Raw genomic sequence first — 72,089 nt, 5'->3', positions numbered from 1 at the left:
TACTACTCATAGGAAATGACATCCCAACCTTACAGGAGGTTAAGTCCTGGCTTGGGAAGTGTTTCGCTATGAAGGACCTTGGAGAAGCTGCCTATATCCTAGGGATAAGGATATTGAGAGACAGGAGTAAGAGACTAATTGGACTTAGTCAAAGCACTTACTTGGACAAGGTGTTGAAGAGGTTCAACATGCAGAATTACAAGAAATGTGACTTACCGATCCAGCACAATGCCAGACTGAGTAAGACTCAGAGTCCGAGTACAGAGGCTGAGATAGCTGAGATGAGTCGATTACCATATGCTTCTACTGTTGGCTCGATCATGTATGCTATGACTTGTACTCGCCCTGATGTGGCTTTTGCTTTGAGCATGGTCAGCAGATATTAGGGGAACCCTGGCAAAGCCCACTGGACTGCGGTAAAGAATATTCTCAAGTACCTGCGAAGGACTAAGGACTGGGTCCTTAACTTCGGTGGGAGTGATGACTTGAGAGTGATAGGGTACAGTGACGACAGTTTTCAGACTGATAGGGATAATTTTCGCTCTCAGTCGGGTGGGTCTTTACCCTAAATGGAGGAGCAATTACTTGGAAAAGTTCCAAGCAGGAGACAATAGCTGATTCAACTTGCGAATCAGAGTACATAACTGTGACAACCATCAAATTTCGGTCAAGTCAAAGTCAAACAAAGTCAACTAGTCAAACCGGTCAACTCCATTAACCCTTGTATGATAGGGTTTACGTTATGTAATCACTGTACAATTCGCTATTTTAATGAGAAAACATCATTTGGAAAGTTCATGTGTTTGATTTTCCTTAGCCTTAACAATGCTAAACAATGAACCAAAGCGATAAAACACTATTGCACAATCATCGGGATTGTGTAGGACACTAAATCATGGCTTAACGGGGTCTATGGACCTTGCGTTGCGAAGCCGGACACTCAAAAAGATCACAAACGAAACCTCTCTCAATCTCATTCAAACCCTACTCAAGATTACTTGACGCTAATAGGATCAAAACCCATACACTACGATATAAATTGACGTTAATAGCAACATAGTATAGTACAACGTTATAACTATAATCAAATTAAATTATGATACCATATTAAAATCAAATCAAAGTATAATGCTCTAATTAAATTAAAAGAATCAAACTTGAATGCTATAATTAAACTTCAAATCAAAGTAGATTGTTATAATCAAATCATAACCTATCTTTTATAAAACTCCATTTTTATAAACTTTACATTAAATTTTATAAAACTCTATTTTTATAAACTTTACTTTAAATTTTATAAAACTCTTATATTAATTATGTAAAAGATGCTTGTGTTAGTGGGAAATTATGAAGACCACCAAAAGCAAAAAGATTATTCCCATGGTCTCCCACTCTCACCTCCCATCCATTTTCCTTTCCTTTTTCTCCCAACACATTATTCTCTTCACCACTTAAATCTTCTCTATTCTTTCTCTCACTCTCAATCTCGAAATTTCCTCCAAGAATACTCATATTCCATCCAAGAACAATCTATTATACTCAAATCTTCATCCCTCTTGAAGCATTCATCAAGGTATGTTGTTAAAAGTTTCAAATTCATACAAGAAACAAATTAAATCCACCAAAATATCTAAAACTCATTTTTTGCATAAACCTGATTTTTCTCAGAATACCATCAATAAAATAAGAAGTTCTGGAAATTTTCAGAAAATAACTTATTTTTATTAAATTATCATAATTATTGCAATAAAGTAGGGCAATAATTCACATAAAATACTTGTTGCATTCAATAAATTCTGAGAAAATTCTGGGATGACATGTATACTGATTAAACATGATATATGAAGTTTATGCATTTGTATTACTGTTTACTATTATTTATGATTTTATTGATTAATTAATAATGAAATATATAAAAAATACTTCCCATAGTCAAAAATATCTGAAACTTATACACTGGGCTCTACATCATGTTATAAAACTATGGTTAATTTTACAGATTTTTTGAGAATCATTTACTATTTTTCCCGAATTTTGTGTTGTTTAATCATTAAAATATTAAATAAATACTAAAACAGTTCAGAAAAATATACAAATTTTACAGTAATTCATATTGTATGAAATAATGATTTTCTAATAATTTCATAATTTTTCAATACTGTTTACTATTTAAAACTATTTTCCTAAGTATTTAAGCATGTAAAAATGCATTTTAATGATTGTTTCATATAAATAATTGTTAAAATCTGTAAATAATTATAATTGGGCAAGTTATTATTTTAATAAGAAATTATTAAAATCTGGCCTAAATTGAAAATATAAATTAATTATGCAAAGTAAGTAATTCAATTTAAAATTCATTTAACAAATAAATACCTTAATATTATAATCAAAATGAATTATTGTTAATTCATCTAATATAAGAATATGTGTCTAATTATTTATTAATACTCAATTCTCGTTTAGCAGTTCCTAAACCAAAACTATTAATTATATTAGGTTCTACGCCATTTTGACCCGAATCGTCTATCGTACGACACACGCATTTCGTTTTGGGACTAAAGTGAGTAATCTACCCCATATTTTATAATTTTCAATACTTTTGGGGTGTATCATGTGGTTCTAATATGTTCCAACTTCATTTTATTGTTTTATCACAATTGAGACATTGTTGGGACATTTATACGTGAGTCATTAATTGTATAACTATTGTTTGTTTACGCTACATGTACTTGTAGTGCATTATCATTTTTAGTCTAATCTCCATGACTATGCCCGTATTCTTGAGGTACGTTATGGACAATAATAGCGCTATTGGGTTGACCACCCCGCCTTGGGACGCTAAGGTGATTGATCGCACGTGGTTGAGTGTGTATGATGATTAGATGCTCCATCCTATATATATTTATATATATATATATATACATATGTATATATAGGGTGAGGACTTATTGTTGTTGTTATCATTTGTTAATCAATTTTTGATTTATAAACCGTTATCTCAAATACAATTGTTTGCCGACTTCAAAAGAAAACAAATTTCCAATTATAAAGGTTTCAACTTCACAATTTTCTCTACTAAAATTAGATTACTCACCAACTCTCGTAGTTGACCTGTTTTTACCCATGATGCAGATTTGAAGAATGAAGTTGATGAAAAATAGGTTGTGCCTTAGAAATCCACAAGACTATTTAAATTTGATGTAATAAATGTTGTTCATATTTGGATTTGTATTTGTATGTTGTGGATCTTGTTTGCATACTTAGTACTTAATTGAATCTAATCATATTATAACATAGTTGTCATGAGACTTTGAACAATATATCACGCCTCGATCGATTCCGACAAGGATCGGGGTGTGACAGATTGGTATCAGAGCCCTTGACTATAGGGAATTAGGTAATTGCCTTGACCTAGTCTATAGCCTCTAGGGTCCTCTCGTATGCTAGTTTATAAAATGCACACACAACTGCATGCAATTCACACTTAGAAAATCCTAGGAATACCTTTGTATGTTAATTGCTCCCTTATGTGCATACGTATTACTCCTGACACTTATATGTGTGCATACACTTGTGAATATTCTCCACTTTCTCTGAAAATCACACACATACTCAAGTTGTTTAACAAAATGTATATACATATATGTATTCCTTAGAGCTCATAGGAAATTCAAAGTCATCCACTCTAGTTGGGTAGGATCATAGTAATGGACGCGTAGTAACTGGAATGGGGAGGTGCCGGTAGCCCGAAAGTCCTGACTAGGTAAGCATTCATATACATCCCAATCAACCGAGGGACCAGTTTGCTTATCTGGGGACCAAAGGCGAGAGTTCCCAAACCTATAGGCCAAAGCGCGTCATTCACATTACTTTTGAGCCATCAAAATACCCGACCTTATCAACCGTATCCGAAAAGATACACTCCAAAATGGCCAACTCATTGGACTATTAAGTTCCCTAATGGGCCTAGAAGTGGGAAAGAAATGTGAAAACTTAGTTTTGTGGGGGCTCACGCAAGTGCTACATGTTTCACATTTAGTAACCATGGAAAGCCCAAAAGGTGCCCAACACTCCTAACCATGGCCCAACAAGTGTTTTACAATTATTTTACCCAACAATGTCTAAAAACTTTATTTCCATAATCAATTTACAAATAACTCACAAGTCCATATGCGTGTTTCTCGTAGTTGACTTGTTCCTTGTTTGGTTGTGGACTTAGGGTAGACTCATTAGGATCAACAGTCTAATAAAATTTTAATTACACGTAACTGGGGGCATGTCGAGTGAATCTTAGGAGTGGATCAGACATGGAACAAATCACAAGATTATAATCAAGTTATTCCTACTAAATTCATAAGTCTATTTATATAGACCTCTAGTATAGAGTCGTCGGCGTAGTCGTGTCGGCAATCTAGAATATGGCTAAATACAGAATACAAACTATAATACCTAAATTATACAAAATTTTCTGCATAAAAAAATCAATTGACAAACAAACACAATGAAACTAAAAAGGGTATCAAACTATCAAGAGAAAAACACATACAATGTAGATTAAAATCCACTAATTATAACAAAATGGCTAAAAGAAAAGGTAAGGACTAAGGATTGTTAAGTCCTCTCTTCTTATAAATAGCTTTGAAGCAAGTTTGCCTAAGCTTCTTTGTTCTTTCTGTCAATTCCATACCTGGCAATTTCTCCATCATCTTCTTGTGCCCTTCTAACGTCTCTATCTCCTCCTTTAATCCCAACTCCTAGTTTTTTTTTTTAAAAAAAAGGTAGATGCAATATATTTTTCGTGTGAGTTCACAAAATTTACAATGAGTTAAGTTTATATAAATATAAATCAGGAAATCGTAGTAAATCAATTGAATTGATGTGGAATATGCCTAGGGCCATTGCTTATGTTATAAAGAAACTAATAATTAAAATTTTAGAAAATACCAAAACTACTTTGGTTACCAAGTGCAGGCATGCATGCATGAGTAATGTATAGAAGATTATTATCGTAATTTACCTTGGCATTTTGAATGAGGGACTGTAGGCTCGTAAGTTTTCTATGAGGCCATCTGTTTATGTTTAGCTCTCTGCATCTTTTCTTCAACAATGTTAACCCTATCCCTAGTTCCTTTGCCGCCATGATTATCGGCATCTCAAAGTACTTCGCTATCTCTTCAAACTCCAATGGTCTCAATCTCTTTGCCACCTTCCGGCCACCGTGATCAGTGGTGGCAGCACTAGAACTACATGTAGCCTCACCACCGGATTTACAGTCTTCACTGAAACTAACCAATGGTAAATTACCATCCTCCCAACAATCCCATAAGCTTATGTCTTTAAGGGGATCTAAATCGTGAAACTCATTTCTAGAAATGATGTTTTGATCTTTGTTAAGTACTGTGGAAACGTTCTGATCGAGCACTTCATGATGGTCGAGCATGTCACCACTGCAAAAATCCAAAAAAAAAAAAAAAAAAAACTCAAGATAATCAAATCCAACACGATGAAAGACTCTTTTTGATCACTACAAATCCAAACCATGTTTTGATCAATATAGACAAAATCACTTTTCTGTGCGAAAGATGGGGTAATGAGTGACGTTTATATATACCTGAAAAGATCTTGATGATCAAAGTACTGAAACCAATCGAGGTCATCTATGGGGCTTTGATGATCTGCAGGTGGATCCATTTGTGAGGGAGAAGTTAAAAGTTGCGGTAAGAATGTGATGATTTATATAAGTGAAGTGGGAGAAGTAATTAATAACAAATAAAGAGGAAATGAATATATATATGGTCTTTGAGCTGTAACCTTCTTCTTCAATTCACACACATATACATATATGTTGCCGCAAATTATGACTTATGTGCCTCATGCATTTAATACATCACATGCCTACTGCATATTCTTGACTTTGAAGCTACGTACCAGTTTCAAATTTCCCCAGTAGCACACTTTTCATTAGAAAGTACTCCAAGTCTTCACACATGAACCAGTTAGAAAGTACTCCAAGTCTTCACACACGAACCAATTAGAAAGTACTCCAAGTCTTCACACATGCAAATTATGACTTGTGTGTCGCTATAGGTAACTAATAAAACTTTATTTTTTTTAACCCCTTAAATATCAGTACAAGCTTCTAACATCGACGTTTAAATTCTAAATTTCTTTTTATTACTAAAACTAGCATCAATTCAAGTATATAAACCATGAATCTTGAGAACACGACAAAACCCAAATAAGTCTTATCATCTATGTAAACAAAAAAACTCAGGGTTTTTACTAGTAAATCTATCAGTGGCGGAGCTTGAACAATTAACTTGGGGGGGGGGGCGAAAATATTATAAACTGAAATTAACATTAAAAAAAACAGATTGTTTTCAACAAATAAACACCAAAAACACCTAGAAAAAGAATTACAACTCAGCCCGACAGCCTTTAATGTCTTTAAAAACAGATTATGAATGATATATTAGTAAGCAGACAACAATTTCTCTTTCAATGTTTTCATCTTTCCCATGATTATATCTAGAAAAATCAAAATGAAGGAACAATTGATCCAATCAAAACAAAATCAAATTCAAAATTAGAACAATAACCAATAACTCATTTAACAATAACCAAATCAATCTTTGTTGTCACTTTTCAGTTTTGTTTGAAGTTGACAAGCTGTTAAGCATAACCAAATCAATAACCAAATCTATAAGTTCATAACTTATAAATCAAATTGGCAAATCGCCAAATCGCAAATGACAGCCAAATTAAAAGGAAACTCAGTAAGACAGTAGTAACGCATAAATAGGCAACAGATTGACAGAAAACAGCAGCAGCAGTGCAATACGCCAACACCAACAATCAACAATCTTACAATCAGAAAAGAAAGAACAGCTGAACAGGATTTGGGTCTCGGGATTACATACCTGATTTCTGTGAAGTGAGAATGGGGACTTGGGCACTTGGCGATGGCGATTGGCGAGAGTGAGACCAGACGACTGACTTGGCGAGACAACGACAAACGAACAGCAGGCGAGATAGGCAACGAATTGGGCAAATGGGGATGAATCGATTTTGATTTCTTGATACCACTTGGTCGCTTGGAGAATTGGGAGTATTGGACCATTCTGATTAGGAATCGGGAGGGGCCAAAGCCCAAGTTTGAAGATAGCAGGCTTATAACTATTTTATTTTGAACTACAATTCCTACTTCTAGCCCAATAATGCTATGCCCCTGGAATCTATGAGGGATAGTGTAAACATTATGGTCATATATCATTAAGATTCTATGGACTTAGAATGTGTGATTCCGCCTCATTCCCTGTTCCTTGTTTGGTTGTGGGCTTAAGGCGGGGTCACCCATCCAAAATGCCCTTGCAATCTTAATGATATACGACTAGTTTACGTCAATCGACTATAAAAGAACTTGTAGGACTTATAATGCAAATTTCGTCAAAATTTGTTGAAACATTCGTAATGATGGAACTCGCTAACTACGTTATAAAATATTCATAGTGGTAATACCAAGGATAAAACAGGGAGTATAAAAGCACACATAGAATACTCTATCATCCCAAAACAATAAACTCCTTTTAAATTGACTCAGTTCAAGTTACAATAAGAAATTTCCAAGGTCGTCATGTGACATCAGGAGGGTTGTTCCTCACCATAATCAATTTCTTGTACTACGAAAAGTTTTCCACATCTTTTTCCAAACTCTTGAAGTCCCAATCAAAATGCAAATTTCGGGACGAAATTCCCTCTAACGGGGGGATGATGTGACAACCATCAAATTTCGGTCAAGTCAAAGTCAAACAAAGTCAACTAGTCAAACCGGTCAACTCCATTAACCCTTGTATGATAGGGTTTACGTTATGTAATCACTGTACAATTCGCTATTTTAATGAGAAAACATCATTTGGAAAGTTCATGTGTTTGATTTTCCTTAGCCTTAACAGTGCTAAACAATGAACCAAAGCGATAAAACACTATTGCACAATCATCGGGATTGTGTAGGACACTAAATCATGGCTTAACGGGGTCTATGGACCTTGCGTTGCGAAGCCGGACACTCAAAAAGATCACAAACGAAACCTCTCTCAATCTCATTCAAACCCTACTCAAGATTACTTGACGCTAATAGGATCAAAACCCATACACTACGATATAAATTGACGTTAATAGCAACATAGTATAGTACAACGTTATAACTATAATCAAATTAAATTATGATACCATATTAAAATCAAATCAAAGTATAATGCTCTAATTAAATTAAAAGAATCAAACTTGAATGCTATAATTAAACTTCAAATCAAAGTAGATTGTTATAATCAAATCATAACCTATCTTTTATAAAACTCCATTTTTATAAACTTTACATTAAATTTTATAAAACTCTATTTTTATAAACTTTACTTTAAATTTTATAAAACTCTTATCTTAATTATGTAAAAGATGCTTGTGTTAGTGGGAAATTATGAAGACCACCAAAAGCAAAAAGATTATTCCCATGGTCTCCCACTCTCACCTCCCATCCACTTTCCTTTCCTTTTTCTCCCAACACATTATTCTCTTCACCACTTAAATCTTCTCTATTCTTTCTCTCACTCTCAATCTCGAAATTTCCTCCAAGAATACTCATATTCCATCCAAGAACAATCTATTATACTCAAATCTCCATCCCTCTTGAAGCATTCATCAAGGTATGTTGTTAAAAGTTTCAAATTCATACAAGAAACAAATTAAATCCACCAAAATATCTAAAACTCATTTTTTGCATAAACCTGATTTTTCTCAGAATACCATCAATAAAATAAGAAGTTCTGGAAATTTTCAGAAAATAACCTATTTTTATTAAATTATCATAATTATTGCAATAAAGTAGGGCAATAATTCACATAAAATACTTGTTGCATTCAATAAATTCTGAGAAAATTCTGGGATGACATGTATACTGATTAAACATGATATATGAAGTTTCATGCATTTGTATTACTGTTTACTATTATTTATGATTTTATTGATTAATTAATAATGAAATATATAAAAAATACTTCCCATAGTCAAAAATATCTGAAACTTATACACTGGGCTCTACATCATGTTATAAAACTATGGTTAATTTTACAGATTTTTTGAGAATCATTTACTATTTTTCCCGAATTTTGTGTTGTTTAATCATTAAAATATTAAATAAATACTAAAACAGTTCAGAAAAATATACAAATTTTACAGTAATTCATATTGTATGAAATAATGATTTTCTAATAATTTCATAATTTTTCAATACTGTTTACTATTTAAAACTATTTTCCTAAGTATTTAAGCATGTAAAAATGCATTTTAATGATTATTTCATATAAATAATTGTTAAAATCTGTAAATAATTATAATTGGGCAAGTTATTATTTTAATAAGAAATTATTAAAATCTGGCCTAAATTGAAAATATAAATTAATTATGCAAAGTAAGTAATTCAATTTAAAATTCATTTAACAAATAAATACCTTAATATTATAATCAAAATGAATTATTGTTAATTCATCTAATATAAGAATATGTGTCTAATTATTTATTAATACTCCATTCTCGTTTAGCAGTTCCTAAACCAAAACTATTAATTATATTAGGTTCTACGCCATTTTGACCCGAATCGTCTATCGTACGACACACGCATTTCGTTTTGGGACTAAAGTGAGTAATCTACCCCATATTTTATAATTTTCAATACTTTTGGGGTGTATCATGTGGTTCTAATATGTTCCAACTTCATTTTATTGTTTTATCACAATTGAGACATTGTTGGGACATTTATACGTGAGTCATTAATTGTATAACTATTGTTTGTTTACGCTACATGTACTTGTAGTGCATTATCATTTTTAGTCTAATCTCCATGACTATGCCCGTATTCTTGAGGTACGTTATGGACAATAATAGCGCTATTGGGTTGACCACCCCGCCTTGGGACGCTAAGGTGATTGATCGCACGTGGTTGAGTGTGTATGATGATTAGATGCTCCATCCTATATATATTTATATATATATATATATACATATGTATATATAGGGTGAGGACTTATTGTTGTTGTTATCATTTGTTAATCAATTTTTGATTTATAAACCGTTATCTCAAATACAATTGTTTGCCGACTTCAAAAGAAAACAAATTTCCAATTATAAAGGTTTCAACTTCACAATTTTCTCTACTAAAATTAGATTACTCACCAACTCTCGTAGTTGACCTGTTTTTACCCATGATGCAGATTTGAAGAATGAAGTTGATGAAAAATAGGTTGTGCCTTAGAAATCCACAAGACTATTTAAATTTGATGTAATAAATGTTGTTCATATTTGGATTTGTATTTGTATGTTGTGGATCTTGTTTGCATACTTAGTACTTAATTGAATCTAATCATATTATAACATAGTTGTCATGAGACTTTGAACAATATATCACGCCTCGATCGATTCCGACAAGGATCGGGGTGTGACAATAACAGCAAGTGAAGCGGTGAAGGAGGCGATATGGCTGAAGAACTTCATTGAAGACCTTGGAGTTGTACCAACTATAAAGGAGCCTATGGAGATTTTCTGTGACAGCAATAGTGCGGTTGCCTTAGCCAAGGAAGCAAGAGATCATGGCAGATCCAGACACATTGACAGAAAATATCACTTCATAAGACACAAGATAGAAGAAGGACTCCTCGTGGAAAAGAGGGTATCGTCAGAAGATAACCCAACAGATCCGCTTAGGAAGGGACTGACTAGGGTTAAGCATTTGCAGCATGCAAGGAGCATCGGGCTGAAGGACGATATTAGTTTTAATAATTAGATAGCTATTTCTGAAACTTGTAAAATTTAATTTACATTAGATGATTAAATAAAAGTTGTTATTTGTTTATGAGTAAAGTGTTACTGTCTTGTGTCAATCGTTTACTATTGTTTCAACTTTGCATGTTTTGACTTCCAGAATAATTACTTTATTCAAACTCTCCACAATCAATCATACTTTGGAAGTAGGTATGAATCAAGACTGTCATGAATTGGGCTTGTAGATTTCTAAGGTGCTTAGACATAGAAAATGTTGATGCAACATTCATGAGTGCTCATAAGTTCTAAGTATTGGATTAAACCCACGCTCACTTGTATCACTTCATGGAATTTATCTCGAGTGATCGTGAAACGGTAATATCATATAAGTCTTCAAACCTAGAGATATGAGTTGTTGACTATGAGTTGGTTGTACATTGATTGTACGAAAATGCATCAGTAACTTGATGTTATAAAACGTGCTCTTGTATATGATTCAACAAGTAGTTAGTACAAGCATATGAGTCGAAGTTTATCTGTTCCTTTTAGTCCTTGGAGGATTAAAAGCGATATCTTGGGCCCCTCGATGATTTTGTTTTGACCTATGTACCGGGCCCGGTCAGAACCGAATTTATGTGTTCAACTTAGTTCTATGTCAAACAAATCGGAAATTGGAAACAAACTGCTGGACAATAAGTACGATGTTGTTCTATGTATTTGTCCGGCTGATGTCTTGAACAAAGGATTATGTAATCACTTATCTAAAATGGCACTTCATAGTTCGACAAAGTTTTAAGAGCTACGATTGCTGGTCGATTCCTGAAGTCATACTTGCAACTATAGTTATCAGACTTATCCAAGTGCGAGACTGTTGGATAAGGTGTCTAAGTCCATAACTATATTTGGTATGTACTTGACCCGACCCAGCATGGACCATTTAGGTTGCACTTCACTGGAACAATTTGTATGGATAGTCTTTTGAGAATAGTGTATTTGTGATTTATTAATATATTATATGTTATAATATATTAATATGAAATCATATTATTTAATTAGTATTGATCAAGAATTAATTTGGAATTAATTTGGTGATCAAAAGAGACTAGTTAAATATGGATTCTAATAGTATGGGTCAATGGATTATTTAGGATGGGTTAAGCTTTCATGGAAGTCCATGGAGCTTTTAACCCATGGATCCAATGGAAATGAAAGGTCATGTGTATTAGGGTTTACATGGATGTAACCCTAATCCTCCATACTATATAAAGAAGTCCAAGGCTCTAGAAATCGGCACTAGTGTGTGAGACTTGAAGCATAGCCGATTTTGTGAGCTTAGTATACTCTCTCAAGAACTTCAAAGTTGTTGTGGTGATTTGTGATTCCACTTGAGGCATTCACATTATTGGTGCTAGGCTCTTAAAGCTCCAAGCAATCAACTACAAGAAAAGGTATGTATTTCTATCTAGTTTTTATCGTATAAGAACCTACAATTGCATGCTAGATATGACAATGCTTTGGATATCAATTTTGCATGTATAATAGAGAAAACATAGTTCCAAAGCATCTAGGGTTGTATGTACACCTTAAGGTTGTTAAGATGCTCAAAACCCATCAATTATATCTTGCATCATTCACTTGATTGGGATTCCGCACCATCATAGTGAAATCCGATTGATACGTAGAGATTTCGGGACTTACATATAGCTTTCAGTTAGGCGAGACCCGTAGGTGAGGCCCGTTTGGTTATGTTAGATTGGGTGGGACCTATAAGCGAGGCTCATTTGGTCACGTAGATTGGGCGAGACCCTTTGGTCATGTAGATTGGGCGAGACCCATGGGCACGACCCGTTTGGTTACGATAGTATGGGTGAGACCCGTGGGCAAGGCCCAATTGGTAAGGTTAACTTGGGTGAACATACCATTCAGACATTCAAATATATGCTCAGAGCATGAGTTGTTAGTCGTAAGTCTTCAGACCAGTGTTGGAGTGATAGCAAGATCATTGTGACCTACAATCTTAAGTGTTCTAGCGGATTAGGCGGTATCATCGGAGTATCATGAAGAAATAAGTGTGTTACTCATAAGGGTAGGACCCGGTAGTAACTGACTTAATTGAGGTGTTAGATCATGTTTAGAGTAGGGAAACTCTGTGATCAACGAATTAGATTTATGTGGTAATTAGGCCAGGGTAGCCTTTATCAGTTAGACTCTTGGGAGAAGTTTTGTTGTGTGATTGTGCGTGAGAATGTCAATCTCAGTGGACGGTTAGGGATTCTTGTAACACCCCAAATTTCAATTGTTCAATGAAGGGCCAAAAGTGTAAATTTAGGAAGGGGACTCGACGAGTAGGTCCGCTTACTCGCCGAGTTGGAGCGGGAATCTGTCACGGGTTAAGTGACCAACTCGCCGAGTCGGCGGCTTGGACTCGACGCGTTGGTGCTGAAGAGAGAAAACCCTAATTCCAGGGTTGTGCCCTATATAAAGCACATTATAACCCACCCTCAGCCTCTTTACTACCCTTTTGAGATCCAGAAACCCTAATTTTCGTGTGAGACTCCATTGTTGAGGAGATTGGAGCTTGGAAGAGGAAATTGGTGGAGGAAGCTTGAGAAATTAGAGGCTAGCATCAAGGGGCTTGTGTAGATCTGGAATCTACATCAGTTTGGGGACATCTCAGAGGTAAGGAACCATTATCTTAAGTTATTTCCTTTTTGGGTTCATCCTTGGTGGTTGATTTGGAGCTCCTTAGCTTGTTTGAGATCTATTTCGGGTTTGGAGCTTAGATCTGAGGTTGCTACTCCAGATCTAAGCTTGTGATGGTCCTCAATGTCATAAAGCTCCTGTCTAAGAGTTATTGGTGAAGCCCCTTTGTCATAAACCCTAGCTCTAGAGTGTTGGGCTTATATCTCCTTGGTTTCACGTAAAGTTTGCAACTTTATGTGAGGGTTAGGCTGTAGAAGAGTGGATCTATGGATTGGAGCCCCTGCATGGCTCGAAAAGCCTCTGTATGGATTGAGAACTGAAGAGACTCGGCGAGTCACATGGGTGTACTCGTCGAGTTGGAAGAACAACTCGGCGAGTCTGTTGAAGATTGACTTGGACTCGGCAAGTCTGTTCTTGGACTCGGCGAGTCTGGTCGCAAAACCCAACCTCTTGTGGTTAAAGCTTTGGATTAGTGAGTCGGTTGGCGACTCAGTGAGTTGGACAGTATGGGACTCGGAGATCGTTGGACTCGACGAGTCTTGGGGCGACTCGGCGAGTTGAGTCGTGTTATGGGAGTTTCTGAGTATAGGAACTCGACGAGTCGACAGGTTGACTCGGCGAGTAGAGTCAACCAGGAAGGTTGACTTTGACTGAGGATTTTGACTTTGACCAAGAGTTGACCAGTTTGACTTCCAAGGATACTTTGGTAATATTGGTATTTATGGAATTGGTTCCTTGGTAGTGTTCTGTGGTGAAGATCGTGTCGGTGGTCGGAGCAGCTTGGTCTTATCTTTTCAGTCGGCAATTGCAGGTGAGTTATCCTCACTATATCGACAGGGTCTACGGCACCAAGGTCGGCCCTTTATCAGATGGAAATTCGGGTATTGTTTGTTATGTTATTGCTTTGCTAGATCTGCATCCTGGTATTTAGGATGGTGTTATGTTAGTGACCTGGTTAAGGTCGGTACCCGGTATATAGGGTAATGATATGCTAGTAACCGGTTAGGTCGGAATCCTGGTTAGAATGTTAATATGCTATGTGATCTGTTAGACTGTTTGTCTGGTTAAGGATTGTTATGTGATTAGTTGTTTTATGTGCACATGGTTGTTTGACGGGGGTTGGGTTGAGGCGGGTCCTGCTTTGTGCTGTAGGCCAACATACCCAGGGCGGATCGGATATTACGAAGGCCCAGCGAGCGGTCCGGATAGGCTGAAGGCCCCAAGAGGGTGGACCAGACGTGCCGAGGCTCGGAGAGTGGACCAGGCCGACTGAAGGCCCGGTGCGGGCGGACCAGTCATACTGTAGACTCAGAGAGTGGACCAGGTGGATTGAAGGCCCGGTGCGGGCGGACCAATCACACTGTAGACTCGATGTGCATGGCTAGACTCGGTGGGTGGACCAGGTGGACTGAAGACCCGGTGCGGGCGGACCAGTCACACAGTAGACCTGATGTGTATCGCTGTTCTATTTGTGATATGTTATGAGTATGTTATGTGTGGTTGGTATTTTGGGGGTAACTCACTAAGCTTTCGGGCTTACAGTTTCAGTGTATTGTTTCAGGTACTTCAGGAGATCGTGGCAAGGCGAAGGTGTGATCGTACCGCTCCTCATGTTTTATGATTTATGTGATATGGTTCTGGGGGATACTCTGATGTTTAAACTATTTTGAAAACAAGGTGTATGAACTTAATGGTTTTTGAATGAATTAAAATGTTTTAATTTGGCTCAAATTTTATGGGTGTTACAATTTCAGTGAGTTATGTTTGGGTTTGGCACCTATGGGCGAGACTTGCGTTGGAAGTCGCCTTTGTTTGCAAATGAAAGGTGTCGGTAGCATTGAAAGGTCAGGGATTTTGTTTTCTAGTTAGCAGCAAGATAATTCAAGATCGGAATTCAGGAAGTTGGACAGGGTCGACTGGTGTGGCAGTGGAAGTAGTAGGGAATGATTTCGAGGACGAAATCTAATTTAAGTAGGGGAGAGTTGTAACACCCGTTTTCCAGGATGGATCGATTTAGGATTTAAAGGAGTCAAAATGTTGATTTTTGGAGAAAATCGAGTGTCACGACATTCCCATAGGATGGTCATGATGTGACAAGGGCAAACTATGATAAACACGTTTCAGACCATCCTCGCGACGTGAGGCACAAGGTTTCACGACGTGAAACCTGCTGCAGCCCAAACCCATGATCTTTTAGGGTTTCCTTCATCTTTAAGCCCATCTAAGTCATTTTTAAGGTTCATTACCAGCCTCCAACACCCTTTTACCTCTAAAAACCCTAACCCTAATTCCCTTGGTGATTCTTGGCCTTTTGGAGCATTTGTTGGCTTAAAGAAGAAGAGAAGAAGAAGAAAAATGTGTTTTTTTGGTGGAGCTTGCAAGGAAAAAACATTATCATGATCTCATATTGTTTATGGACCTTTTTAAGTGTCAAAGGCTCAAAGTTTATTTCTTAAAGTGGTTAGATCTAAGTGGTTGTCCCATGTCTTTCATGTTTGAGCAAGTTTGAATGGAAGGGATTTATAAAATTGGAAACTTTATGCATTCTAAGGGTCCCTTGAGCATTATAATGTTCAAATCTAGGAGTTGGTTGATGGTTGGGTCCATACATATGGGTTTTGGTGCAATTTCTTCATGTTTAACATGTCATGGATGGAGGACATGCATGAGGCATGCATGTCCATCAAGTAATCCTTTTTATGGACCTTTGGAGTCCCCTTTAGCTTTTGGAAAATTTAGAGTGAAAGGCTTAATGGATTAAGGACTTAAATCTTGGATATATGCTTTAGAGTATAGTCACGACATGACACAAGGTGTGTCACAACGTGACCATGAAAGATCCCGTTTATGTGAGTTTCATGGGACTCACGACGTGACAGAAGGATGTTAACGTCGTGAGGTCAGCCCAAAGGATTGTCCGTGACTGAGTTGGCTGAGTTAGAGCGAGTCAAGTTGGAACCGGATTGAGTGTACTCTTATGATGTGACCAAGGGCTTGTCATGATGTGAGGATAGTTGGTTGAATTGATGGTTGTTGACTTTGACTTTGACCGTTGACTTATTGACCTGGGTTGACTTTTGGTCAAAATTGTTGGATTTAGAAGGTAGACTTGGGGTTTACCTTATGTGGATTGATAGGAGGTGTTTAGCACCCATCATTTGGCCGTGAGAGCTGTTAGTTGTGGTCGGCACGACATTGAGCTGAGTTTTAGTCGACTTTATGAGCCAGGTGAGTCTCTTTCACTATACTAGTGGGTCGAAGGCACCAATGTCGACCCACTGGATTGTGTTAGAATTGATGCTAGCTGTATTTGTGACTGTATGATGAGTTGGGCCATTTATTGTATGTTGGGTTGGGCCCGTTTTACTTGTTGGGCGGGGCCCCTAGGTTGTGTTATGTAGGATGCTAGCTGTCTTTGTGACTCTTACATGTATATGTTGGGCGAGGCCCGTTATGTATGTTAGGCGGGGCCCATTATATACGCTAGTCGAGGCCCGATTATATGTTGGACGGGGCCCAGTCGATGGGTAGTGCCTGAGGTTGTGTATGGTTTGAGGTATTTTGGGGAACTCACTAAGCTTTGTGCTTACGGCTTCATGTTTATTGTTTAAGGTACTTCTGGTTCTAGAGGGAAGGGCCCGACGTGATCGTACTGCATCCCCCAGAGTTTATTACGCATTGACTATTTGTGATCTTTACTCTGATGTTTGAGAAAACTATTACTTGATTTCCTTTTGAAGCAATTGAATGAATGGTTTGATTAAATAAAAAATGAAATTTTTATTATGAATTTTTGGGCATTACAAAAAGCATTTTAAAAGTTGTCAAAGTTTGAGTCAAAACCCATGTAGCCCACAAGTCTTCAAACTTACGTAGTTTGTGCTATGTAATTAGGTATGAAAGCGAAGATAAAGTGTGCTGCCAGAAGGACTGCAATGGAAATCAGAGAATGTTGTAGAATTCTTTCTCTTATGTTATAATTATTGATATGGTTTGTGATACCGAAAGTTGTAAAGTTTGATAAATGTTTTAAAAGTTTTTGTAATAAATGGTGTTTAAAAAGTACAGTGTTACAAGTGCAGTGTATTCATTGAATCCTACTACAATCAAATCAAAATATTATAACTATATTTATATTTATGGTCATTTAATTTGTATATAATTTATGCACTAATCCTTTTCATACCCAACCTTTTACTATATATTGACGTTTCCTAAACTTTATTTTTTTATTAAGTGTGGTGTATTCATTGAATCCTACTACGATCAAATCAAATAATATTAACTATATTTACATTTATGTTCCTTAAGTTGTATATAATTTATGTAATAATCCTTTTCTTACCCAACAATTATTATATATGGACGTCTTTTAAACTTCATTTTTTTATTGAGTGCAGTATATTCATTGAATTAGATGAAATCAAAATAATTTAATTATATTTACATTTATGGTCATTTAAGTTGTATATAATTTACGTAATAATCATTTTCATACACAACATTTTACTATAAATAGGCGTCTCTCGTAAACTTCATTTCTGTATTGAATTTCTGTATTGAATGTGATGTTCTCATTGAATCCCTATAAGATCAAATCAAAATAATATAACTATATTTATATTTATAGTCCTTTAAGATATATACAATTTACGTATTAAACCTTTTCATACCCAACATTTTACTATATACAAACGTCTACAAATTTTTTTTTTATTTTATTGAATGCGGTGTATTCTCAAATCAAAATAATATAACAATATTTACTTTATGGTCTTTTAAGTTATATATAATTTATGTAATAATCTATTTTGTACCCAATGTTTACTATAAATAGACGGCTACTAAACTTCATTTTCACTTGTACGATATTTTGAAAAACGACTTGCTTAAGTAAAAAAAAATGAGTTGATAAGAATATTTTCTATTGTTTGATGAGTTAAATGACAATGTAGTTCATTGATGAGTTAAATGACAACATTAATATGGCTGATTAATAATAGGCAATTAATTAATGCGTAAGATTCTAATTCATTTCATGATCTTGGGGCACAAACGGTTCGTTTGACTACAAAGTGAGTGCCACTCGTGCCTGAACTCTTCATATTTCTTCTTCTTCGCATCCACTTTTCCAATTTTGTTCCTAAGAACACTTGTTTTCTTGACATTAAGAGGATCTTAACCATTTTCCCCTGGAGCTCCAAGAGTAAAATAAATTGATTTCAAGAAATTAGTGACAGCGGGAAGAAGACGATGATGTCGGAGAGCAAGCGTTCTCTTTCTCATGCTCTCCGTTTTTTCTTTAGTTATCCATTCTATAAACCCACACTACCCATACTCATAATTTCCACCCGATGATCAATGACTATTCATCTTACGCCACCTAGCCTGCTGCTTCCCTCTTCTTTTCCCTTCTTCATCGAACGCTTCACTTAACTTCTCCTCTAATGCATCTGTTTCTTGAAATCGAAGCCTCCCACCACCAATATCAACTTATACGCCCCAACCCCACTGAAGCGAAGACTTGAAATATTCTTTGGTTTGATCTCAGCTAATCAAACGTCCAGAATCTTGAAGCAAAGCAGAGAAATAACGAATGATTTTCATCGTGGTTTTCCACTTTTTTTCTTTGACATCTCACCCAAATCGACGCCTCTCACAGGCGATGGTCGTAGTGGACGAGGCTGTTTCTTTTTGCTAGTCTGATTCCACCGTTTGTTCCCAGTTTCACAATCTTGAGGAATTTTTGAACCCTGTTGGTTTTAATGTAACATTTACTTGAGGTGTGAAGTTCATCTGTTTCATTAAACTTACAGTTTTATTGGGTTTGACCTGTTTTTTATTAGATTAGGGATTCGGTTATGTATAACTTATGTTTTGTGGTATGTGTTTGTAGGACCTGTGACATGTTATGGGAAAGACGGAGAAGAAATTTTGTTTATATTCAGTTCTGGGTATGTTCTGTTGCTGTTATTCTTTTTCAATTTGAATATTCTCATTGTAATTGTAAGATACAATTGAGTGATGCTAAATTATTGTTGTATGTATTAGTTTTGATTGATCACGTATCAAGAAAATTTTATAACTTTCCCCCAACTGAACTCATTGGTAGATGCTTTCTAATCATCCACCAACAAATCCTCCCTCTCGACTCAAGCTAGAGTGTAACTTCCCATTCTCTGTCAACTTCCTCATCAATGAAGATACATATTCTCATGTTGGTTTTCCTTTTCCCTTTTAGATATATATATTGTTCAAGAATCTTGATTTGGAACATCTTATCTCTTCTGTTTTTCCTGCTTTTCCTTTGGTTGAAGATATGAATATGCTTCTGTTTTTCTGTTTTGATTGCAACTGCCAACTAGATAATTAAAAACTGTTTTGCTGAAAAACTTATTATTTACTTTTTCAGGGTGCTTCCAATGGTAATGGATAAGGCTATTAAAGAAATATCGTCCATAAGAGTGTTTCAAACAACAATGACACTTGTTTTAAAGGTGTCATTCTGATTCAGTTAGTTCTTTTTTTTTAATCCTCCAAATTCTGATGAGAACTATATCCATACTAGCTTGAAATCCGTGTCTTATATTAGTAGCAAGGTTCATTGTTAAGCATTTTCTGTTTTGTTCATGTGTGATTGATTGTGTATTATTTTCAGATAAGAAACTAAGATCTCTACAGGGTTTGAATAATGCAAGTGAATCCCTTGAGCATGCCATGCAACGTGTTAATGTGTTATTGATGACAACCTTGAGTTTTTTTTAATCTTGTTGTGGGTGTTATATACATTGCATCTTGTGTTTATATTGATTGATGCATGTGTCATACTACAAAATGAAATTACTATGTCACATTTATAGTTTTAATTATGAATGTCTAAAAGGTAGGTTACTTATAATCTTTTACTCTTTGCTTATAATCGTCTGATAAGTGCTAAGGACTTCTAAAAACAGAAGTTCTGAATTTATTTAGCTGTACAAGTTTTTCCATTTAACTATAATTTAAGACACATAGGGGCAACAACATAATTGTTTTACATATGTTCTAGAAAAAAAAACATTCCAATAAGGTAGGTGAAGGTCACTTGTTGACCGGTTTAACTGTTAAGTCTCTGGTGAGTGACACAGCATCCTGTTATGTGGCCAGCATAGCAAGGATGATGACAGCTACTAATTCATTAATCAACACTCTTTCACCGACTCCCCTAATAATTATTCTCATCTTATTACATCATATTTCTTCATTTTTAAGTCCTTAATTTATCAATCTAATCATTATTAATTTCATTCTTGTAAAACCAGGTGTTAATGACTGGTTTTCCACTTCAGTGTAATTGGACAGAGGGTTTCTTTTTGCCACAATCTTAAGGTATTTTTGAATGCTTTTGGTTTTAATTTAACTGAATTTTACTAGAGGTGTGAAGTTTCTACGTTTCATTAAACTTACACTTTTATTGTGCTTGACCTATTTTTTTATTTGATTAGGGTTTCGGTTATGGAATATAATTCTAGATTGTTTGTGCCTTTTTAATTTTCATGAACACAAACTAATATTTTACTCTTTTTACAGGAACATGGATGTTGCCATGGTGGGCCCCTTCAAAGCCAACCTCATCTGGAAACCAACATCTCCAAAGGTTAACTTCTTGAATCATTATCATGGTGTTTAAAAAAAATTAACCAATTACATCGATATATAGAAAGCAATTTTGATAAAATTTCTTAGGTTTATATGCAAGAAAAAAGATTGCACTATTCCATTACTTTTTCAGTTTTTCCCTTATTAAAGTTATATGCTTCCAAAACTCTTATTTATTGCAAAATTTTCATTTTAAAAAGTTTACCTATTATATTGATTATGTATGACTTATGTTTTGTGGTATGTGTTTCTAGGAGCTGTCATCACATGTTATGGGAAAGACAGAGAAGAAATTTTCTTTATTTATATTCAGTCCAAGGTATGTCATGTCCTGCTGCTGTTATTCTTTTTCACTTTCCATTTACTCATTGATACAATTACATCTGAGTTGATACTAAACTTTTGTATATTTCCACTTTTATAGTGGGGATCCAAGTATATCCAGAAATAGCAAAATACTTTAATTTCTTACTCCAGGTATGTTCCACCATTAAACGACTCTATATTTTGTCATTACTTTTTTACAATTAGAATTTTCTCATCTATGCTTTTTACTTTGAAAAAACTTCCAATTCAAGCATTCTACTCTCAAAAAACTTCCATTTTACATTCAGTTTTCAAAAATCATCCCATTTTTATCATTGTACTGCAACTCTCTCTTTATTTAACATCTTTCAAACATCAAACATCTCTTTTTCTTATCTATGCATTTTTCTTTGAAAAAACTTCCAATTCAAACATTCTACGTTCAAAAACTTCCATCTTACATCAATTTTTCAAAAATCATTCCATTTTTAGTATTGCACTTAAACTTTTTCTTTATGTTATTATTAGCATATTGCATCTTCAAAAATTATACAATTTTTAGCATTGTACTTTAACTTTTTCTCATGTATGCATTTTACTTTGAATAAACTTCCAATTATAGCATTCTACTTTCAAAAACTTTCCATTTTACATTGAGTTTATTAAAATCATCCCATTTTTACCATTGCACTTTAACTTTTTCTTTATGTAACATCATTAAATCATCAAACCTCTTTTTTTCTCATCTATGCATTTTACTTTGAAAAAACCTTACAATTAAAGCATTCTATATTGAAAACTATCCTATTTTTAGCATTGTAGTTTACCTTTTTCTTTATACAACATTATTGAAACATCAAACTTTTTTTTTCTCATCTATGCATTTTACTTTGAAAAAAAACATACAATTAAAGCATTCTACTTTAAAAAAACTTCCAACTTATATTCAATTTTCAAAAATCGTCCCATTTTTTGCATTGCACTTTAAATTTTTCTTTATTGTTATTATTAGCATATTGCATTTTCAAAAATCATGATATTTTTAGCGTTGTAGGTTAACCTTTTCTCATATATGAATTTTGTTTTGAAAAAAACTTACAATTAAAGCATTGTACTTTCAAAAACTTCTAGTTCACATTCAATTTCAAAAATCATCCCATTTTTACCACTGCAGTTTAACTTTTTCTGTATGTAATCTCATTGAAACTTCAAACTTTTTTTTTTATCTAGGCATTTTACTTTAAAATAACTTCCAATTAAAACATTCTTCTTTCAAAAACTTCCATTTTACATTTAGTTTTCAAAAATCATTCCATTTTTATCATTGTACTTTAACTCTTTCTTTATTTTACATTCGATTTTCAAAAATCATCTCATTTTTAGCATTGCACTTCAACTTTTTCTTTATATGCATTTTACTTTGTAAAAAACTTACAATTAAAGCAATGTACTTTCAAAAACTTCCATTTTACATTCAATTTTCATAAATCATCCCATTTTTAGCAATTTACTTTAACTTTTTCTATATGTAACATCATTGAAACATCAAACTTCTTTTTTTTTTCTCATCTATGCATTTTGCTTTGAAAAAACTTCCAATTCAAGCATTCTACTCTCAAAAAACTTCCATTTTACATTCAGTTTTCAAAAATCATCCCATTATTATCATTGTACTTTAACTCTTTCTTATTTAACATCTTTCAAACATCAAACTTCTCTTTTTCTTATCTATGCATTTTTCTTTGAAAAAACTTTCAATCAAAGCATTTTAATATTAAAAAATTTCGATTTTACATTCGATTTTCAAAAAATCGTCCCATTTTTAAGATTGTACTTTAACTTTTTTCTCATTAAGCATTTTACTTTGAAAAAACTTACAATTAAAGCAATGTACTTTCAAAAACTTCCATTTTACATTCAATTTTCATAAATCATCTCATTTTTAGCATTGCACTTTAACTTTATCTTTCTATAACATCATTGAAACATCAAACTTTTGTATTTCTCATGTATGCATTTTACTCTGAAAAAAACTTACAATTAAAGCATTCTACTTTCAAAAAACTTCAAACTTCTATTCAATTTTCAAAAATCATCCCATTTTTTGCATTGCACTTTAAATTTTTCTTTATTGTTATTATTAGCATATTGCATTTTAAAAAATCATGATTTTTTTAGCGTTGTAGGTTAATCTTTTCTCATATATGCATTTTGCTTTGAAAAAAACTAACAATTAAAGCATTGTACTTTCAAAAACTTCTAGTTTACATTCAATTTTCAAAAATCATCCCATTATTACCATTGCACTTTAACTTTTTCTAGTTTACATTCGATTTTCAAAAATCATCTCCTTTTTAGCATTGCACTTCAACTTTTTCTTTATATGCAATGTACTTTGAAAAAAACTTACAATTAAAGCAATGTACTTTCAAAAACTTCCATTTTACATTCATATTTCATAAATCATCCCATTTTTAGCATTGTACTTTAACTTTTTCTATATGTAACATCATTGAAACATTAAACTTCTTTTTTTTCTCATCTATCCATTTTGCTTTGAAAAAACTTCCAATTCAAGCATTCTACTCTCAAAAAACTTCCATTTTACATTCAGTTTTCAAAAATCATCCCATTTTTATCATTGTACTGCAACTCTTTCTTTATTTAACATCTTTCAAACATCAAACATCTCTTTTTCTTATCTATGCATTTTTTTTAAAAAAACTTCCAATTCAAACATTCTACGTTCAAAAACTTCTATTTTACATTCAATTTTCAAAAATCATCCCATTTTTACCATTGCACTATAACTTTTTCTGTATGTAACCTCATTGAAACTTCAAACTTCTTTTTTTCATCTATGCATTTTACTTTAAAAAAACTTCCAATTAAAACATTCTTTTTTCAAAAACTTACATTTTACATTTAATTTTCAAAAATCATCCCATTTTTTTCATTGTACTTTAACTCTTTCTTTATTTTACATTCAATTTTCAAAAATATCTCATTTTTAGCATTGCACTTCAACTTTTTCTTTATATATGCATTTTAATTTGAAAAAAACTTAGAATTAAAGCAATGTATATTTCATAAATCATCCCATTTTTAACATTGTACTTTAAATTTTTTTATATGTAACATCATTGAAACATCAAACTTTTTTTTTTCATCTATGCATTTTGTTTTGAAAAAACTTCCATTTTACATTCAGTTTTCAAAAATCATCCCATTTTTATCATTGTACTTTAACTCTTTCTTTATTTAACATCTTTCAAACATCAAACTTCTCTTTTTCTTATCTATGCATTTTTCTTTGAAAAAACTTCCAATTCAAGCATTCTACCTTCAAAAACTTCCATTTTACGATGTATTTTAAAAAATAATTCCATTTTTAGCATTATACTTTTACTTTTGTTTTTGTAACCTCATTTAAACATCAAACTTCTCTTTTTCTTATCTATGCACTTTCCTTTCAAAAAACTTCCAATTCAAGCATTCTACTTTCAAAAACTTCCATCTTATATTCAATTTTCAAAAATTATTCCATTTTTAGCATTGCATTTAACTTTTTCTTTATGTTATTATTAGCATATTTTGCATATTCAAAAATCATACCATTTTTAGCATTGTACTTTAACTTTTTCTCATGTGTGCATTTTACTTTCAAAAAAACATACAATTGAAGTATTGCACTTTTAAAAACCTCCATTTCACATTTAATTTTCAAAAATCAACCCATTTTTTGTATTGCACTTTAACTTTTTCTTTATGTAACATTTTTGAAACATCAAACTTCTAATTTCTCATCTATGCATTTTACTTTAAAAAAACTTCCAATCCCAGCATTTTATTTTCGAAAACTTCCATTGTACATACGATTTTCAAAACTCATCCCATTTTTAGCATTGTACTTTAACTTTTTCTCATCTATGCATTTTACGTTGAAAAAAACTTACTATTAAAGCATTGTACTTTCAAAAACGTCCATTTCACTTTCAGATTTCAAAAATCATCCCATTTTTACCATTGTAGTTTAACTTTTTCTTTATGTAACCTCATTGAAACATCAAACTTCTTTTTTTCTTAGCTATGCATTTTACTTTGAAAAAACTTCCAATTATACCATTCTACTTTCAAAAACTTTCCATTTTACATTGAGTTTTTTGAAATCATCACATTTTTAGCATTGTACTTTAACTTTTTCTTTATGTAACATCATTAAATCATCAAACCTCTCTTTTTCTCATCTATGCACTTTACTTTGAAAAAGCTTCCAATTATAGCATTCTACTTTCTAAAATATCCTATTTTTAGCATTATACTTACCTTTTTCTTTATATAACATTATTGAAACATCAAACTTTTTTTTCTCATTTATGCATTTTACTTTGAAAAAACTTCCATTTTACATTCAATTTTCAAAAATCATCTCATTTTTAGCATTGCACTTGAACTTTCTTTTTATGTAACATCATTGAAACATCAAACGTCTCATTTCTTATCTATGCATTTTACTATGAAAAAACTTTCAATCAAAGCATTTTATTTTAAAAAATTTCCATTTATATTCGATTTTCAAAAAATCGTCCCATTTTTAGGATTGTACTTTAACTTTTTTCTCATGTAAACATTTTATTTTGAAAAAAACTTACCATTAAAGCAATGTACTTTCAAAAACCTCCATTTTACATTCAATTTTTATAAATCATCCCATTTTTAGCATTGCACTTTAACTTTTTCTATATGTAACATGTTTGAAACATCAAACTTCTCATTTCTCATCTACGCATTTTACTTTTAAAGAACTTCCAATCAAAGCATTTTATTTTCAAAAACTTCCATTTTACATTCAATTTTCAAAAATCATCCCATTTTTAGCATTGTACTTTAACTTTTTCTCATGTATGCATTTTACTTTGAAAAAAATTACAATTAAAGCATTCTACTTTCAAAAACTTCTATTTTACATTCGGTTTTAGAAAAACTTCCCATTTTTAGCATTGTAATTTTACATTTTACTTATGTATTCATTTTACTTTGAAAAAAACTTACAATTAAAGCATTCTACTTTTAAAAACTTCCATTTTACTTTCAATTTTCAAAAATCATCCCATTTTTAGTATTGCATTTTAACTTTTTCTCATGTTTGCATTTTATTCTGTGAAAACTTACCATTAAAGCATTCTATTTTCAAAACTTCATAGAGAAAGTATAATGCCAGATTTAGTCGTATTATTAGCATATTGATGTTAAAAAATTCATAGAAAAGTATGATTCTTCTACTTTGATCACTTTAGGTGTAAATGATAATATATGATACATATAGGTACACTATTAAATTTTTATTTTCTTATTATTAGCATATTACATTTTAAAAATTTATCCATTTATAGTATTTTACTTTCACATGTCTTTCTATAAAAACAATGAAACATGAAACTTCTTTTTTCTTATATATGCATTATACTTTGAAAAATCTTCGAGTTATAGCATTCTACTTACACTGAATATTAGCACATTGCATTTTTAAGATATACCATTTTTAGCATTATACATTCACTTTTCTTTTTGCTAGAATATTGAAACATCAAATTTCTTTATTCTCATCTATGCATTTTACTTTGAAAAATCTTCCAAGTATAGCATTCTACTTTAAGTTCCATATTATTAGCATGTTGCAATTATTAAAAATCATCTCATTTATAGAATTGTACCGACTTTCCTCATCTATGCATTTTACTTTGAAAATACATCCATTTTTAGCATTTTACTTTTTATTTTCTAAATATTAACACATTTCATTTTTAAAAAATCATGTAGTTTTTAGCATTGTGCTTTCAATTTTCTTTCTATTACAACATTGAAACATCAAACTTCTTTTTTCTCATCTATATATATAGCCTAACGTCTGTATGGGTTGGTGTTCCGGAGCTGGGACAACAATGCTATAGATGCACCTATTCTAAGGGTCTATTTGAGCCTTATAACCCCTGTTCTAACAGGCTCAAATAGGGTCCTATCTCTTAGTTGCCAAAAGACGGAATGTCTGAAGGCAACATGGTCATAGAATTCGTTCTAGGAGAGCAACACAGGCTAAAATGGCAAGGTCAACCCGTATCTCATTTCCTGTCGGGCTCTGTCGCACTCAATATTTCCAGACAAGCATCAGGAACAACAAGCTAGCAACAACAACAACATCAACAACAGCTTTTTCTAAGCACTCTTTCCTGTAGGTCACTAGCATATCATAGCCGATAAGAGCTGTTAAGCCGGGCAGAGTTTAGTTATAATCGCTAACTGCTGCCTACCCCCTAGCCCCCTCAAGGGGGAACGCGCACTACCACTCTGGATCTCGTGCTCCTCCTCGAGAAGCACTCACTCGGTTATGTTCTCTCTCTCCCCCTGGGGGTGGGTGGGTGGGGGAGAACCATTCACTATGACTAGCGTCTTCGTTTAACTAACGTAGTGCTACTTTTTATAACTTAACCGGACAGGGAGTTAGTTATACTCGCTATTGTCGGTCAGAAGTTCAATCCACGGGTAAGAACTTCTGGCTGGCTTGCTTCCTTCCTTGAATCCTGCTATTGCCAATCCTGACATTTAAGGAATTCTAGCAAGAGTTCATATTTGCATAAGTAATCAGTGAACCTCCTTAGAAAGCTTTAAAGGCATAAAGCCCGGCTGGTGAAGCCAAGGAGACAAGAAGGCACCGATTGAAGTGTTTGCATCAGGAGTCCCAGAGGGACGGGTAAGCTGGCAACTTACTGTTGCATTCGCTTCGCTTGCCGGGAAGTAGTGACCCCTGGCAAGTACGCTATACTGACCGAAGCTGGCTCCATACCCTGTAAAGGACTTGGGAAGAAGCCCATAAAAGGCTAATTCCCATTTCCTTACATATAGATTTGGAATGCAAAATAGTTGGACCTCTTATTGAAGGGGGCTCTAACATCATTTTGTTATTTCACCCCAGATTAATGATTAATGAGTAGCACAGAGTGGTTATCCTTAGCAGAGTGACGGTACGACACTACTTATCATACCACAATGAAAATGACCCCATTTTAATTGAAGCCCTCTATCACTATGCTCCAACACTTATACCTATGCCCCAGCCTGAAGGTTCCAATGTTGCCTCGGCAGAGAGTCATCTCAGGGAGCAGTCGATTGTCATAAAGATTTCGAAGGACAGTCAAGGGCACAAGTTAGAATGAAGCAATATGAGGATCAAGGGCATCGTGCTCACTTTCCTTTCTGTAACAACATTGAAACATCAAACTTTTTTTTTTCTCATCTATGTAGTTTACTTTGGAAAACCATCCATTTATAGCATTCTACTTTCAGTTTTCTAAGTATTAACGCATTGCATTTTTGAAAATCATCTCATTTTTAACATTGTGCTTTCACTTTCCTTTTCTGTTACAACATTAAAACATCAGTTTTTTTCCGATTAAGCAATTTACTTTGAATATTCATCACATTATAGCTTTCTACTTCCAGTTTTCTAAATATTAAACACAATGCATTTTTAAAGATCATCATGTATTAACATTGTGCTTTCACTTTCCTGTCTGTTAGAACATACAAACATTTAACCTTTTTTTCATCTATGCAATTTACTTTAAAAAATCATGCATTTATACCATTATATTTTCAAAAATCATCCCATTTACACATTACAATATTGAAACATCGAACTTTTTTTCTCATCTATGCAAATTACTTCAAAAAATCATCACATTGCAACATTCTACTTTCAAGCTTCTTATTATTAGCATACTGCATTTTGAAAATTCATCCCATTTTTAGCATTGTACTTTCACTTTTCTTTTTGTTACAACATTAAAACATCAAACTTCATTTTTCTCATCTATGCATTTTACTTTGAATTAACATGAACCAATCAGGGGGATGCTAAGAATGTATGAATAATAAAAAAGATATATTTAGAAATTTTATTATGAGTGGACACTTAGTGTAAGGATATGGATCATAAGTTTGTTTAGGGATACATTAGGATTGAAATGATGACAAAAAGTGTATTACATGTGAAATGACTAATGTTTTAAGGATCATATGATTATCTTTTATCTCAATAATAACATAGCAAAAAATTAACGACAACAAGATTGGATATTTATACTAATAAGTAACATTTGAATATTTAAGCATCATATATGTATATGTGTTTTGAGCTTGAGGATATAATTAGCATGATAAGGTCAAGGATTGAGGAATTGCCGGGTAGGAATGTATCATAAACTTAAGAATATTGGTAAGTCGAGGATTATGTAAGCCTTGTGTGTCATAATTAGAATGGTTAGACCAGAGGAGTATGATTTTTCTACTTTGATGTTAAATACTTCATAGAAAAAGTATGAGCTAGATTTAGTCGTATGTGCATGAGATATAATGATCACTTTAGTATGAATGATAATACATGATACATATAAGGACAATGTTAAATGTTTGTTCTCTTATTTTTAGCATATTTCATTTTAGAAAGTCATCCCATTTTTAACATTTTACTTTTGTCTTTTTGTCACTTTGAAACATGAAACTTCTTTTTTCTCATTTATACACTTTATTTTGAAAAATCTTCGAATTTTAGCATTCTACTTTCATTTTTCCTATTAGCACATTGCATTTTAAAAAATCATACCATTTTAGCATTTTATTTTCAATTTCTTTTTGTTACAATATTGAAAATCAAACTTCTTTTTTATCATATATGCATTTTACTTTGAAAAAACTTCCAATCAAAGCAGTTTATTTTAAAAACTTCCATTTTACATTCAAACTTCTCTTTTTCTCATCTATACATTTTACTTTTAACTTTTGTTTTATGTAACATCATTGAAACATCAAACTTCTCTTTTTCTCATCTATGCATTTTACTTTGGAAAAAACTTACAATTAAAGCATTGTATTTTCAAAAATTTCTATTTCAAATTCAATTTTTAAAAATCATTCCATTTTTAGCACTGCACTTTAACTTTTTATTAAGGTAACATCTTTGAAACATCAAACTTCTCATTTCTCATCTATTCATGTTATTTTTGAAAAAACTTTCAATCAAAGCATTTTCTTTTTAAAAATCATCCCATTTTTAGCATTTTACTTTGAAAAAACTTTCAATCAAAGCATTTTATTTTTAAACATCCATGCATTTTTCTTTCAAAAATCATCCCATTTTTAGCATTGTGCTTCCACTTTCTTTTCTGTAACAACATTAAAACATCAAACTTTTTTTTTTCTCATCTATGTAGTTTATTTTGAAAAATCGTCACATTACAACATTATACTTTCAATTTTCTTATATAGCATTGTATACTCGCTTTACTTTCTTCAACAACATTGAACCATCAAACATTTTTTTTCTCATCTTTGTAGTTTAGTTGGTAAAATCATCCATTTATAGCATTCTACTTTCGGGTTTTCTAAGTATTAACACAACAATTTTAAAAATCATCCCATTTTTAGCATTATGCTTTCACTTTCCTTTTCTGTTACAACATTGAAACATCAAAAAAAATTTCGATCAACTAATTTACTTTGAAAAATCATCACATTATAGCTTTCTACTTCCAGTTTTCTAAATATTAAACACAATGCATTTTTAAAAATCATTCTACTTCTAGTTTTTTAACTATTAACACATTACATTTTCAAAAATCATCCCATTTTGAGCATCGTCTATCACTTTACTTTCTGTTACAATATTGAAACAACAAACTTTTTTTTCTCATCAATGCAAATTACTTCGAAAAATCATCACATTGCAACATTCTACTTTTGAAGTTTCTTATTATTAGTGATGAGAATAAATCTCTGACCGATTAGATCTTTCACAGGTAAAAGATGAAGATCAAACAAACCAAACACAATAATATTATGAACACAGAATAGAATCAACGATATGCTTATGATTCAAATATAGTCACGCCTCAGCAGAGCTCGATGAAGAACTTCTACTGTAGAGGCGAGCTAGGGTTTACAAAACTTGTGTGAGAAAATAATAAAAACCTTAATCACAAAGACTGCATGCATGCAACCTAAATACTAAACCCTAGAGAAAAACATGCACGGTTGGACAGGCCCAAACCGGCATCCAAAACTGGGCTAAGGACCGAGCCCATGACGCAACACTATAAGCCCAACAATCTCCCCATTTGCGTCAAATGAGGCGAGAGATCATTTTCTTTAAGTAGGCTTCACAGTTTTCACCACCTTGAACAACCGAGGGATGATTGCAAGAAGAGTCTGCCGAAATTGAATGTACCATCTCAGCATGTCAGTAAACATCTTCTTGTCGGCTGCTGTGTTCTGACTACACCTCTGAATAATCTCCAAAATGTGCTCCAAGCAAGCAGTTGAGAAGAGGTGTTTGTCAACAAGAGCGAATAGGCATTTTTGACCTTCACCCCTGATAAACATCACTGTGTGGAATGTTGGGTCAATCTTGCCTTTGACCATCGAGTTAATATCACCAGCTCTTCCCATCGGTTTGATCGTGGTTCGCTTATGAATTGCTGAAGCGATCTCTTGATCCATTTTTGCCACTTCGTGAATGTAGCAGACAAGCATTCGCTTGATATGATCAATGATTGGCTGATACTCCTGAGGATTTGACAGTAAGATGTTGTTGAGGAGTATCCAGTCGTGGGGATTGAGGTTCGGTAGATCAGCAAGAGTGAAGTTGTGAACCGAGCCTTTAGATCCTCGAGTCACTTTGAATTTCACATTAACAAACTTCCCTGCTGAGTAGGGCTTCAGAACCTTGACAGTTGTGATTTTCTGCGAACTCCAGGTCAAGTACTGGGGTTGAGCAAACTCCAGATAGAATTCCAATAGATCCCGATCCACCTTCGGGTTTGGAGAAGGGATAGCAGCAGTTGAGTTGAAGCAGTGAAAGATGAATGCCTTTCGAGTGATTGACATGTCAAACTGTGCATCCTTGGAGTTTTCAAGCCCAAAGGACATGACTGGTTCGAGCCAAAGAACACTTGGTTCGTCTATGGCGCTTCTTTGAAGCGAGTCAATAGTCCATTCTGGAAAAATGGACTTTTTCTTTTCCATAAGCTCCTTCTCTTTTTGCTTCTTCTCTTGGTCAGCCGTTAGCTTCTTGATCTTTTCTTCAAGCTCTTTATCAGTTGGTTTTGTTTTCTGATAAGGCTTTTCAGGATTTTCTTCAAAAACATCATTTTCATCATCAATGTCGTCTTCACCGATCTTCTTTTTCTTCTTGTTCCTTTTACTGACCGAAGCTTCATTATCCTTCGGTTCAGCAGTTGATTTCGGTTCAGGAGGTGGTTGAGTCTTCGCTACCTTCTCTCCCCCTTGTTTCGGCTGGACACCAGTCACCGGAACATCCTCAATACGATTAAGGATAGCCAGTGCAGGTCTGAGTTTCTCAGCCAAGTGCCTTCGGATGGTAATGGTGATGATGGGATCATGGGCATCAAGAAGGTGAAGCAAAATGGAGTGAACATCGCCAACAGAGCTTCGAATAACCTCCCTTTCAGATTTCAAATTGTTGAGTTCAGTTGTTGCAGTGCGAAGCTTGAGGTTCTGCATTTTTAGCTGAGATGTTCGTTTATCCAGCTCATCCATAATGCGATTTTCCACAGCCAACTCTGCCTCCAGTTGAGTCAATCGATCCTTGACATTATCATGCAGAGTAACATTGGCTGCTTCGATTGCTAGACGAGCAGCTTCAAGATTGGATATCTCAGCCTGAAGAGAACTCTGAAGGTTATCAACCGAAGTGTTCACGGTCTGAGAGTTCTTCTGAGCAGCCGCCTGTAAAGAATCGAGAAACAAGTGAGCTTCAGAAATTAGTTTATCGACTTTTGCGGTCGCTTCTTTGCATTCCTTCGTGGAAGCCTCAACAGCGAGGGAGGCTTTCTGGCATTGTGAAGTGGAAGCGTCTATAGCCTTGGTTGCAGCAGTGAGGGAGGCATTATGTTCTTGGACTACAGAGGAGAACAAAGCCTTTAAAGCAGCATCAAAATAAGCCCCAGATGTAGAGGAGGAAAGCAGTTGATCGAGTTTGTCGTTGAGTGCTTTGAGATGACGCTTGGTGACAGGAGCATCTTCATCATCATCACTTTGTACACGGTAAGGACTGAAATAAGTGGAATCAAATTCCAAGTCCTCACCGCCGAGAACTGGGTGGGTGTCAGTAGATGGTGTTGGTGATAAGGGTTTGGTAGTGGTAGGAGGTTCGGTTGTTACTGGTGGTTCGGTTGTTATAGGTGGGGTGAGAGTTGTAGAATGAGCCCCTGTAGTAGTGGTGGTAGTGGTAGTGTCTGTGAAGATTGGATTAGAGATTGGAATAGTAGTGGATGGTTGAGAGGTAGGGATAGGAAATATAGGAGGGATGGAGATTGGGATTGTAACAGGTGGAGTAGAAGAAGGTTGGGAGCGAACTGATATTTCTGGGGTAGGCGAGCGAGACGGGGTATCACCACGACCCGAAGCCTCATCGTCAGAGCTTTCGCTTTCAGATTCTGAAGGAGGAGCAGATTTGTGTTTGGGAGGAACATACTCGGAGTTTGAATCGCTTGAAGATTGGAGTATGAGCCTCCTAGCGGGCTTTTTCTGCTTCTTCGGTTGAGACTGTGACGGTGCAGCCTTGTCTGACTTTCGCTTCTTAGGGGTTTGGCCCTTGGTTGGTTTTGAAACCTTCGTCTCCTTCTGTGTCTCAGTTTTCTTTCCCCTTTTGGCTGGTTTATCAGCCTCTTCAATGGAGTGAACCATGGCTAACGTGAGTTCCCTTGGACCCGAAGAAGGAATCTTCCTGTATTGTTGCAAAACATTGCTTGCTGCCATATGAGATTTCTGAGTGTCTTGAGGAAGAAGACAAGCTTTGGACCAGTTGTTGCCAGATGATGGTTCCATAATGCAAAGTGATCCCGTGATAGAGCCCATAAAGCACAGTCATGAATGACTTGCTTGCTCCATCTGAGCCAGCACTTCGCTCAGAAAGTCCTTTGAACAGTAAAGTGAATAGGCCATTCCATTGAGGAGGAAGGCAGGACTTCTTGAACTTGGTAATGGTGGTTAGGGTTTCAGTGTACCCCATTTGATAAAACATTGAGAACAGTTGACCAGTAGTGATCGATTCAGGGTTTACTAAAGTGAGTTCTTGAGAGAGACCAATTAGGGCACAGAAGCGATTCTTGGAGATGGAAGTCTTCTCGTTGTGGATTTCAAAGTAAATCCTCTCAGCAGCTTTGTCGTAGTAAGCAGTAGAGTAGATATGTGAGAGGCAGGACATGGGAACAATTTCGACCTTTGACAGAGCGTCGACAAGAGGCGAGTATTTGAGACACTCGACAACATACATCATATAGGGTTCATAGAGGAAGGGAGTGAGATCGATGATCAGGTTTTGTTGAGGTTTTATGGTGAGAAGGGTTTGGTGAACAGAGGTATCGTGAACTGAAGAGGAGTCTGCCATTGTTGAAGCTTGGAGAAGAAGATGAACAGTAAGATGAATCGCCTTTGTTCTTTGAGAGAGTTTTGTAAGTGATAAAAGGGTAAAGTGGAGTGTGTCTGATCCTTTTATATGTACAAGTAGGAGAGAGAAAAATCCGGCTGATATCTTGGATTTATTTGAAACTGCGCCTGATTTGATGGATGAACAGTTGTCATACACGATGATGACGCAGGAAAGAGAAAGGAGGTTTCCTTTTTACACACCAGTCCATAAAAAAGTGCTTTTTCAAATCGTCGAAACGATTGGTTAACAGCTGACTCAGCTTTAACTATATCCCAAACGTCACCCCATATTTCTCATGAACCGTCATTGCCTTTGTAACTTTATCGAGCATTGTAATACTTGAAGATATTAGAACACCATGAATAGAACCAGATTTTGGAAAATCAAAAATTTCCGTGCAAAGAGTGTCAAAGATAAAGAAATAAAGCAAACTTTTTGTGATAATTTGTGAAGTCTTAACAAGACATAAAGCAGCTGATTCTGGGCACGAATCTCTTCCTTCAAAGTCAAGAGAAACTTTAAAGTGCTTGTGTGGCTCCCCATTAAATAACGATCAAGTACTTGTTAAGAAGTATTGAAAGGCATCTTTTAATGAAAGCTTATAAAGGGTGGCTTTTGCTTCAATCCGTGAGTTCGATACTTGATATAAGACCGAAACTGAACGAAGTACTTGTGAGATCAATGTGATCTGTTGAACAAGTAGGTAGGGAAAATATTTATTGACTGTTGGATAGGTGAGAAATCCCAAAAAAAAAATTAATTGGATCCTTGGGGAAGAAAAATTATTGGTAATAGAAAATTTCAGAAGAATCACGCAAAATAAAAAGAGATTTCATTTGTAACATATAGTTCATGTGCCGTCAATTCATTAATGGTGTTGAATGGTGGGTTTCACTCAGTACATAGTGACACGAAACTAAGATCATTAACACATATTTTTGTATAACCATAAACCTCAGTGGTAAATGCTGAGAGTCTCAAGGGTTATATTGGTGAGACGAAGTATAATGGAGAAAAATGATGGAGGTGGTATACGAAACAAATGTACCTCTGCTGTAAAGGAAGGACTAAGCAGAAAACTCTAAGCTCAATGTGAGTAGAGTAAGGTAGCTCAAGATTAGAGTGAACATTGCAGCCTAGCTTGGGAAAACATGATTTGTATGTATCATGTTATTAAGGCTTCACTCAAAATCTGTCGAGGCTTTAGTCAACATGCAGCAGCATGCTTCTAGGGACGCGTAGAAAGTTTATAGAAAAGAGATTTTACCTTCTGAATCGTCATCATCGAGAGTAACACTTTATGCAAAAGAAATCATTAGATCAAAAACGGAAAATATTTTTGTATTTTGTGAAAATTGTTCAATTGAACGAAAAAGGAAAATATTTTTGGATTTTATGAATATAAGAAGAATTTTAAAAAAGTGTACATAGGAATACAATCAAAATGCCTTGATAAGAAAAAGAAGCGAACGAGTTCAGAAGGACCGAACCCAAAATAGACCGAACGCTCGGTTCATTTCGGTTCATGGTCGAGCTTCACCCGAAATAGACCGAACCCGAAATAGACCGAATGTTCGGTTCATTTCGGTTCGCTCTATTTCGCTTCTTACCTTTATTGAAGCGAAGGCGATTTTGGTACTGATTCTGCTTCCATCATTCCTAGGCCTTGCAAAATCTTGTTGAAGCTTGCTTCAGGTAAAGCCTTAGTGAATATATCTGCCAGTTGATCAGTTGTCCTTACGAAATGAATTTCCACGTTGCCATCTTCCACGTGATCCTTGATAAAGTGATACCTCAGTGCTATGTGTTTAGTCTTCGAGTGTTGCACTGGGTTGTGACAAATCCTAATTGCACTTTCAGAGTCGCAATATAGTGGGATTTTCTTCATGTTCAGCCCGTAATCTCTTAAGCTGACTTTGTATCCATACAACTTGTGATGTGCAGGATGCTGCATCGATGTATTCAGCTTCTGCAGTTGAGAGATAAACACATGTTTGTTTCTTTGATTGCCAGCTAACCAATTTACCGTCGAGAAATTGACATCCTCCAGTTGTGCTTTTACGATCTAATCCACAGCCACCTAAGTCAGCGTCTGAGAACGCTTGGACAAAGAATCCTGAGTTGGCTGGATACCACAGACCAAGAGAGGAGGTTCGCTTCAGATAGCGAAAGATGTTTTTCACAGCTTGCAAATGAGGTTCGCGTGGGTTAGCTTGGAATCTGGCACAGTAACAGACTGAAAACATGATGTCAGGTCTACTAGCCGTGAGATACATTAGAGACCCAATCATTTGACGATAGAGCTTCATGTCAGCGGCTGGCTTCTCCAATGAGGGTGTAAGTTTGGTGCCAAAAGCCATTGGAACTTTAACTTTAGAGTCTCCCATCATACCAAACTTAGCAAGCAGTGTCTTGGAGTATGCCTCCTGGTTAATAAAGATGCCTTCGGGTCCCTGTCTAACGTTTAAGCCAAGGAAAAAGTTAATTGGACCCATTGAGCTCATCTCAAATTTAGTTTCCATCAACTTCCTGAATTCAGCTGTTAAGCTGGGATTTGTGGAGCCGAAGATGATGTCATCAACATAAATTTGGACTATCATAAGGTGGTTACCCTCTCTTTTTTGAAAGAAGGTTGGGTCAACCGAACCTTGTTTGAATCTAGACATTTTTAACAACCGAGTAAGAGTTTCATACCATGCTCTGGGAGCCTGCTTTAAGCCATATACCGCTTTGTCAAGTATGTAGCAGTGACCTGGATACTTCTCGTTCACGAAGCCTGGCGGTTGCTCAACGTACACAGTTTCTTCAAGTTCACCGTTGAGAAAGGCACACTTGACGTCCATCTGATAGACTTCAAAGTTTTTGTGTGCAGCATAGGCAAGAAAGATACGGACGGACTCTAATCTTGCAACAGGAGTGAAGGTCTCTTCATAATCGATACCTTCTTCCTGACAGTGACCTTTCACAACCAACCAAGCTTTGTTACGAATCACGTTCCCCTCCTTATCCATCTTATTTCTGAATACCCATTTGAGACCGACAACCGAAGCATCCTTTGGAGTTGGAATTAGACGCCATACTTTGTTTCTTTCAAACTCATTCAACTCATCTTGCATGGCTTGAACCCAGTCGGAATGATCAAGTGTTGAATTAACAGTCTTCGGTTCAACTTTAGAAACAAAGGAGTTGAACATGCAAAACTCTACTTGAGAAAAGAGTGCAGCTTGTTTCGCTTTGATCTGAGAGCGAGTTAACACCTTTTCTGAAGATTCCCCAATAATTTGACTTTGTGGATGATCTTTGGTCCATTTAATAAGAGGTGGGTAATTTGGATCACAAGAGGGATCCAATTTTGCATTGATTTCTTCTTCCAATTCAGATAGGGTATCATCATCATTGACATGTTTACTCTCCCCCTCGAATGATGATAGGAGTTCAACATCTGGATCAGAATGTTCCCCTTCGTTTGGACATTCAGTAGAGCTGGAAGATTGTGACACTGAATTCTCCCCTGGAATGAAGAACCTTGATCTTGTTGTGGAGACGGACCCTCCCCCTGGACAGAAGGACAGTCATTCAAAGGTTCGCTTATGTCTGGCCTTTCGGTTGCTTTAGGTTGATCATCAGCCATCTTTTGAGCAGCATCGTCAATGATTTGTCTTAGACTATCAACCTTGTTGTCTTTAGCCTTTGATTCAGAATCAATTACCTTTTGAGGCTCATCAAAAAGAAGCATATATTGCTCGAAAAGATTTGAAATGGAGGCTGTAACTTGACTAGTCTTTGGAAAAATTTCCTGCAATGAACCTTCGGCTGTCTTTATCTTCTTAACATAGCTATCGTCAAAAGTGACGTAGTATGTTTCTTCAATCTTCTTAGAGCGCTTGTTTAGAACTCTATATGCCTTAGAATTCAGTGAGTAACCTAAGAATATTCCTTCGTCAGCCTTAGCATCAAACTTGTTTCGATTCTCTTTAGAGTTGAAGACGAAGCATCTTGAACCGAACACATGGAAGAATTTCACATTCGGTTTGCGATTGTTCAAGATCTCATAAGGAGTTATAGAAAATCGTTTGTTTAGATATGATCTGTTCTGAGTATAACAAGCAGCAGCAATTGCATCAGCCCAGAAATATAAAGGCAAGGATGCGAAGCATAACATCGTTCGAGCTGCTTCACACAGAGATCGGTTTCGCCTTTCAACGATACCATTTTGCTGTGGAGTATATGGGGCTGAGAAATTATGAGTCGTTCCCTTTTCAGCAAGAAAATCTTCAAAATCTTTGTTTTTGAATTCCAAGCCGTTGTCGCTTCTTACGTTACGAACAACTTTCCTCAGTTGAATTTCTACCGGTTTTATGAAGAGCTTGAGCTTTGGAGCAGCCTCAGATTTTTGCTTCAAGAAGAACACCCATGTGAATCGAGAGAAATCATCCACTATGACCAGAATGTACTTGTTTCCACCAATGCTTTCAATGGAAGAGGGACCACACAGATCGATGTGCAGTAACTCCAATGGTTCTATCACTTTTGTATTGATAATTGAGGGATGACTTTGTCTACTCTGCTTTCCCATTTCACAGGCTGCGCATAGATGTTCTTTGTCGAATTTGAGAACTGGAAGACCCCGAACATGATCTCCTAAAACCAGCTTGTTGATATCCTTGAAATTAAGATGAGAGAGTCTTCGATGCCATAACCAGCTGTCATCTGAGTGAGCCTTAGTGAGTAAGCAAACTGCTGGTTTACCTCGAATTGGGTTGAGGTTTAAAGGATACATTTCCCCTTTTCGCTTCGATTTCAGTAGAATGTTATTGGACTTCTTCTCAACAATCTCTGAGCCGTCATCATCAAACGAGACTTTCAATCCAGTCCCAACCACTAGCTGTGATACACTGATAAGGTTGTGCTGCAATCCTTCAACATATGCGACCTTTCTTATTGAGAAATCACCATTCGTAATCATTCTGTAGCCTTTGATAGTCCCAATTGAGTTGTTGCCGTATTTCACTATTTCACCATCCTTGAGAGATCGAAACTCTCTCAGTTCTTCCTTTCTACCTGTCATGTGACGCGAGCAGCCACTATCAATATACCATTCTTCGTCAAACTGCTCGTCACGAATAACCTGCAAAAATCAAACAGATTTAGGAACCCAAAGAGTCTTGGGTCCTCGTGAGCTTTGTACAGAACAAGGATTCGTAAGAGAGATATCAACCAAATAAGTACGTTTAATCAAAGTTGTTTTATCTTTTCTTTTTATAGTAAAAACTTTAACTTTGTTGCTAGGTGAAGTAGCCAAATATGTGTATTGTACGTTTGCATATTTCCGATCAACATTATGCTGGATTGATGAATCCTTTGCATTTTCTGGACAAACTTTTTCTTTTCCTTTTTGATCATTCTGATACTGAAGATGAGATTTGGAGAAATTAGATTTAGAAACAGAGTGAGTTCTTCGGTTATGGCCCTTTTGTGATTGAGGACCGAAACTCTCTTTTCGGTCAAGATGGTTCAGAGGACCGAAACCCTTCTGAGAACCGAAACCCTTCTGAGGACCGAAACTCTGCTTTTGGTTGGGTTCATACTTAGGACCGAAACCCTTCTGAGGACCGAAACTCTGCTTTCGGTTGGGTTCATACTTAGGACCGAAACCCTTCTGAGGACCGAAACTCTGCTTTCGGTTTGTTTCGCCATGAGTGCGAGTGGAAGAATTGTTGATTCCTGCCTCTTTTAGCTTAGAAGGTTTTTCGTAGCGAACATAGTTGGGATTTTGAGAACGCCAGAACTGCTTCCTTTCAGTAAGGTTTTTCTTGTACCTCACATTCCTTTGATGCTTTCGATCTTTCACCTGTTTTGGATTTCTGTGAATATTAGCCCTTTTTTCAGATGCTTGAGCATAAGCTGCGCTTTTAAGAGAGGAAGTTTCGCTTGAGACTGCGACTAGTCCAGTTGAAGGGCTTTTGGTGCCACTTGTGCCAGGCTCATCAAAACGAGTAGGATCATTGAGAGGTTCGGCTACATATCTTCCTTTCACTCTCCATGAAGTTTTCTGTGACAAGCCTACTGTTTCATCAGCGTTGTCAATGGGTGCTGACCAGAAAAATTCATCACAGCCTTCAGCATTATCTTCTGTTACTATTGCAGTCAGTTCGGCTGTTTGTTGCTGTGTAACTCCATCTACTTTGTATACCTGATTTGGAGTAGTTTGGACCTTTTGATACACGACGGCCTTTTCCTTGAGAATTTTGGTCTTGTCTTTCGAGAAACGGGCGAACTCAACAGAGTTTTCAGAAATCAGATTTTTGCGTGTTTCAGGTTCGCTTTTGACAAATTCAGAACAGTCCACCAAATCCCCTACAGAGATTTCACTCATATCATCATCCTCATTAAGTTCAGATGCATTTTCAACATCAATTTTATTTTCTGAACTTAGTTTGGCATTCAATGAGTCAAACTTCTGTACAGTTTCGGTTCTTAACTTCAATCTATCATTTTCGTCTAATAGATTTTTAAGCATGTCCTTATGGTCTTTGGACTTAATATAGGACTCAATTTTGTCAAGACCAATTTTGTATGCCGGTGAGACCTCATCAGAAGATACAACGCTTTCACAGTTGTAAGCTTCAGCATCGATTTCATCTTCCTTTAACTCAAGGAAGGGTAAAATCATGCGATCTATTTTCTCGTTGCAAATAAATGGATTCACAATCGAGATGCAATTGAGTAATATTAAAATAAAGTCTCTTAGCAATCAAACAAAACACATTTCGTTGTTTTAAAAGTTTAAGATTGTCTCGTTGCAAATAAATGGATTCATCCTTAGACCTAATCAACTCTTTCTCCTTCTGCTCAATCCACATCCTCCTTTCCTCACTCTTCGACGATATCCTGCTAATTTGATCAGTCAGGTTAGAATTTGTGACACGGGTTTGGGTGAGACTACTACTTATACTTGAAAATTTAGATTTCAAGCTATTCAATTCCTTTTCATAGTTAGTTACAGGTATATTTAGAGAAGAGAGAATATTTTGTACCTTCCTGATCAACTCATCACATTCGTTGATCTGTGCATTGACAGGTTTTGCAGCAAAGCACATGTCCTCTCGCTCCTTCTCTTCTTCCAGCCCACTATCTGTTGCATATCCCCTCATCTGAGATACACCTTCGGTCACCATTAAACACCTTCCTGCAGCAGGTTCTTCTTTCACCAGCATCGCCTTGCCATGAGTGGGTTTTCTTACTTCTTCATCCTCTGAATCCGTGGACCATACTTCCACGCCACCGAATTCATCACGGTTGCATGTATCTTGTACAATTAAAGCATTCATAGTTTTATTGTTAGCAGCTGACTTTCTTTTCTTGATTTCCTCCAGTCGTCTCAGGAAGCTCGCTTCCTCATCATCCTCATCTATCTTTTCCGCTTTCTTTTTCAGCATGCAGTCTTTGGCAAAGTGATTCTTGCCTCCACAGTAATGGCAATCAAATCATGAGTCTCCACCAATTTTCACTTCTTTCTTGGACTCTTCTGACTTCAATCCTATCTTCGGTTCCTCCTTAACCTTTTCAACGTTGTAACTACCCTGCCAGTTTCGGTTCTTGTTGGCTGGGAACTTTCTTTTAATGAACTTTCTAGGATTGGACACCATCAGGGCATACTCTTCACTGGTTAGATCGTAGTCGGCAAGATCCAATTCCTCTTCTTCTTCAACAGAACTTTTCCCTTTAGAAACAAGGGCTAACGAACCCAAACTAAAAACCACATTCGTTTCCTTAGACAGTGCACTTTCATGGGATTTCAAAATTCCCACCAGTTTCGCCAGAGAATACGATTTAAACTGTTCATGTGCTTTAACAGTGGATACGACAGCCATCCATTCAGGTCTTAGACCATTCATGAATGTAACCTTCTGTTCAATAACCTTCCTTTCGATCCCATGCTTCATCATCTTACTTAAGAGGTGATTAAAGCGATCAAAAGCCTGAATCAATTTCTCTTCGGGCTTCTGTTTGAAATCACCAAATTCAGAAAGCAAAAGAGTTTGAATCGAATGTTCCAGATCTGCATCAGTGGAATACAATTCTTTTAGCCTGTCCCATATCTCTTTAGCCGTAGCGCAAGAACTCACCAAACGGAACGTATCTGACTGCAAAGCAAACCTAATCATCCTCAAGGCCTTGATGTTACATTGAAACTTTTCCTTCTCATCTTGAGGAATATCTTTTACATCATTAACAAGCTGATTGTACTCCTTCTGAGTTTTGACAATCTTTGAGGAGCTTGAGTGAGCGAATGGGCCAACAGTGATTGCTTCCCAGATCAAGTACCCATTATCTTCCGATCCGATCACATAATCTTCAAAATGATGCGTCCAAACTTCATAATCTTGAGTATACAAGATTGGAATCCTTGTTGTTGAACCAATGCTGTTAGAGATGTTGATTGGATTGGTTTGAGAATCATCCATGGGCATTGTGATAACGTTTGATCGATTACCTGTTTAAAGATCAGACTTGTAATTTTATCTATTAGAGTAAGATCGACGATTAATGAGATACGTCAATATGGAATGGCGGCTCAATTAATATCAATCAATGCGGAATAAAACCCTAATAACTTCTTCGACAGAAGAGATGTATATGAATTACACAGTCTCCTGCTATGATACCAATTGATGAGAATAAATCTCTGACCGATTAGATCTTTCACAGGTAAAAGATGAAGATCAAACAAAACAAACACAATAATATTATGAACACAGAATAGAATCAACGATATGCTTATGATTCAAATATAGTCACGCCTCAGCAGAGCTCGATGAAGAACTTCCACTGTAGAGGCGAGCTAGGGTTTACAAAACTTGTGTGAGAAAATAATAAAAACCTTAATCACAAAGACTGCATGCATGCAGCTTAAATACTAAACCCTAAAGAAAAACATGCACGGTTGGACAGGCACAAACCGGCATCCAAAACTGGGCTAAGGACCGAGCCCATGACGCAACACTATAAGCCCAACAATTAGCATATCACATTTTGAAAATTCATCTCATTTTTAGCATTGTACTTTCACTTTTCTTTTTGTTACAACATTAAAACATCAAAACTTCATTTTTCTCATCTATGCATTTTACTTTGAATTAACATGAACTAATCAAGGGATGCAAAGAATGTACGAATAATAGAAAAATATATTTAGAATTTTTATTATAGTGGACACTTAGTGTAAGGATATGGATCATAAGTTTGTTTAGGGATACATTAGGATTGGAATGATGACAAAAAGTGCATTACATGTGAAATGACCAATGTTTTAAAGATCCTATGATTATCTTCTATCTTAATAATAACATTGTAAAAAAAATTATTGACAACAAGATTGGATATTTGTATTAATAAGTAACATTTGAATATTTAAGCATCATATATATATATATATATATATATATATATATATATATATATATATATATATATATATATATATATATATGTGTGTGCTTTGAGGTTGAGGATATAATTAGCATGATGAGGTCAAGGATTAAGGATATGTCGGGTAGGAATGTTGTTGGGTTATTTAATGTGTTGTGTCAAATTGTTATGTATGTAATTAGTCTTATTTTAACGGGTTGGGCCTGTACATCCGTGTATTTATGATGCTAGTTAGACTTTTTAAGGTGCATGCATGTATCGTTTAGGGTTAATCGATTGTATTGCCTTACTTAGCTTTTACAGAAAAGTTCACGTTGAACACTTCTAAAGCTTTGATAATATTAAGCATTTGGCACATCTTTGATCGTTTTTCTTATTGTTTGATTCACTCTAACTGTTTTGAATCTATTGATCTTTATTTATATTGTTTCTACAATTGCTATCAGAGCAGGAGATTGTGTAACTCATACGTTAATCTTCTGTCAAGTTTTGTTAGGGCATGCGGTTTTACTGGATCTGTCTTGTCTTCTTCATCGTTTCTATCGATTATAGACGTCAGATCTAAACCATACTTTTACCCTAAACTCGTTTATTGTTTTACACATCTGATTCTATACATGTTTCTGTGAATCTCTAAATCATGCGGCACGAAGATCCTCATACTTCTTCCTTCAATTTGTCCAGTAGCATCGGATCTACTACCAAATTCTTCTTTTGGTCACCTTGTATCCCAAGAACTTACCCGATATCATCCCAAAGTAGCACTTGGAGGGATTCAGCTTCATGTTATATTGGTCTAGGATGTCGAAGGCTTCTTCGAGATCCTTGAGGTGATGCTCAACTTTTTTGGATTTGACCACCATGTCATCGATGTAGACCTCCATCGTGTCCCCCAGTTTCTCCTTGAACATCTTATTCACCAATCTTTGGTATGTTGCTCCTGCATTTTTAAGACCAAATTGCATGGAAGTGTAACAATAGATACCTGTTGGGGTTATGAACGATGTGTCTTCTTGGTCAGAAGATTCCATTTGGATTTGTTGGAATCCTACTGATCCATGAACGTCATTAATTCGTGGCTCGTTGTTGCGTCTATCATGGAGTCGATTTGTGGTAAAGGGAAAGGATCCTTAGGACAGACCTGGTTGAGATCCGTATAGTCCACACGTACTCTCCATTTCCCGTTCTTCTTTTGTACCATGACCACATTAGCTAGCCATCTTGGGAACTTCACCTCCTTGATCATGCTAGTTTTGAGAAGTTTTTCTACTTCTTGTATAACTCGGTTTCTTTCGGGTGCAAATTTCCTTCGCTTTTGGTGTATCGGCCTATCATGTCCTCGTGCTTCCATGCAAACGTCTTGCTTCTGGCCTTGAGGAACCTTATGAGATCATGTTCGAGTTGTTCAGGCATTGAGGATCCTATGAGAACTTTGGCTTCAGGATCCTCAAGGTTCAGGGGCACTTCTTTTATATCATGCTCTCTCGCCTCTAGCATGTCACATGCCCTCTGCCTTAATTGCTATGTTTGTCGCGGTATTGTTGAGGATTTCAACGAAGTCTTGTAGCATTCTCTGGATTCTTGTTGATCTCGTGTGATTTTCACTGTCCCCCATGGGGTGGGCATCTTTACGCATTGATGATATGTTGATGGAACGACCTTCATTTCGTGGATCCATGGTCTACCTAGTGTGACATTATAAGAGGATAATGTATCAATGACACAAAAACATTATACAAAATTTACCCCCTCTATGTAGATTGGTAGCTTTATTTCGCCGATGGTGTGCTTGGTTTCACCACTGAATTCGATTAGCAATGAGGATCTTGTAACTATCTCAGACTCTGGATGTTCATTCTTTTTAATGCATCCAAGAGTATGATGTTAACTGAGGATCCTCCATCGACGAGGATCCTTCTGACAAAGTGGTTGGCAATGTAGAGAGTAATCACTAGTCCGTCATGTTGAGGATCTTGGATGTCCTGCTTATCTGCTTCATCGAAGGTGATCTCCTTTTCGTTGGTGATCATTGTGCTCTTCTGTGGTCTCTTTTCCTTCTCCGTTTTGGATACCTTCGCGTGTTTTTTTGCTGCAGAGTAAGAGGTACCACAAATGTCAGATCTTCCAGATATCACATTGATTACCTTTACGTCAGCTGAAGGGGATCCTGGTCTTTTTCTTTGGTTTTCTCCTTTCTTCTTCCCATGATTTCCTTGAGGTATCCTTTGCTCAGGAGATAGCTGATTTTCTTCCTAAGAGTTGTGCAATCTTCTGTGACGTGACCAAAGTCTTCATGATATACACACCATTTGGACTTGTCTTTCCAGGCGGTGGATTTTTCTCCTTTTCTTGGCCATCTTGCTTTGCCTCCGAGATCCTGCATGGCAAAGATTATACCTGAAATATCCACAGAAAAACAATAGTCAGTAATCTTGGGGAAATCTTCTTCCTCTCCCTCATCTTCAAGGGTGTTAACCCTGTGATGGTCGGGTTTGGAATAAGGTTTTGATTTATAGGATCTTTGGGCCGAGGAATTGGCCTTCCTATTAAGGTGATCATAAGAGCTTGGTAGGTTGCTCTTCTTTTGGATCTCCATGTCTTCATCGAGCCTGGTGAATCTCAATGCCCTGCTTTTGACTTCGTCCACCCTTTTGCACGGGGTCATTACGAGATCTTCATAGAAGGGAGAATCCTTCTTTAAGCTCATTTTGAAAGCTTCAACTGCAGTCGTCATGTCGATGTTGGGGATGCTTAGAGCTTCCCTGCCAAACCTGTTCACAAAAGTCCTAAGGGATTCCTTAGGATCCTGCACTACTCGATAGAGATCACTAGTGATCTTTTCGAATGTTTTGCTGCAAGAAAACTGATTATTAAATAAAATAATCAAGTGAGTAAATGATGTAATTGAAGAAGGAGGAACGTTACAGAGCTATTTTAGAGCGGATCCTGTGAGGGTAGAACCAAAGCCCTTGCATAGGCAGACTTCTTTCAAGTGAGCGGGGATGAGAATCATTTCCATCCTCTCCCTGTATTGCGCTACGTGCTCCTCATGATCCGTGGTTCCATCATAGGGCTTCATGCTGGGGTCTGGAAGCATTTTGGGACTTCAGTATCAGCTTTCGCTGGAACGAATATGGAGATCATGTGACTTGTGGGGGATACTTCTGGTACCCGCTGAACTACTCCGGGTACGGTCGGGCTTAACCCTATATCAAGATCCATGGAGTTACCAAGATCCTTGTTATTGGGAGTAACAAAGGCTTCTTTATATGGAAACAATTATTATTATACAATGTTGAATGTTTTGTTCGTAAGTCTATAACAAGTATATATGGCTTATCTTTGTTTCTAGAAATTCATACTCAAGTTTCATTTCTCATATCCCAAGATGTTTGTCTTCGTCAAAAGTTTCCCTATAAAAGATGTGTCAACGGCATTGAACTTCGCCAATCCCCATACTTATCTTTGTTTCTAGAAATTCATACTCAAGTTTCGTTTTTCATATCCCAAGATGTTTATCTTCGTCAAAAGTTTCCTCATAAAATATGTGTCAACGGCTTTGAACTTAGTCAATCCCCGTACAAGCTCCGTTTTATTCTTGAATCTTTCAAGAGAATCAACTACTAGTTTGCAATTATCAACATCCGAAGTCTAGAGCACTAGGTCTAGATCATGTAAACCGGCAGTCATTTCAAGAACAAAAAATCAAGAATATAAAAAGAGATTGTATTGGGAAGTTACGGAATACAAAACTCGCTTTTTTATGTGTAATTGGATTCTCCAAAATTTATGCCAAATATAGGGGGTACTTTAACAAGCTTAATTACTACATGTATTTTGCAATTACGTTGGATTGGCCATATATCAACAAGTCAATAGGATGAAATGGAAGAAAACGCATGCGGCTTAGGTCGGAATGTCGAAAAAAAATGGAAACTTTGTTCATAATGTACAAAGATAGTTTTGACAAGGACGCATTGCATTCTTCATCTTAAGAAGCTTTTAATAAAGATGTATTATAATAAGTTGAAACTTGCTTACACTTTGACATTCTTAAGTGGTGGAAACAAAATGCATTGTGGTTCCCAATTGTATCTTAGATGATAAGGCTAAACTTTTATTAGTTTCTTTTTTGAAGTTTTTGTATTAAATTTTCTAGTTTTTATAAACTCAAATTATATTTTTGTGTCTTTTGTTGTAAGATATTTTGGCAATACAAACTTCGACCGTGACATCTGAATCGGCGTTTAGCACAAGCGGTCATGTACTAGATCCATATCTAACAAACTTTTCAACATCGACAGTCGAGATAGTCGATTGTGGATGGCATTGATGATATTTAAAGGATAATGAACATAGCAACTAATAACTTTCAAAATAATTATTGTTTTAGTTGTAACTTTTTAGGTAAACTACAAATGATTGCTAAGTTTGGTCCCTTAATGAAATAACATTTTCGATTTTATTAAAGACAAAAAGAAAAGTTAACAATCATTATCTTAGTCATAAATTCCAAAGAGAGTTAATTGAAATGTTGACATCAAAAGTAAAAAATGCAATCATTAAAAAAAAATCAAGGAGGCAAAATATTTATTTATAATCTTTATTGCAGGTGCAAGTGACACATAACAAATGATTTTGATTATAAGTTAAGTAGATGTAGCTAAGTGTTCCATAAAAGGTGGAAGGGTTATTTTTGGAGTTTCTTATCATAGAAGATACATCCGGTTTAGGTCTTTTGAATATTTTACAAGATGCTTTGAAATATCTTGACATAGATGTACAAGGACAACGATATGACAATGAGTTAATATGAAAGGTAAACATCAATGTGTACAAAAAAAATTGTTTGATATAAACTCTAAGGTGATGTTTGTTTTTTCGAAGCGAAAATTCATGAAGTCTATGGACGACCTCTGCAACCCTCTGCAGTAGAAGAGCTGGACAAAACATATGTAGCATGTAATAAGAAGGGTGTTTGTTTTTTAACATTTGCAGACTGCTGCAGTAAACTAAAATTTAAATAAACTAATTTTATAAAATAAAAATAGTTCTAAACACCAAAATTTTAATAATTATAGTCTTCAAACCTTGAAAGAATACTAAAAAGAACATGTAAAAAAAATAAAAATATAAAATTTCTAAAAAATGTAAGAAACTATAAGTTTTATTCTAGAAAAAAACTAATTTTAAAAAACATAAAAAAGAAAATAATAAAAAAAATTAAGAAAATATTGCAAACAATGTCTACAAAGTTCGTAAAAGAATTACACACTTTAAAAAAGATACAACCAAAACTGAAAATATTATTAACAGAAATGGAAAAAATAAAAACTGAAGAGGTTTGAAGAGGCAAGTCAAATGTTACGCCTCGCAGAACACGCACAGAGGTTTTGTAGTCTGAAGCCTTCCAAAAAACAAACTCCTACGAGAGGTCAGGTGTTGCGCATGTGCTGCGTCGCGCAGCAAAAAGTGTTGTGATGATGTTTTTAAAAAAAACAAGCAGCACCTAAATCTTTTATATGGCGTGTGTATGTCAAACAATATATAATGTGTTTTCTAGTTCCATAAAGAGATGACATGTTATAATTGAATATTTTGATGAATTTACACTTAAATCTTTGTGTGGTACCCATTTGGAAAGTTATACCGAAAGTGTTAAAGCTATAAATACTTAATTTTTTAAAATAAAAGAAGTTTTAATAAAATTAGCTAAAATGTGTGATGAAGGAAAGTATGTAGAGATTGAATCATAGTAAATTGATTAAATGATGAACTTTCTAGTTTTAAATTTATTTTAGGTTTGGTTATATGGCATCCAAATTTATATATAATTAATTTGGTAAGTTATAATCCAAAGATATGCTCGATGTTGTCGTAAAAACTATTGAGAGATTAGTTATTTATTTTGAAAAATATAAGGAAGTTGGGTTTGATTATGCTATTAGTAAAACTAAAGAATTAGAAGATAATATGTGAGTTGAGCTTAAATTCCTAAAAAAATGTATTTCTTGTAGCAAAAAACAATTTGATAACAAATCCAAATTATGTAACAATTCCAAAGAATAGTTATATTTTTTATTTCATATCAAATTGATCAAAAAAGGTGTAGTACGAATTAATACCATTACATCTCTATAACACTTACTTAGATGATAATTTTTAAAAGAGAAATTAAATATTCTCTTACATTTTCTTTCTACATATCCTTAAACCCATCTTAAATGACGATATGTGTCATATTTAATGAATATAAAAACATTTTAATACACTTGTATGACACATGTCACCATTTAAGATTGAGTAGAATGATATATATAAAAAAATGTAGGAGGATATTTAATTTCTCTTTTTAAAATAAGATCCAAGACAACAAAACCAATGATAGATGTATACTCAAACTTTTGCAACTACCAAAGGAAATAAAAATAATAGCTAATGCGGTGAAAAGTTTACTACATTGTTATGAGTTGTAAAACGATTGGTTTAACATTAATGGCCAACAACTCTATGTAACTTTGGAAGATGTTTTTTGTTTAATTACTAAACTGATAACAATATTCAAAAGTCGTGATTATGGTGGATTTGAAAGAATGATCGGTTTGAAGGATAAGAAGAACCTTAACATGGCTAAATTAAAGTAAATTGTAATGGCAAAAAACGAAAATGATGATCAAAGGATGAAAGTTGTGCTTAGGGTATGTTTGGCACATAGCTTTTAGAAACATTTGGAAGCTTCTAGCTTTTAGCTTTTGACAAAACGCTCTAGTTTAAACAAAAAACTTCATTTGGCAATACAAGTTTTTAGCTTTTACTTTAAACAAAACGCTCTAAATCTAAAAGCTACTTCACGTAGAGTTTAACAAAACGTTACTGAGCTTTTGAAATCAATTTTCATAATTGTCCTTAAAAATATATTTATATATTTATTTTTTTAAAGCAATTGTCCTTTTATGTAATTTTATATATTTCCAAAACTTCCAACTATTTTTGCCAAACATTCATATAACAAATAAAAGCTACAGCTTCCAGCTGCGAGCTAACCGTTACCCGTTACCCACTTTCAGCTAACAACTACTTTTTCTAAACACGCCCTTATACTTGTGGTTGTTTGTTTTATCATATAATCGTGATAAGATATGTATTCCTAGTGGTTATCTTCAATATTTGGAAAATTTAAACAAGGTAAATAATTATGTGTGGGCAGCGGTACCAAGAAAACAAGAAAATGAAAAGAAAAATATTTTGAAAAATATAGGGAAACTAGGTTTGATTATGCTATTAGTAAAACTAAAGAATTAGAAGATAATATTCAAGTTGATGCAACAAGAAAACAAGAAAATATATGGAAACTAGGTTTGCTCCTTATTTAAAGGAATGTGGAGGCTAGGGTTTGTTCACCCTCAGCCCCCATCAGTCCCCTGAATGAAACCATAATCACCTTTCCCTCCCATGCATAGAGATTAGGTCATAAATCCTCATTTTAACCTAATATGGGTTTTGGACCTTTTTGGTAGTCCCCAATGGATAAAGTTGTTGAAGAGGCAGTTGAATGTATTCGGTTGTTAGAACTCAGGCGAACACGACGTGTTGGCTAAGGTTTTCCCGACTGTTTGGTTGCTAGCGGAACACGGCGTGGCCAAAAGGAACACCGCGTGTTGGGTCCACATGGACTGTTACCTTGACCGCTGACTTTGACCAAGTTGGACCTTGAGAGTATTTTTGGGTATTTTGGGATTTTGATCGAATTGGTCACTTAGTGGAAACGTGTATCGGTTAGAGAACTGAGATTTGGAGTCGGTCCTCATCAGTTATGTACAGTCTGCGAGGTGAGTTTTCCTCACTGCTCTTACGGGTCGAAGGCACCAAAACCGACCCAATTGTTTGGTAACCTGATATTTGTTGGTATGCTGAGTATGGAATAGATATGCATGATTATGCTAGTTATTAATATGTTAGTCCGGTAGATCAGTAGGACAACCTATGATTCTATCTGCATGATTATCTGTATATGTTGTTATTTGTAGACATATTGTGTTGGGTTGAGGTTGTACTGCTTTGTGTTGTAGCCAACAAACCCTATAGCATTCCAGATATGAGCTGAGGACCGAGTGGTATGCCAGACTCATACTGAGTGCTCAGATTCATTCCAGATACGAGCTAAGGACCGAGTGGTATGTCAGACTCGTACTGAGGGCTTAAGGGTATTGGAGCATTCCAGATATTAGCTGAGGACCGGGTAGGGCATGCTAGACTCATACAGAGGGCTCAGTAGCATTCTAGATACGAGCTGAGGACCGGTTTGGTATGCCAGACTCGTACTAAGAGCTAAGCACTTGTATTCTTGTCTGAGGACTGATTGGACTCAAGAGCAAGCCATATATATGAGTTATGGGCCTGATAGGCAAGCTAGACTCATATTGTTGGCTCAGGGGTAATCCAGTCTTTTAACTGTGGACCCAATACATGTTATTTGAATATGTTGTTTGTTCGTGTGTTGGTATTTTGGGGGAACTCACTAAGCTTCGTACTTACAGTTTCAGTTTAATTTAATGTTTCAGGTGCTTCAGATGATTGTGGCGAGGCGAAGGCGTGACCGTACGCATCCTTGGTTTTACAACTGATTGGATAATGGGAGACTCATTTTAAAACATGTTTTGGAAACGATGGTTTTGTAAACACTTTTATTGGTAAATGGGTTGTTTTGAAAAGTTTTAAATTTGTTAAATTTTGGGATGTTACATACACTCTCCTTTAAATAATGTAATAATGTAGACAAATGCAACATAAATACAATAATAGCTTAAATTATCCTATAAATTTTATAACAAATAATCGTCTTATTTTTTAAGATTAACTTAACACCAATAAGAAAGGATAATAAAAGGGTTATGATGTTCTCCAATTGGAAATCTATATTAAATAAATAATGTAACTTTGGCACACGAATAAAGAAAAGGCATGCAATGAAAAACAACAAATATTATAAATTGAGATACTTTAAAAAGAATATAAAAACAAAAAATTATAACAAATATAGAATTTTGTTTTGGTAACAGTTCCAAAGGTTTGCATGTAATATTTTTCTTTTCATTTTCAGGATTACTCAGTGCACAAGCCCACGACAAAGGAAGGCAAGAAATGTTGTTGTCGAAGCATAATCATTCATCTTGGCTAAATTTTCTAAAAATTGAAGAAAATCACAACAAATACTTATCATATCACATGCGATGATAAAACAAACCAAAAAAAAAAAAAAAAAAAACATGACTTTCATCCTTCGATTACCATTTTTGTCCTTCACCAGTCCTTTAATTTAGTCATTCTCATACTTAGGTTCTTACCCTTTAAAACAAACATTCTTTCAAATCCATCATAATCAAGACTCTTGAATGATGTTACTAACTAGTTTTGCCCAAAGTCAAACAAAAACATCTTCCTCGCATGGAGGTGATGGACATTAATGTTAAACCAATTGTTTTCCGTCTCATAATAATTTGGTAAATATTTCACCACATGAGTTGTACCTTCCTAAATTTCAACCAATTTTTTTCATTTTTAAGAGTATAAAGACATCCACTTCATTCAATTTCAAATCATAAAACCATTTTTTGTAAATCATAAATCAATGTATCCAAAAATCAGAGTATAAAACATAATCATGTGGAATATCAAATATAGCCAACAATTCGTGTGCGGTACAGTTAAGCTTGAGTTTTTCCCTAATCAAAGAAATACCTGAAAAAACATATAAATCCATAACTGTAAGCATAAAACTTGATAAGTTCCCCAAAACAATACACATACAATGCATACAATCAATGGATCACAACTTCTCAGTGTTTCACCAATACATACATACAAGGGCTTACGACCTCTCGTCGTTTCACCCATTTGCAACGTATATTTGTGTGTATATGCACTTACGACCTCTTGTCGTTTGGTCTTCAACACGAGTTTGTTGGCACACGACCTCTCATCGTTTGCTATCAACTCAAGCTAACAAACATACAGTATACTACACTTAGTTTACTCATTCAACTCTACTCTAACAATACTTGCATCATATATGCCTATCACAAGGATACATATTGTCTACATAGTATAATGAAAAAACTCACTTGAACTGATACGCTAGAGATGAATACTCGAACGTGATCTTAAACAGTCAGCAACACGAACCACCTAATGTCATAAGGTAAAACCTAAGTCTATGACTCAAAACCCCCAAAGTTTGATCAAAAGTCAAATTAGTGAAAAAGTCAACAATCAACGGACCTACACGCCACATACGCTAAATGCTAAAACAGTCTAGTGACTCCTACGCTACACTCGATGTAGCTAGGGCTACGCACGGCGTAGAGCGGCCAGACTCAAGTCTTCATTAAGTACTTAATTCATTAAGCCAAGGGTTTAAATTTCCAAATCTCAATCTTCTAAATGACTTAATGATAAACTTTCCAACTTTATCCATTTCCAAGGCTTAAACTTCTCCGATCTTCCACCCTAATTCAAAATGTGACCAAAAAGGACCAAAATCCATATGTGGCTTAGTGAGAGTGCATTCATTCTCATTTTTCTTGTTCTAAATGATCAAAAACATCTGAATGACAGCACATAAGTTCCGGAGGACTTCAAACTCTACAATACCAAGATTATGGGACCAAAATACACCAAAAACATGCTAGAAAGCTAGATCTACAAGAGTAGAATCATAACGGTATGAACTTTATACCTTCGATAGGTGAGAAATGAAGCACAAGGTCTAGATCTCCATTGGAAAGGCTTCTCCTTGTTTCACAATGACTTCCCTCTTTCTCAAACTTCACAAATACACACTCCAAAGCTCCAAACTCTCACAATAGGATTAGGGTTTGCTCAAAATGTAACAACGGGACGGAGGCTTTAATAAGGAAGGTTGCAAAGAGAGTTAAGGATCTTAAATAGGACTCAAGACGTTATGGTTAGTATTTTGCGTTGCATCGGCTAGCCTTGGCATAGCCTTGCCTTACGTCCAACATAGGCATGTGACCAACTTTTACCCATCTACACGTCGTGTGGGGAAGCTCTACGTGTCGCGTAGGGCCAAATTCCATATTCATGACATTAGTAAAAGATTAACTTCACATCTCAAGATTTATAGTGTTACAACTCTCCCACACTTAAACTAGATTTCGTCCTTAAAATCCACCCTCGCTAACAACCATAGATGTGGTCGACATAAACTGCCTTCAGTTTTTTGATTTTGTGTTGGAGGTTACAAAGTTGTTAATGACTCGTCATCAACCAAACAGTTGTCTTGACAACCTCCCTTCTAACAATCCCTTTTGTGCAGGGTGTGATATCGGATTTCACGGAACTTACCCTAAATGGCTTCCTGAAATTACTATCGTCGTACAAACCGCTAACCTCTTCGTAATCATCTATCCGGGTGTTGAGAACCTAACTGAGCTTCCCACTAGCACGTCATTAGTGCTTCCAAAATTTGTTGATTCCTTCTCGATATTACATATCAACTACGCTCATTCATCCACTTACAATTGTTATTGACATACAATATGATTATATCAATCATTAATAATATTGCTTGCCATAAACTCATATCCTCTATAGTTCCACTATAGGCTTACGTCCCCTACTAACAAATATCAAATCACCACTTGCCACATACACTTCACTACTAGACTTCACGCCAGTCTCCATACGACCTAGACACTTGTATAAGTAATGTCCCCAAATCCTACGACCCGAACTACTGTCCCTAATTCCCAACATACATCTGATAACATCTTGAGCCTACAACCAACCCGAGGCATAAGATTTGTACATCGATGAATGCTAAAGTCTAACCATACATCAACACATGAATGTTATGGGGCAACCATAGTCTTACATCAACATACAAATGTTATGGGGCAACCATAATTACATCAACCCATAATTGCACAACTACCAAACAAAAGACCATTCATCATAGGACGTGAAACGAACCTCAATGAAGGAAGCTTGGGATTAAAAAAAAAAGCAGGTGTTTAGATCGTGTCTCATATCCCCAAGCCCTAACTAGACGAGAACATGCAGAGGGATCGTCAATAAACCCTAAGACCCACTACCATCCTCAAGAGTAGACCGCACACACATCAGTCCTGATACTTTACGGAATATCTAACATTCTTCTTGGGAATTTCATCCGAAAATCTTCCCGTCTTAGCTAACTTGACGAACATCCTACTTTTCTTCTCTTCTCAGGAAAGTCGATGTCAATGATAAATATAATTGTCGAGTCTCGCCTGACGATACCCACGAGATTGATCTTGGAAAACCACAACGCACCCTGAAACTGGTCGAACAACACCTCAAACCTATGAGCTTATAAAGCTCCCTATAACAGTGTGCATCCTATCGAACCATCCCTTTTTTGTCGACAAACCAAAACTCCTCAAAGTGAACAATTTGTAAAACGAACTTCTTGTCCTTACATCCTCTGAAGTTGCGTGGACAACCCATGCCCTCAGTGCGAGACATTATGGTACTATGGCAAGCAGGAACATATCAGAGACTTACAGCTCGATCCTAAACTTCACTTGCCCTCCATGGCATTCCCGACAATCCATCGGGAAAATCATCGCGAACTTACATATAATAGATACATCGGCAAATAGAATCAAGGTAGGCACAAAAACGATAACATAATAATAAAAGGAATACTTACTAGTAATGACGTCCGGTGGGAAAAGCGTCACCATACCAATAGCCTGGATAATCCCTCGTCATGGCCCCAGAGGTCTCCGCCCAACTTTGGCGCCCATCCACAAAACGCAGTATCTCAGGTGTCGGTGTTAATGTCGACACCCCCGCCAGTATGGGACACTCAGCTTTAAGGTGGCCAGGCTGGTCGCAATAATGACACCTCTTCTTCTTTTCCTTGCAATCTCGACTGAAATGACCTTCTCGTCCACATTTGAAACACCCTGTTCCATGACACGTACCCTCGTGCCTCTTCTTGCATTTATCACAATGATCACGGTTCCCTTGGCCTAGGTCAGACTCGATTGGGGACGAGCTCTCCTCCTGAAAACGGATCAAAAACTCCTCCCATGACATAGCCTCCAGCTCCGCCACGGTAACAGACTGGATGATCGTGCTCCAGCAACCAATCGCCGCATGGCGTAACAGGTACATAGCGAACCGGACCCTTGCCCTTTCGGGGCAGAAACCTGAACAAAAAGCACTCTCCATTTCCTCTATCCATCGCATGCTAAGAATTCGTTCCTTCCTTCCCTTGAACATGGAAGGTTGACACACGGACATGTCATGACAAGTGACATCCCTAATTCCCAATTGTCTTGCCCATCCAACATTTGGATGCCTCTCGTTGAAGATCTCTAACAACTCCTCCGTAAGTCTTGCCACTGGGACTGAAATCGCGTCAGACAAGGCTCGTGATATCTCCGACGCAATCAATCCTCGTAGGTTCGAGTCACCCGGACCTGATATGTCATGCCTATACTGCCCCATACTGAAGAAAACCAAAAGAAAAAGGTTAGAACGCATTCATACTGTTACCCACATATGACCAAGTATTTGTTCCACAAAAACATTACATACTGCCTTCCACACCTATTCGTACTTGTCCACGAGTTGCCCCAAAGTTCTAAGTCACCTTTAACCATCAACACAAGGTGTCCTATCACACACGTATGTACCTATACCAATACATAATAACAATTTCCTAGACTCTCTAGGATTCCCCCACTAACCTAGCAACGAAGAAGTCTCTTCTAGAATCGATATGTCCCCTCATGAATGCATAGTTTGCATGTAATCAAGAACTAGATAGACAGTCGAATAAGCGATAACACATAACACTTCAAATAGCACATAACAGTCAAACATCAAACAAAAGGCATCACAATGATCAGGTAATTCTAACATGTAATTCCTAAAAGATCATTAGCCTACCAACAAGCATGCATTGCTAACAGATCACATATCAACAAATATAACAATATGAGCATATTTTGGGAATTATTTTCGTTTTCGAGCTCCATCTGACTGTATGCATCGCATCTTTCACTTTTGTGCCAAAAGTTTTTATTTAAAAGTTTTGTAAAAATTTCTCAAATCTTCGATTTGAGTTTAGACACATGCAAGCATTAATCCAAATCGCTCAAACCAAGGGTCTGATACCAACTTATAACGTCCTAAATTTCAACCAAAATTTTTCATTTTTAAAAGAATATAAAGACATCCATTTCATTCAATTTCAAATCATAAAACCATCATTTGTAAGCCATAAATCAATGTATCTAGAAATCAAAGTATCAAACATAATCATGTGGAATCTCAAATATACTCAACAACGATGAGTGTGTGGTACAGTTAAGTTGGAGCTTTTCCCCAAGAGGAAATACTTGAAAAAATATCTAAATCCACAACTGTAAGCACAAAGTTTAGTGACTTCCCCAAAATACCAAATAAAACAATACACATTCAATGCATACAATCAATGGATCACGACCTCTCGTCGTTCACCCATACCTATATACAAGGGCTTACGACATCTCGTCATTTCACTCATCTACGTGTATATAGACTTACAACCTCTTAGATTTTTCATCTTCAACATGAGTTTGTAGGGCACACAGCCTCTCATTGTGTCATCAACTCAATATACTGACATATGAATAAATCATATACGAAAGCTAACAAACATACAGTATACTACATTTATTCTACTCATACAACTTTACTCTAACAATACTTACATCATATTATACAAAGATACATATTGTCCATATAGTATAGTGAGAAAACTCACATGAACTGATAAGCTGAAGATGAATACTCAAACGTGCTCTCAAACACTCACTAACGCGAACCACCTAATATCACATAGGTCAAACCTAAGTCTATAGTTCAAAACATCCAAGTTTAACCAAAAGTCAAACTAGTCAAAAAGACACCGGTTAACAAACATACGCGTCGTGTGGCCTACATGTATGGTTAAAAAGTTAAAGGGTCAACAAACTTACACGCCGTTCAAGACCTTATGATTTAGGTTTTGGGCTCCAAAAGCTAAACTTAACATAGCCTTGCCCTACACCCGACTAAACGCCAAGCCCCGTGACCATCTTTTACCCATGTCGCATATAGCCAAATTCCAAATTCACAACATTAATAAAGATTAACTTCACATCTCGAGATTTATGGTGTTACATGAGCTAATATATATATTTCCTTTAGCAGTTGGGAGTTACAGTTTGAGTAGTTTGAGTAAACAGCTACCATTGTATTTGTTGTTACTGGCTTAGTGGATCTATGGAACAATATTAATCTATCATACAACTTTTAGATCAATTTCATCTCAAATAAAAAAATAATCTTTATCATTGGTAGAAATGTAAGTATGTTGCTATATTAGGTAAAGAAAAGTAACATTACTAAAAAAAAGTAAAAAATTAATTATTTAAAAAAAAAAAAGCTTACATACGTACTCACTACTCTTACTCTTAATTTTACATCTTTCATCCTCAAACAAGACTTGAATCATCAACGTTTGGTTGGGGTAACCTATATGTCAACTATTGATGTCGATAAGCCAAAGACCTTTTTGTAAATTAAATAATAAGTAAATGAATTAATAAAGGTTTAGATTATTTATTTATAGAAAAATAACTAGCTTAGACTTAAAAGATAAAATAAATAGGAAGAAACTAAAGATTACAATATAGGCCATCTTCTTAGAGAGGGTTGAAATTGAATCTTTTATTAATTTTCTTGCTAGAATGTTGGTAATTTGGGCAAAAATCTAAAACGTTGAAGTTTCATTAAAAGGCCTTGTGTAATAGTTCCCAAAATGGAAGGAAATATAGATCGAAGGGACTTTAAGGTGTTAATTGGTCTTGATTTAGCAAATATTGAACTCATGAATTTGGCTTTCGAAACATGGTTAATCAAAATCCAAGGTGACGTGTTCAGTTGTGCAATGCATTACATAAAATAAGTAAAACCATTAAACTTTGGCCCAAATTAGGCAATTTTTTTAGTGGGTGGTAAAATCGTAATTTGAGCCAACGTTTAATGATTTTTATGTATTTAATACTTGTATAGTATTTAATGTTGACCAGATAAACATGTTGCTTAACGTGGTAAATTTCAAGTTTTTTTTCAAACCTTGCTTTCATGTGTTTTTTTGAAAATGGGTGGTAAAACCATATTTTTTTTGTCAAAGTGCAATGGTATTTTTGTAACTAACCATATTTAGATATTACGATTAGTGATTAATTGCACCATCTCATAACCAACACAAAGGAATTAATTGGCTCTCCCTCACTCTCTCTAATACAATCCCTTAACCCTTCTCTACCAACCCTCTCTCCCCTCTCTACAAACAAAACATCAAATCACTTTGCTTCCTCTACATATTCCTATGATGATTCCTCTGGAGTAAGACTGTAAGGACCCCTTCCCATATATTATTTGAGATGAAAACACTCAAGAAAAAACAATATGATCTTGGAGAAAACTCTACTTTTTCTTCAAGCATAAGGGTATGTATTGATGATTCTTCATCATAAATATTAATACTTTTTTGACTGTTTGAAATATTAATTGGAACTAATTAAGTATTAGGGTTTTTCTTATGTAATTGTTCCTATTTTTGTAGGTTTACTAGGGTTTTATACTTAAAGTTTGTCGGGTCTCGTATGTTTTAGATATACCCAAATATGGGTCTCAAATTGTTGGACACACATAGATCTTGGAGTCGATTAGTACATGCAATGCATGCAGTTTATTGTCTTTTACATCAAGTGCCTAATGATGTTTTTCTAAGGATTTTAAGGTGCTTAAGACCCTTCTACGTAAGGTGTTTTAGGTTGTTTTTTATTAGCATAGACTATAATACAAAAATCAATCAAGCTTGGTGTTTCAAAGTGCAATGGCTTAAAATAAATAAATAAAAGTGCATTGTCTTAATAGTTTGACAGTATAAAGGTATAACTAAAGTATTATTGCAATGCCTTTGTAGGAAAATATAAATTGGAAATATAATGCTTAATCAAAATCAAACAGTTTTAATGTTTCAATTTGTAATGATTAACAGGTTATTGAATGTATAACGCTATAACTGAAAGTATAATGCTAAATTTGGTTAGATTTTCAAAATACAAGGGCATAGAGATAAAAGGTTGAAAATATAATGTTATAATTGGTAACCAAAATAAAAAATAAAAAGTTTAAGAATTTTATAATCCAATGTCTTAATATATATATATATATATATATATATATATATATATATATATATATATATATATATATATATATATAATGTCTTAGTATGCTTGTTAAAAGTATAATGCCAAAATTGGTAAGATTTTCAAAGTACAATGTTTTAATAGAAAAAAAACAAGAACGTTATCTCGATGATTTAAAAAAAATTATGATATAAGCTTTAAATAAAGGAAATTTAAAAAAAAAAGGAAATTTAAAAAAAAAATTATGATATAAGCTTTAAATAAATGAAAAAATTATGATATAAGCTTTAAATAAAGGTTAAAAAAATGATTAAATTTTAATGTCTTAAATAAAAATGGTACAAGTTGTACCAAAATAAAAAATAAAGAAAAGTATTTTCAAAGTACAATGTTTTAATAGGTTAGATCTTGAAAGTATAATGTTATAACTGGTTAAATTTTCAAAGTCAATGTCTTAATTAAATTACAATATCTTAATAAAAATTGTTGAAAGTATAATGTTATAGTTGGTAACCAAAATATTAAAAAATAATAATAATAAATAAATAAATAAAAAGTTAAGACTTAAAAAATTTAAAACTATAATTTTATAATTGATTAAATTATCAAAGTGCAATGTCTTAATAGGAAAGAAAGTTAAAAGTTCAATGTCTTAATAAGAACAAATTTGAAAATATAATGCTATAATTTGTAACCAAAATCAAAAAAGTTGAGATTTTCAAAGTACAGTGACTTAATAGCAAAATAAAAAGAATGCAATGTTTGAATAGGTTAAATATTGAAAGTATGATGCTATAACTGGTTATATTTTAAAAATACATTGTCGTAATTAGGGGAATTTTTTATATTACCATGTCCTAAATCCTAAGAGGAAAAAGATTTTAATTACAATTGGTGCAGATCACTATCTAAGGTAATGAGGTCGCATCATGGGACACTATGTTCTTATGTGTTTCTTCTTAACAACATTCATTATCGACATACCAACTTTTGAGACAATACAACAAAGATTTATCATTTTCACCATATGTCCTAAATCCTAAAAGGAAAGAGATTATAATTACATTTTGTTACAATCACTATCTATGACAAAGAGGTTGCATGTATATTAAGAAACAAACAGAGTAAAATTTAGTCACATACCTTGGCATCATATATGGTCGTTTGGCTTTTTCTTAGATTGCTAGGAGTTCTCTCAACTAATCCGGTTATTCTATCAAAAAGATGATGCTGAAATCAGAAACCATAGTTTGTCTCGTAACAGTTTCCTTGAAATCTTTTAGAATGGTATTCACAATCAAGAACAAAAAGCAATCTGAATTAAATCCACAAACTAACAAGTATGTGTATGTTACTCTACTGAATTGGAAAATTGGAACATTGCATAAACCTGGTCCAAGAACATAATCATAAATTAACTAAAATAAAGAATAACACAAGAACAATAATTAAGGCTTAGCAATGTCGATTTCCCCTATAGGGGTGGTGGGTTTCAAGTCCAAAATTAATAAAAACAAATTATCATTGGTCAAAAAATGTCATCAATGCTTAAAAAAAAGGACAAGAAGTAAAGAAATCAACACAAAATTACAGACTTGAATAAAGGGAAGAACTTGATGAAAACCGATCACTTTTCAACAACCCTCACAAACTAATTTGAGTTTTAAAAATAATACGACGACTGAACATTGAAATAGTGTAAAAAGATATATATACTTATTAAAAAAAAAAACACACAGTAGGCGTGTGAAGATTGGGAAACATAAATTTGCAATTGATGACCAGAGAACTCACGATTCTGTTTTGTCTGTAGATGTAGAAGAGAAGTAAGAATAGGTGTCGCCGAGATGAATACCAGAGAGTGATTCTTATGAGAAGATGGAAGAGGCAAAGCGTTCGCACTATTAATAAAAAGGAGAAAGAGCGGCGGCAACCGGTATTGAAGGGATGATATTGATCTGGGGTCGAACGATGCAATTAACCAGCGGTTGTCATTTTGGGGCTCTTCCTTACATACGGTGGCATCTAGTTTTTTTTTTTTTTTTTTAAGGGTGTTTGGATTTGGTTATTGAAATAGCTTATTTGATTTATTGGTATTTTTTAAAAGTAAAAAGTTAAAAAAAATGTTTGAAAGTGGATGCATATAAAAAACTAGTTGTAAGACTCGGATATTATACGGATTGGATAAAACAAAAAAAATTAAATATGAAGATTTAAACAAAAATTTATTTAAATTTGAAATTTAAAATTTAAATTTGAATTTGATAGAAAACATATTAAATACAATACATGAGTAGTAATATTGTAATTTATTGACTATTTTCAATTAAGGTAATTATTAATTGAGGTGTAAATGTCATGTGTTAATTAATAAAAGGTAAAAAAAATTAGAAAATGACATATGGAAAAACATTTATTCAAAAATATTAGAAAAATGCCATTTGTCCAAATAAATGAGAGAATGACATGTGACAAAAAGATTTTGATTTATTAGGGAGAATTTTTTTTTATGTGAAGGTATAAAAAAAAGAGAAATTAAAAAGTAAGAATAGTTGGCTTTTGAATGATTTTTAACTTTTTAAAACTGAAATTTCCTTTATATCCTTAAACTATCTTAAAATAACCATATTTTTTATTTTTGGTTATTTTGCATGTATAAGATAAACCAAACATATTTTAAAAACAATTTATCAGCTTATTGACTTTTGTTACCACAAAAGCGAATCGAAATATTTTTTAAAAAAACTCATTTTCCTAACATCATAAATCAATAAGCACGTTTGGCGTTAAATAAGCAATCCTAAACTTTCTCTCATGTCTTTAGTCTTCATAAAAAAAATTGTTTTCTTAAAGTCTTTATAAAAAAGATTGGTGGTGTTAGTGTTGGTAGTATTGACGGTGGTGGTAGTGGTGAGGTGATGGTGGTGTTGGTAGTGGCAGAGGTGGTGATGGTGGAGGAGGTGTCGGAGGTGGTGATGGGGGTAGTAGTGGAGATGTTGGTGGTGGTGGCGGCGAAAGTAGTAGAGGCGAAGGTGGGGTGGAAGCAAAGTGGTGGTGGTGGTGAAGGTGGCAGATGCGGAAGTGGGTGTGGTGGAGGCGAAGGTGGCAGAGGAAGAGGTGGGAGTGGTGGTGAAGGTGGCAAAGGCAGAAGCGGAGGTAGGGTGGTGACAAAGGAGGTGGTGACAGCAGTTGTGGCAAAGGCAGAGGTAGCGGTAACAAAGTTGGAGGCAGCAGAGGTAGTGATGCGGTGGAAAAACAAATATCACATTAGGGTTATAACTTAGAAAACGTCTTCTAAATCTTAAGGTATTTTTTGTCTTCCGGTAAAATATGACAAAAATACTTTTTATGTTAGTCTTTTTCCTCAAATGTCTTTCCTTCCGTATACATAAGAGGTCAAAAAGATTTTCGATTAAAAACAACACCGTGCGAGAATGAGTACGAGTGTCTTCCTCCATGACCATCAGAAGGGTTGCACAAAAAAATCATTTTTTTATATATTAAACTAGACAAATGTTCACAATTGTACATGTTCAAATTATGTACTTAAATTTTTGACAAATTTATGTCGTTAAATATTATAAGGTTTTGAAACTACTTATGAAATAATAATTCTTACACTAAATTGATGTATAAAATTGCAACTATTTTAAACAAATTTACGAGGCTATTTGGTAGCCTCTTATTTGGAAAATTAAGAGGCAACCTTTTAATTTTTCAAATTGAGGGTTTTGGTAGCATATGAATAAAAACCTTTTAATGTTTTAAAAGCCACTTAAACTTTAAGATGTGAGCATGTATCGAATAAAATTAAGAGACGTGCTTCCCTTTTTTTCCCTCATAAGCATTCCTCCATCAAACGCCCACCCACCTTTGGTAGATCATCCCTTCGGTCTCCTCCTACCTCCGACCAACTCCAACACTGACCACCAACTCCAGCATCAACTGCCTCCCCCTATCCTCGATCTCGCACAACAACGCCTCCCTCATCGTCGACCTCGCACACCTACAAGTTTTCGAAGCCAAAATACGACCTTCTACACCAAGCTCCGCCCTCGACAACGTCGGTGTAACACCCTGTTTAGGATAGTTTTGTGATTCAGGATCGTGGGCTGTAATTCGGTGATGTGTAGGCCTTGGGGCTTTAATGAGGTAACTTTTGTGGCCTTATTGAAGGATGTTAATGTTGGTAATGGGATCGAGGCCCTTGAATAATGTTTGGAACCAAGGGTGAGCTAGGGGAAGAATTAGGTATCAGACTGCTTGTAAGGATTATGATTTTAAATTCGACTCGGTGTAAGCCAAAAGTAACAAGATAGAAGTGTAGAGCTCTTCGAGACCTTTCCGTGGATATAAAGAACGTCAAAAACGGTGTTGTGATGAAGAAGTTATGATTGTTTAAAGATTTAGCTGAAAGTGGAAACCTTGTACTACGTTGGGTGTACTCCAGTTGTACGCGGGGTGTAGATCGTTTAAGTGGGACGGATACCCAGGTGCATACGTTGGGTGTAAGTGTAGGTACGCTAGGCGTTCGGCTGCCAGAATGAAACCTTATCTTTTAGGGTTTAGTCCCTATTTAAGCACCTTAACTCTTGGAAACCCGCCCCATATTTAGCCTTCATCCCCCTCAACCTGTGATTTTCGAAATCCTAGCCCCTTTGAGAGCTCTTGAACATTTTTATGAGATTTTGGTGCATCTTGAAGAAGAAAATCTTGGAGAAGGAGCATTGGTTGGATTGAAGTTTGTGGATCCAGAATCTATTCATCGTCACCATCTTCCGGAAGGTATAAAGTTCCTAACTTGGTGATTCTTTTCTTAGATATAGGAATAGTTGGGATTTTGTGCATATTTGGTCCCATTATTTGATTCTCGTGAGTAAATGCTACTCCAGAGGTTTTGGGTTGTTCATTTTGATGTTTTTGAGGTCCCTTGTTCATAAAGTTTGCATCTTGATGGTTGTTGACTGATATGGGCATATTTAGTCATATAATTTATATATTATCTTAATACTTTATGTTGATTTTATCTCATTTAGTGAAAAAAAGATGCTTAATTAGTTTTAAAATTTCATTTTCAGCAATAAAGACATGCTCAGAAGGAAAAGGAAGCGGAATTGGCGATTGGAAGCTTGGATCTTGGATTTTGAAGAAAGAAGGATGTTGTTGGACAGCTTGACCCCTTGTCAGTGTTTTGGCCATATCTCATTAACCGAAACTCTGATTGACGAGATTCAAAATGTTCTGAAAACTAGACACAATTTCGGATGACTTTCGTGTTTTGAGAAAATGCTGATTCGAAACGAACTCGACGAGTTGATCAGAAAGTTCGCGATTCTCGACACTGACTTGCCGTACACGAGATTTTAATGACCAACTCGACGAGTTGGATCACAAACTCGTCGAGTTGGCCCTATTTTCAGAATTTGTATATATAAACGCTTCTCATTCGAACCCTAACTAATTCTGGAAGCTTTGGACGATTTTTGGAGGCTAGAAGGGTTCTTGGAGCTCTGGTTTTCGAGAATTCAACCTAGAAGTCAAGTTAGAAGAGATCAAAGGCAATAAACACTATACTTTTTCTTAATCTTTTGCATAAACTATGTTTACATCATTAGATTTCGTTTTTGGATTGTTAATTGCTGTAGACATGAGCTAAAAACTCTTTGCTTTTGTTTAGGGTAGACAAACTTAAAACTATGGTTTGAATTTTATGGCTTGGATTATTTAATTTGGTGAATTTTGTTTTGTTAAGCTTGTTAAAGATCCTTATGTGTTGACAATAAATATTTTATGTTAATTATCAAGTCTATTAAGTTGCATGAACATCTCTTAATTGCTTGTCTCATATAATTTATGTGAAAACAATATTATATGCCTAGGAATAGTGAACATGAAACTAGGGATTAATTAGAAAATAGGTAAGTGAATGTGTGAGCTTGTGTGACGAACAACCATACAAGAAGTTAATTGAATTAGTAATTTAATTAGCTAACTACAAGTCTTACTTAACCCGAATCAATAAACTAGGAAACTTATTAGTTTAACCAATTGGCCACTGTTTGAATTGATATGTTTTCTAAGGATTAGTAATAGTGAACATGAACCTAATCATATTCTGACCCAGAACGGGTACCCTCGCCGAACAAAATGCTGACCCAGAACAGGTACCCTCGCCGTACACCGTAAGTACTCCCCCACTAGGGTCTCGTATCGTCACCAACTGTCGCTCGCAGTCTATAACAGCCCCAAATCGGCTCAACCAATCCATGCCCACTATGACACACACCTCCCCCATCGCAATCGGGACCAGATCTATCGGGAACTCAACACCGAAGATCTCGAGTACACATCCTCGAATCACATCCGTAGCATACACCGCTCGCTCGTCAGCTATGGAAACTCGTAGAGGTCGACTCAACGCCTCCCGCTGGATACTGATGTGCTGACTAAACGCTAAAGACACAAATGACCGACTCGCACTCGAGTCAAATAACACCAAAGCAGGTACAGAACTCACAAGAAAAGTACCTACGCATATCATAATATAAGCACAATATCTCAAACTCAGCATAAATAAATGAAAGAATACAAACCATCCACGACATCGGGCGCTGCGCGGACCTCCTCCGCTGTCAACTGGAAGGCTCTCCCGCGAGCCTTTGGTGCCTCGGCCTTCACCGGACGAACCTCAGTAGCTCGCACGGCAGCAGGGGCGGATCCATGCGGTGCTCCCTGTGCTGTCCCCCGCAGCTGCGGACACTCGGCCTTCCGGTGTCCGATTTGGTTGCAATGAAAGCAAACCATGAACCCCTTGGGGCAATCCTTGGCTATGTGCCCCTCCTTGCCACATTTGTAGCAAGCACCTGATCGACAAACCCCATCATGTCCCTTGCCGCACTTCCCACAAGTGCGGCCCTTCTGGCCTCCAGATCTCGAATCGGCGGGCTTTGCCCGCTTGGCTGCCGGTTGAGACTGTGCCGGCCGCCGATCCTTCCCCTGAGACTCGGCCTCCTCCCGGGCATGAGTCTCCAGCTCGATCTCCCTCTTCCGGGCATTTGCCTGGAGCTCAGCAAATGTCCGGTATGACGAGTTCGCCACGAACTCCCTGATATCCCTCCTCAAAATGCTCAAGTACCGACTCATGCGTGCCTGCTCAGACGACACGTGCTCAGGGCAAAATAACGCCCTCTCATGGAACATCCGTGTGATCACAGTCACTGACTCCGTCCCCTGCTTGAGGGACAAAAACTCTTGTGCCAACCGTTCCCTCTCCACCGGGGGAACGTACTCATCTCTGAACATGATGGTGAACCTCTCCCAGGTCACCTCCGAAATCTCTGCAAGAGTGAAGTTCGCCGTCACAAACTTCCACCGGTCCTTCGCTCCCAAGCGAAGCTGGTTCAGTGCAAACCGAACCCTCAAATGCTCCGGACACAAACAGGTGTAGAAGCATCCCTCGATATCAGAAATCCATCTCATCGCAGCAATCGAATCCTGCGTCCCATCAAACTCCGGTGGCTTCGTGTTGATGAACTCCCGGAACAACATCGAGTCACCCCCCTGAGGTCTAGCAGCAGCAACAGCTGCAGTAGCTGCAACAGCCGCAGCCTTAGTAACCGCTCGTCAAAGGTCTCAATCAATGTGGTCTTGATAGACCCAAACATCTCCGGAATCTCGGCTCGGATCGCCGCAGCCACCTCATCGTGGATCATCTGACGAAGCTCCTCGTCACTCACGCCGCTCGTCTCAGGTTTGTGGCATGTCCCAACCATGATGTCTCTGAAATACAACATAAAATATCAGAGACTCGCTCGAGTATACTCGCACTCGATCACTCAACCCTACTTGTTCCCTAGTACCCTAAGGATTCTTACTTGGACTGCGCACTGATCCGGTGTCTTCAGTAGTACGGGCCTTATACTACCGTCCACACCGCATCAGTATTCACCCCAAGTCCTCCTCCTAAGATCCCAGATCACAAGTACTCTACATCTCGCTAGCATAGGCTACCCTTCAGTAGACCTCTCATAAGCTCCTCACTGCTACCTACTCACTCTCAAGCATCACATAGCAATAGAAATCTTCCTAGGCTAAGGCATCACAAATCAGGCCACTCTAGTCCTAATATGAATACCTAGCCTACTCTAGCATGCATAACATATCATAACATATCTCATAACACGTAATGTAAGGATAATTTGGGAAATCACCGTTCGGGCGCTGGCTGATCGTACACACTGCTTCCTTCTGCTTTTCTCAAATCCTTTTACTTTTTAGAAAAATTGTTTAGTTTACGAAAAACTTTCTTAAATCCTCAGTTTGAGTTCAAATACACCCGAAGGTGCATCCGAATCCCTCAAACCAAGGCTCTTATACCAACTTGTAACAACGTAAATTTCCAAAACAATTTTTCATTTTTAAAACATACTTTTATTCATAAGGTAATATCAAAACATAATGTATTCAATGTTATCATAACAAAACATATCCCAGAATCTCAAGACATAGACTCCATGAGTGTGTACGGATCATGTCGGCGCCTTCCCGCGATCCTCGCTAGTACCTGAAACACATAACACAACAACTGTAAGCATAAATGCTTAGTGAGTTCCCCAAAATACCACATACGCACATACGCCACTCAAGGCTATAAGACCTTCCGGTCACTGTGTCTCAGAGGACTTCCGTCCCACAACCCTGGTAGACCTTCCGGTCCTACCCGTAATGACCTTCCGGTCCATATTATCATGACCTTCCGGTCCACATCATAATGACCTTCCGGTCATTCTCATTCATAACATACATAACACATACATATCATATAACAGCATACAGCACATACATTTCATAGCATATAAGACCTTCCGGTCACACATAGGTACCATCGTAGGTACAGTATAGTGAGAAGACTCACCTCGTACGATGTCGGATAAACTCTCGTGCTTGACATCCCGACCTAGCCTCCTCCAATCAATAGAATAACATTCCTGATCAATACCCTCTCATAGTCTCATCTCTAAAGATTGGGTATAAGGCCATTCTACCCCTCCCTGAATTCTCCTGAATCAGCTTGACCAAAACCCTAAGGTCAACTGAATTCAACAGTCAAACTTTGACCCGACTCGTCGAGTGCACATGGGCGACTCGGCGAGTCCATGCGGGTCCTCTGAATCCTTCTAGCCTCACTTGGCACGTCGAGTCATCCCTTCACTCGACGGGTTACTCCTGTCACGGATCGCGGGGCAACCCCGACTCGACTCGTCGAGTCTACTTATGAACTCGGCGAGTAGCGTCCATGGCAACACTCAAATGACCTTCTGAGGTCAGATCCGCTTCTCTAACCTATAGATTTGACCTTTCCATACCCATTAATCACGTAAAGGTGAAACCTTTACACTCATGCAACACATATATGGTTCCTTTTGAAGAAATAGCCTCAAAAATGGCAACCTAAGTTCATTCCTTCCATAACACTTCATAAAGCAAGATGGATAATGCTCTTTGGACCTCTATGGGTCCAGATCTGAATTCTAACACATAAAGGGACCATAAACTCATCAATTCAAGCCATAAAAAGGGTATAGAAAACCCTAGATTCATAGATCTTAACCAAAACAAAAGGAGAGTTCGATTTGCTACCTCAATACTGCATATCCAAGCTTGAAAACCACGGATTAGCAATCCTCTTGACCTCCTCTAGCTGGAAACACCTTCTTATTTGCAAAACAACACCAAAAAGGATTAAAATGGCTTGCTCTCACACACAACTCGCCCAAGCTCTCTAGGGTTTCTCTCTCTGGACTGGTAGCCGCAAATAAGGGCTATAAGGACCCTTAAATAGGGCATAGGCCTAAAGATTTAGGGTTTCTGCCACCAGCACGGACTCGTCGAGTCACCCTGCCGACTCGTCGAGTCCATTCATTAATCCAATCAGCAAATCGTGATCCTACTCGACGAGTCTAGGCGTCGACTCGTCGAGTCCTTCTCTCAAACTCAAAATAATGAATAACATAGAATACCTGGGAATCCAGATGTTACAAATTGTTATCGTTTTTATTTTATTTGTTGATTAATTTTTTTTAGTTTAATTTTTATATTTAATTTTATTATGTATTCTCCAAATCTCGATGCTCTTGATGTTTTTCTTGAGGAAGTAGTACAGGAAGTTGAGCAAGAAGATAAGGAGTATGACTCAGATGAAGATTTGATGAAATTTGGAAGACGTTTAGATAACATCTTGTCTAATGAACAAGAACAATCTGAGTCACAAGAGCTAAAGTTACAAGATGAGGAATTTAATCCAGAAAAAGATTTGGAGGAGCTGGAAAGGTTGCTAGCAGAGAAGTCGGACGAAGAACAAGAACAAGCTGAGTTGCAGGAACCAAGCCGTGGATTGACCATTACCACGACGTGGCCCCCTATTTTTCCAGTTT

At 35.9% G+C, this 72,089-nt stretch overlaps 1 protein-coding gene across 1 annotated transcript; it reads left to right on the top strand.

The window, feature by feature from the left end:
- Positions 1–18,676: 18,676 nt before the first annotated feature.
- Positions 18,677–44,355, top strand: LOC145169269 (uncharacterized). The gene is made up of 9 exons (XM_079087838.1): positions 18,677–19,298; positions 19,412–19,469; positions 19,628–19,732; positions 19,928–20,012; positions 20,817–20,883; positions 21,085–21,151; positions 21,408–21,472; positions 21,578–21,630; positions 42,045–44,355. Exons 6-9 carry the CDS (start codon positions 21,093–21,095, stop codon positions 42,294–42,296), a joined length of 429 nt encoding a protein of 142 aa, XP_078943964.1. The 5' UTR covers positions 18,677–19,298; positions 19,412–19,469; positions 19,628–19,732; positions 19,928–20,012; positions 20,817–20,883; positions 21,085–21,092; the 3' UTR covers positions 42,297–44,355.
- The last annotated feature ends 27,734 nt before the right edge of the window (positions 44,356–72,089 follow it).

Source organism: Lactuca virosa, chromosome 4, assembly GCF_052849685.1.
Source record: "Lactuca virosa cultivar CGN04683 chromosome 4, Lactuca_virosa_CGN04683_v6, whole genome shotgun sequence".
Lineage (NCBI taxonomy): Eukaryota > Viridiplantae > Streptophyta > Magnoliopsida > Asterales > Asteraceae > Lactuca > Lactuca virosa.
The sequence above is the reverse complement of the archived record's forward strand: the minus strand, read 5'-3'. Positions and strand labels throughout refer to the sequence as shown.

Bases quoted from the DNA above. Each gene is read 5' to 3' on its own strand.
- LOC145169269 (XM_079087838.1), top strand. From the start codon at position 21,093: ATGTTGCCATGGTGGGCCCCTTCAAAGCCAACCTCATCTGGAAACCAA. The intron at 21,152-21,407 runs GTTAACTTCTTG...ATGTGTTTCTAG, and splicing joins GGAAACCAACATCTCCAAAG to GAGCTGTCATCACATGTTAT. The intron at 21,631-42,044 runs GTATGTTCCACC...GTGCATTGACAG, and splicing joins ACTTTAATTTCTTACTCCAG to GTTTTGCAGCAAAGCACATG.